The sequence below is a fragment of the Silene latifolia genome, chromosome 11 (genome assembly GCF_048544455.1).
Source record: "Silene latifolia isolate original U9 population chromosome 11, ASM4854445v1, whole genome shotgun sequence".
Lineage (NCBI taxonomy): Eukaryota > Viridiplantae > Streptophyta > Magnoliopsida > Caryophyllales > Caryophyllaceae > Silene > Silene latifolia.
The window spans coordinates 171,838,702-171,910,790 of record NC_133536.1 but is presented as its reverse complement, the minus strand read 5'-3'; the positions used below and the strand labels follow the sequence as shown (position 1 = coordinate 171,910,790).

The 72,089-nt window shown below is 38.3% G+C and overlaps 2 protein-coding genes across 2 annotated transcripts; both read right to left on the bottom strand.

Moving 5' to 3' along the window:
- Nucleotides 1–9,720: 9,720 nt before the first annotated feature.
- LOC141614358 (protein FAR1-RELATED SEQUENCE 5-like) lies at nt 9,721–13,350 on the bottom strand. The gene is made up of 4 exons (XM_074433109.1): nt 13,314–13,350; nt 11,111–11,295; nt 9,966–10,798; nt 9,721–9,808 (listed from the first exon to the last, which is right to left on the bottom strand). Exons 1-4 carry the CDS (start codon nt 13,348–13,350, stop codon nt 9,721–9,723), a joined length of 1,143 nt encoding a protein of 380 aa, XP_074289210.1.
- Nucleotides 13,351–53,246: 39,896 nt separating this feature from the next.
- LOC141614357 (protein FAR-RED IMPAIRED RESPONSE 1-like) lies at nt 53,247–55,279 on the bottom strand. The gene is made up of 5 exons (XM_074433108.1): nt 55,117–55,279; nt 54,708–54,741; nt 54,310–54,581; nt 53,930–54,172; nt 53,247–53,830 (listed from the first exon to the last, which is right to left on the bottom strand). Exons 1-5 carry the CDS (start codon nt 55,277–55,279, stop codon nt 53,247–53,249), a joined length of 1,296 nt encoding a protein of 431 aa, XP_074289209.1.
- Between the last annotated feature and the right edge of the window lie 16,810 nt (nt 55,280–72,089).

The window sequence follows — 72,089 nt, the reverse complement described above, 5'->3', positions numbered from 1 at the left end:
GTAATTTTAACGGAAAAAAGTGTAATTTTAACAGAAAAATGTAATTTTAACAGAAAAAGTTTAATTCCAACCAAAAAAAGTGTAATTTTAACGGAAAAAGTGTAATTTTAACAGAAAAAATAATTTTAATAGATCCTAAATCACACAATACCAAGACAAAATTTTAAATACGAAAATTGGCAAATATATATAATAAGACGGATATTAACAAAGCGATATCAACAACAAAAAAGTAAAAAATGAGATTTGAAAAATCAAATCTGAAAAATGGTAAAACAACTCAAAGATCTAGTGAAAAAAAAGTAAACAATGAGATTTCATAATTAATATATTTGGTACTAAAATCAAACTATAATTTGTAAGAATGCCAATAACCGGAAAAAAAGACCAAAACATCAAAATTGAAAAAAAAAACGGAAATGAAAAAAAAACGGTCAATGAAAATTGATCTATTTTAGTAGATCTAAGATTAAAATAAAAAACTCACAAATTTGAAACAATATTATATAGCAAGACGATATTTGAGAAATAAAAACAACAAAGAAATAAAAACAACACCAAGATTAAAACTAAAAAATCAAGTTAAAAAAAAATTGACTTCGTGGCGGCGGCGGTGGTGGTGGTGGCGGTGGTGGTGGCGGTTGGCAACAATGGTGGCTTCCGGTGGGTGGTGGTAGGTGGATGGTGAATGAGGAATAGATGAGTAAATGATTTATTTGGATTTTTTGGGTTTTTTATTTGTTTGGTTTTTTGGTTTTTTTTTTCTTGGTTTTTTTTTGGAGAGAATATGGAGAAGTGGGATATAGAGAGAGAATGAGGAGATGTGATAATGAGATGATGAATGAAAGATGAGGAGGATTAATGTAGTTAATGAAAAAATTAGAGGAAGATGGCAAAATTAGATCATTAACCTTAATTTTTTTTCTTCTCATCTTAGCCCTCCATTTCCAAGATCCAATGGCCCATAATGGGACTTATGGACTCACATGTAATAGGAGGACTCATTTGATCTTATTACTATATACATATATATATATATATATATATATATATATATATATATATATATATATATATATATATATATATATATATATATATATATATATAAATGGGATCAAATGAGTTAAGGTACTTTTGGTGAGTTACCCCTCTAAATCTGGATCATTCATCTAACATAAGATATGTGGCTGAGATTAATTTTACATCTCATATATAAACCCAATTTTGATGGTTTGACTTCTTTTTTCCTCCCGTTTTCTCGACAATTTCTTTCTCTCTCTCTCTCTCTCTCTCTCTCTCTCTCTCTCATATTTTCCCTCTGAAAATATCAGTGCGTTCGTTGATTTTGTTCATCTTTGATGTCCTTCTACTTCAATTTGTGCTCAATTTGTGTCGTTCTTCTACTTCATTATCGTCGTTTCTCTCATAATCGTGGTTCTCAGTTTGTTCGTCCTTCTCAACAGGTAATCAATGAGCTGAAATTATTTTTTTCGTTGATTTTGTTCAATTTTGCATGTTCTTGTTCTTGTTTTCTACTTGATTTTCTTGTTTTCTGTGTTTATTCTTCATTTTGTTTAGTATATAGTTTAATTTGTTGTGTTTTGTTGTTAATTTACATTTTTCATTGTCTTTGCATAATTTAGGGTTTCGTAATTCATTTTTCATTTTTGTATCTGTTGTTGAGGTTTTTCTTTTTGTTGTGAATTCGTATAATTCTAATGAACATAATGTGTGTGTGTTTGGAATTATTTGTGTTATTGTAATATATTGATGTTGTTATTGTAATGTATTGTGGTAGTTATTGTAATGTAGAAACTCAGTTATTGTAATGAGTATTATTTTAGTTATTGATCTTTGGTTAGTGTTTTTAAGTCAACTTTTAGTCAAGTCCAGTTATTTTAATATGAAAAGTTTGTTATTGTAATATAGTGATGTTGTTATTGTAATATAGTGATGTTTATTATTGTAATGTATTGGGGTAGTTATTGTAATATAGTAATTTAGTTATTCTATACGTAAATTATTTAGTTATCACTTTTTAGTCAAGTCCAGTTATTGTATTATTTTATCCTGATTATTGTATTATCAAAACTCAGTTATTGTATTAGTTGTTGTCATATTTTTTGTGTTTATTCTGATAATTTTGTATTCTGTTTGCTCAATGATAAAAACAAATGGGTCCTAAACGTAATAGGGAGCCTGAAGTTGGTAATAAAGCTGATTTAAAACGCTCAAAAGTAAATTTTCCAAAAAAGAAGCTTAGTAAGGTTCCTGGAACTCCAAGATTGAACATGTGAGTATATGTGTCCTGCCCCCTGTTATGAGTTTCCGTTTATTTCTCCTTTGTTTTGTTGTGTCACTCTTTTTATATTTTGCTTGATTTTCCATTTTCAGTGCTGCAAACATTAAAGTGAGCTGTCGTCCTAATGGTTTGGTTAATCTGGTAAAACAACTTGGTCCAAATCAGCGAAAGGCTGTCATTGAGATCGGATTTGGTTGTTTGCTTGATTTTAAAGTGAACAGTTTGCCATTGGGTGTTATACCATTGTTTATAAAACACTTTAATGCTACTGCTCATATTTTTCAAGCAAGATATGTCAAAAATTTTCTGTCAAAAGATGATGTGTATGATGTTTTTGGATTGCCAAATGGTGGTGATACGGTTGAGGTTCTTTACATTGGACATAGTTTATTGTGTTCACAAGAAACGTTGAAAGCTGAGTTCCGGAAGAAGTTTAATGTAGAAGGGACAAATTATGTTACTATCCCTGCTGTTTATAATGCAATTACTGATATGGGGGATGATGGGGGAGATGAATTTTGAGGGTTTGTTTGTGCTTTATGCTATGTCCATTGTCCTTGCTCCCCCTTCAAATTATGGAATTGAATTTTCAATTCTTAAAGCGGTGCAAGATGTTTCATGTATCCACCATTTGGATTGGTGTGGGTATGTGTTTGATAAATTAGTCGAAGGTGTTGAGCGGTGTAGAACTGGGTCGTCTACTTTGCGTGTTTGCATACTTGTTGTTATGGTGGCATACTTCCATCGTATGCGTTTTATGGAATATACAATGTCTTCTGAGACTCCTCTTATCAAGCACTGGGATGAGAAGTCTTTTGTTAGTTGGGGTATTTTAGAGCTCAATTCTGGTTCGCTAGGGAATGGGGAATATGTCAATGGTGTGTATCATGTCTGCAAATGCTTAAGAGAAGCTAAAGCTGCTGAGGTACGTGCAGTCGTTGATAAACCTGAACCTGGGAAAAAGTATCTGGAACTGCCTGACTGTTTTAATACTGATGATGTTATTCGAGCAAAGGCTGCTGATGTAACTTCCAATCATTCTTCCCATCATTTTTTTGTAGTTATTGTAAAGGTGTAGTGTAGTTATTTTAAAGTTTTGTGGCAGTTATTTTTTTCAATTATTGTAAATTATTGTAAAGACTTAGTATAACTATTGTAAAGACTTAGTATAATTATTCTTTTTTTTTCTTAGGTTTCCCAAGCACATCTTTTGATGATGAAGAGGGATGTTGAGATATTTCTCCATTTGTACACGCAACGGAAGGAAGCGATGGGAAATGAGTGTGGTTCTTCAACAGTTGAAGATTCTTCGACAGCAACTTCAGTTTCTTCGACTTCTGCTTTCATTAGTGACGATGATTCTTTGTTCACTAAATATTTCAATTTTATTTGTGAAAAAGCTGAGGAAATGAAACAGGCGGGAAGTAAACTGCCGTTGTATGAAAGTTTTTGCAAGGAGCATGAAAAGGGGGAGCATAAAAAGGGAAAAGATGAAAGGAATGGGGGTTTAGCGTTTGATCCAGAAAAATATAAGGTGGTTTATTCTCGGGAGAAAGGTAAAAATAAGATCCCTGATCTAGCGGCTGAGAAACCGAATGAGGTGCCAACTAATGACGGCATTGATAATATTGATGTTGAGAATGAAGCTGTGGACTTGGGTAGTGTGGATGACGTTGTTAACAAAGTTGTCAATGAGGCTGTTGTTGGGGCTAGAATGCAAGATAGTTCTGTTATAAATGCTTGCCTGCTGCATTCAGACGTTATGCCTGAGCATACGTTTTTTGGGAATTGTGGTATAGGGTGTGATTTAGATTGTGAATCACCCAATCCTGATGCAGTTGTAGTGTCTGTTTTTTTGTGCGAGTACAAGGAGCTTTTTGCTCCTATTTTAATGCAGAGGAAGACTGTACTTGATTACTGTTTTCTGCACGATCATGACCTACGAATTAGGTAAGCATTATATGTTTTTCGTTTCCTCTTTTTTTTTTTTTTTTTTTTTTTTTTTTTGCTAATATATCTACTTTTTAAAAGCTTTTATTGTTGTTTGGGTTTTTGTTTTTACTATATAATTTGTTTCCATGTGGCAGGGAGGATTTGGTTGTGTTTTCATTTCACAACATGTTAACTCGAGATGACATTATTTCACTATCTGCTAAGACTATGATCGCATCGAACGTGATTGATTGCTGGTCGTTTTTACTTAATGACATGCTGGTCAAGGCTGGGAAAGAGTTATCCCCCACAAGAAGTTTTTTGTTACAAGTCATTCGGTATGTGAAATTTTTTTTATATATTTCTGTATCAGTAAATTTACAATGGTTATGACAGTTATTCTATTGTAGTTACTTGATTATTGTAAAGCATGTTAGCTGTTATTTTATTCAGCTAAACAAGTTTTCCTATTCTTCAATTTTGTTTATTGTTTCTTGGATGATTACAATCTTGCAAATGAGTATGTTCTTTTTTCTCCAAACTCAATGAGAAACAAGTTTGTGTGATTATTCTAATACTGTAACAGTTATTGTATTATACAAGTTCAATTATTCTATCTTTTTTACAAGTTACAATAACTGAGTTTTCATAATACAATAACTATGTTATTGTAATACAATAATCGATTATTGTATTACAATAACATAGTTATTGTATTATGAAAACTCGATTATTGTATTGTAGTTAGTTTTTTTTTATTTCAATACGTTAGTGTGGTTATTGTATTATAATGAAGCTGTTATTGTTGTGATAGTTATTGTAAAGCAGAATAGTAGTTATTGTATTCAGTTAACCATGTTTTTTCAATTGTGATACTTCATTTTCTCTTATAGTGTGGTAATATTTTTCATAGGCTTCTTTGTTTAAGCTTATCAAAGCTGCTGATGATGAGAACGATTTATACAGAAAGGAAATTTGTAATGCTTGGGACACTGTCATTGAGAACAGCCAAGGTTCTCTTGACATTGGTGTCGATTTGGTAATTTTTCCAATATTTTCTCTTCTTTCTTTCTTTCTTCTGTTGATTATTTTATCGTTGAGAACAACAAAGGTTTATGTACGCCTGTTTTATCATGCCAGGTTTTTATCCTTGTTCATTTTGGAGATCATTTTTTCTGTGTTGTTGTTAATTTTGTGGGGAAGACTGTGGACTATCTTGACAATCGTGTATATGATGATTTTGAAGATAGTATCTGGGTGTTGGCTACCAACTCTATTGTATGTACCTTATTATAAGTTTTTGTTTTTATCTACTTCTTTTAGTTATGTTTTTTGTTCTTGAGTGATGAATTTTGATTTAAAAATGTAACCAGGTTGAAATATTTGGTAGTTTTCTTGTCGAGAAAGGTTTTGAAAGAGGCAGTGAGGTCTGCAATTTCAAATTTGTAAATGTGGCTTTTGGGTGGAAATCGGAAGGGTCCCAGAATTTGGATTGTGGTGTTTTTGTCATGATTCATATGATGTTTTATGTTGGGAAGTTGTTCAAATCAGAGTTGCATGACCCATTGAAAAGGATCATATATAGAGCTGAGATAGCTGCCATCTTGGTTTTAGCCCATATCAACAAAATTAGGAAACAGTTGTTGGATTTGGTTGATGATTTTACAAAGGCAAAGGCACCTTTGCTGCCTGTTTTGCCTGAGAAGCGTAAGCTAGCTCAGTTGGAAGCGGCAAGGGCTGAAGCAGATGCTTTGGAAGCTGCTAGGGTTGTGGCAGAGGAACCGGATGATGGTGTAGGTACTCCGGGGCCTGGGAAAAAGAGTATGCCTGATACACCTATAAGCGCTGGGATGATTAGATCAAGCCGAGGTAGTAGACCGAACTCTGATGGTCTTGGCTGCTCAATAAACTGTGGCAAGGCAGATACAAATTTTGTTGTTGTTTCAAAAGTTACGAGGGCTATCAGCAGATATACACGTGCTATGCCAAGCAAGAAGAAACAAGTTGTTGATTATTGTTTCTTGGATGATTACAATCTTGCAAATGAGTATGTTCTTTTTTCTCCAAACTCAATGAGAAACAAGTTTGTGTGATTATTCTAATACTGTATTGCAGTTATTGTATTCTACAAGTTCAATTATTCTATTTTTTTTACAAATTACAATAACTGAGTTTTCATAATACAATAACTATGTTAATGTAATACAATAATCGATTATTGTATTACATTAACATAGTTATTGTATTATGAAAAACTCAGTTTTTGTAGCTGGTAGTTATTTTTTAAATATTGTTTTAAAATATTATTATGCTTTTTTTTACTCCTTTGCAGTGAACTTTTGTTTTCTGCGGGCAATGCTATCTTGGATAGGTCTGATATTCTTTCTACGAAGCCCGAAAATTACACTGAGTTGCGCATAATAGCTGCCTGGTCAGTTGTCTTGAATTTCATGGAGGTTAAAGAGAAAGAAGCGCCAGTGATGATGTTCCTTGGGACACAACATATGGTATGATCTGTTTTTCATTGTGCAGTTACTGTAGAATGTTTAATCATTTATCTTCAATTTTCATCACACTTTTATGGTATTTATAGGGAATCTTTGAAGACATGCTAGAGCAAAGAGGGGATAGTGATGATGTAATTGACAGCCAGAAAGACAAGGTTGTGCAGTTTTGGTCCTATTATTTAGGTGAAAATGTTGTAAACTCTGAGATCGATGTGGACCTTGTCTTCATCCCGTTGTCTTTAGAGAAGTACTACTTTTGCGTTTGTGTGAACTTTATGAACAAGACGGTTGATGTGCTGGACCATACATCGCATAAAGATTGGGAAAAATTCGATTTTTACAGACTTGCAAAGATTGCAGTACGTTTTTCTAACTCCTGATCATATACAAATTCTATTTTCACTCAGAATTATTGTATTGTTGTAACAAAGTTATTGTATTGTTTTAAACTTGTTATTGTATACTCATGCTTTCTAATTCTTTTTTTGTTTGTACATGCTGTATGTTGATTGTTTTTCTGACTTTTTGGATACAAGGAAAACAGCAAAAGAAGGAGTTCTCATTAACACATTTACATTCGTGAATGTTGATTTTGAATGGAAAGTGAATGTCAAGGCTGATAAGGAATCGGCATTTTTCACCATGTTTCACATGCTCACATATGAAGGGAAGCACGAGAAGGGATTGTATGCGGTTAAGAAGAGAGTTGAGAGGATTCCTATATGGCTTGAGATGGTGGCTATTTTGTTGATGTCAGATGCCAACGAGTCAAGAGCGTCTCTTTTGGAACAAGTGGAAATTTTGAGGGGGAGTATATTGGAAGTAGAGAAAGATCTTTTAAAAGTCAGAAGATCAGGGAGGAAAAGGGTTAAAACAACAGCCATTAATGGTCCTTCTCGGCGAAACACATAAAAGAACAATTGTTTGATTCTAGATGGATTTAGCGAACAATTCTAGATGGATTTTGTCGGATAATCTAATGTTTAGATAGCTGTTATTGGTTGATTGAACAAATTTTTTCAGAAAGTGTTTTTGTAATGCCTATAAGCTGTTATTGTAATATCTCCAAACAGTTATTCAAATGATCAAATGCAATTATTTTAAAGCTTTCATGTAGCTGATTATTGTAAAGCGTTTGCCCAATTATTTTAAAGCATACCTCTGATTATTTTAAAGCTCTCATGTATCTGACTATTGTAAAGCTCTTCCCCAATTATTTTAAAGCATATCTTTGATTATTGTAACAAATTGGCAAGTGTAAAGCATTATCAATTACTGTGAAGCATTATCAAATTAATATATTTATGGAAAAAAATCAGAACAATTGCAAATAAACTCAACATCAATTATTATAAAGCATAATTGTGATTATTGTATAGTTTTCACATGATTATTCAGTTATTCAAATGATCAAATGCAATTATTTTAAAGCTTTTCATGTAGCTGATTATTGTAAAGCGTTTGCCCAATTATTTTAAAGCATACCTCTGATTATTTTAAAGCTCTCATGTATCTGATTATTGTAAAGCTCTTCCCCAATTATTTTAAAGCATATCTTTGATTATTGTAACAAATTGGCAAGTGTAAAGCATTAACAATTACTGTAAAGCATTATCAAATTAATATATTTATGGAAAAAAATCAGAACAATTGCAAATAAACTCAACATCAATTATTATAAAGCATAATTGTGATTATTGTATAGTTTTCACATGATTATTGTAATAGCGCAATGTATTATTAAATGAACAAAATCAGAACAATTGCAAAAAAATTCAACATCAATTAATGTAAAGCATAACTTTGATTATTGTAAAAGTCTAACACACTTATTGTAAAGTATACCCCTGATTATTTGTAAAAAAGTCTAACACACTTATTTTGCAATCTTGCGGTTATTGTAAAGCATAATATGGATTATTTTAAAACGTAATCTTGATTATTTTAAAGCGTAATGCATTTTTCATTCTTCTTCTTCATCTTCATCCTCCATTTCATTTTCCTCTTCATCTTCTTCCTCTAAAGCATGCTCAACAAACGGATTTGGACAGTTTCTCTTGTCATGGTGTCCCATTTGTTTGCAGTTGTTACATAGCCTCTTCGGTTTGCTCGCCTTCTCAATTGCCTTATTCTTGTTTGATTTCATTCTCTTGCCGCTTCCTTTGTTTTTTTCAATCTTTGGTGGAAGAACAGTAATATTTGATTTTGCTGAACAACCTAAGAGCATTTCCAGTTCTTGTTCCTTTGTCAAGCTCTCTTTTGTTGGATTTATTTTCTCTCGGAATTGTAAAAGCATCAAACTTAGCTCCTTGATTTGATTTTCAGGCATCGAGTTAAGAACACTTATTATTGCATAAAACTCTGACCATACCCTTGATAATTCCAACTTTCTCAAATCAGTGGGATCGTAGTATTGCAATAACTTTCCATCCAGTCCATACAAAGGCTTTCTATATGATTTCTTTGTCCATCTGGTTTCGATGTACTGCTTCGGTATGCTTTTCAGTCCTTTTCCTGATATAATCCATATAATGTGTTTACAAAGGATTCCTTTCCTCTCAAACATCTTGCACGTACATGTTGTTTCCTTTGATTCGTTATTGTGAGCAACCTGCATTACAGTGTAGTTATTTTAAAAGGCAAACATAGTTATTATATAGTTCAACATGAATTATTTTATGCAGACTAGCAATGAACACCAAGGTAGAAGTCCTTCAGTTTTTTAAATAGTAAAACACGGTTATTGTATTCTTTTATTACAGTTATTGTATGTTAAAGTAAAAAGACAATTATGTTTATAAAATTGATAAACCTGAAATATTCTATGCTTCCTGTAGGCATCTTCAACATTTATAATGTGCATGTTTCCTTGCTCAGAAAACCCCCTAACGGCACACGAACAGGGAGCCATTTGCACTTGCTCTTGGAACTCATAGAAAACAGTGTGTGTGTAGATTTTAGAGGCATGTTTCTCAATCATTGTCTTAGAAGAAACCTGTGGCAATGTGCTGTCACTTGCAGCATCAAGAAATCTGTGATTATAGCGTTGTTGTTCCATTGCACTCTGAAAACGCAACCAAAATTCTACAAGTGTGCCATCTATGCTCTCAAATCTTTTGAAATAACTGTTTTGACTCTCTGATCTTTGTGTAGTTTTCAAAAGGCAGCCTAAAGGCAAATCCCTAAAGTAAGAAGGTATCCATTTGTGCCTTTTGCCATACATGTATGTCAACCAAGTATTATCATTCAACTCAAAGTCATTAATCACTTGAGTCCATTTTTCTTCACACTTAATGGGTTCCAAGTCAGTATCCCAAACAACTCCACATATCCGCTCAACAAAGTCAGTCTCCTTACAAATCTGTGACTCAACTTTATCGGTAAGTTTTTTCATTATATGCCACATGCAGTAGCGATGTCTTGCTTTCTTGAATACAGAATGCACCCCGAGTTTAATTGCCGGATCTTGATCAGTAAGAATGCACTGAGGTTTCTTGTTGCCCATACAATCAAGGAACTTCTTAAACACCCAAATGAATGACCCATCGTTCTCATGATCGACAAGTGCAGCAGCAAAAGTCACTGATTTTTTGTGGTTGTCAACACCAGTGAATAAGGTGAAGGTCATGTGGTACTTGTTAGTACCGTAAGTAGGATCAAAGGTGATGGTGTCCCCAAACAAGGAATAATTCATTCTTGCTTGTGCATATGCCCAAAAGATTTTAGCCAAACAATTATCCTCGTCAACTTGATAAGCATAGTAAAAGCCATCTTGTGATTCAGAAAGCGCCTTTAAATAATCAAGAATCATGTCAGCATCCTTGTCACCTATATAACATTTAATATTTCTTTTGAAGTTCTTGAATTCTGTGAGAGATGCACCAATATTTGCATACCCATTTGATTGTTCCGCCAGAATTCTAAATGTCTTGGTAGCCCCGATGTTGAGTTTACAATTGTTAACAATTGTCTGCTTCATGTAAAGGTTAAGTGTTCTTACGTTTTTCTGGAATTCCCGTTCTTTGAGTGAGCAGAGTCTGTGATTATGACCTTCCTAAAACGTATCAATAGCATACCCTATTAGCTCCTTAAGGTCATTGAATACAACACAAAACCGTATTTTTGCCTTGCAACCAAATCTTGTTATTTTTGTTTTCTTTTGCTCTACAGATCTTTTCCTCTTCTTATTCTCTTCTGTGTTTTCAAATTCAACAACAGGTTTGAGTTTTTTGCGATCCTCTTTGAATCCATGTCTATTGCAGACCATTGATTTTTTGTCTATCAAACCATCACAGAATCTTGTTTGTGTGTACTTTCTTGGTATGAAACCACAAGCCACAGCATATAAATTGTAAAACTATATTGCCTCCTCCAGCTTTACAAACATTAACCCTAGAGCAGGTTTGAAACCATTTTCTACCATCCTATTCCACTCCTCACTGCCACCTGGAGTATATCTCAATCCCAGATTATGGATAGTATTTTCTCCTATTTCAGACGCAACAGTAGGTGTAGACAAAGTTGTTGCATTGGTAGTATTAATTTCAATGCCTGGAAACATTAAAACAAGAGATCTGTTATGGTATTATTAATTTCAATATCTTAGATTCTACACAAAACAAAACAATACAATCTCTGCTACAACAGTTATTTTAACGTTATAATGCAGTTATTGTATTATACAAATCCAATTTTTCTATCAGAGAGGGGAGGGTTTTAGTGAGATTGGTAGCCTAGTCCACCACAATGCACACTCAGTTATTTTAATGTACTATTAAAGTTATTTCATTATTAAAGAGCAGTTATTGTAAGGATTTTTTTGTCAGATCCTATAAAATAGTATTTATTATGAAAAAACAATTTCTGCTACAACAATTATTTTAACGTTGTAATGCAGTTATTGTATTATACAAATCCAATTATTCTATCAGAGAGGGGAGGGTTTTAGTGAGATTGGTAGCCTAGTCCACCACAATGCACACACCGTTATTTTAATGTAATATTAAAGTTATTTCATTTTTAAAGAGCGATTATTGTAAGGATTTTTTGTCGGATCCTATAAAATAGTATTTATTATGAAAAAAAACAATTTCGCTACAACAGATTATTTTAACGTTATAATGCGATTATTGTATTATACAAATCCAATTATTCTATCGAGAGAGGGGAGGGTTTTATTGAGATTGGTAGCCTAGTCCACTACAATGCACACACGGTTATTTTAATGTAATATTAAAGTTATTTCATTATTAAAGAGTAGTTATTGTAAGGATTTTTTTGTCAGATCCTATAAAATAGTATTTATTATGAAAAAAACAATTTTACGCTAGAACAGTTATTTTAACGTTATAATGCGATTATTGTATTATACAAATACAATTATTCTATCAGAGAGGGGGAGGTTTTTTATTGAGATTGGTAGCCTAGTCCAGCACAATGCATCACAGTTATTTTAATTTAATATCAAAGTTATTTTAATACTGTAAGTCAGTTATTGTATTATTGTAATCCAGTTATTCAAATACTAGATATTGAATGATATCATGAATGAAAACCGACATGCAATTACTGTGATATTATGTAGTTGTTATTATAACGACAAAATGAGTAACAATATGAAAACAATCTACATGCAATCAGTAATTTTAACAAAAAACTTATCAACCTAATAACAACAGTTATTATATCAGCATTATGTCACAAATTTATACCGAATTCATCGTTGTTTGATTATCAAGCAATATTATCAAGCGAGTAAGAGTTTGATCGCTTTGAATTCAAAGATCGTTGAAGCTGAAAATTATGGAAAAAACACGTAAATCAAGTCGGAATTTGTTATTTGATTCAATTACTGAAGTTATTCGATTATTAAATCAGAAATCGGAAGAAATATCAATACCTTCAGTCGAATTTGAAGAATTAGGGTTTTCGGAGAAAAAATTATGAACAAATTGATAATTTTAATTGAAAAAATCAAAATAATGAATGAATTGTTGATCAAATTTTGAATAACTGATGAATTTGTTGATCAAATTTGTTAATCAAATTTTGAAGAACTAATAAAACAAATTTCGCGTGAATTTTTGATGAACAGAGTGTTTGATCAGTAGAGAGAGAAAGAGCTGGGAATTTTTTGACGTCTGAAATTTTGATAATTGGGTTTTGTCAACTCATTTGCTTATATACGCGGGGGAAACTCACGAAAAGTGTCAAACTCACCGGATCTTGCCTCTCTCTCTCTCTCTCTCTCTCTCTCTCTCTCTATATATATATATATATATATATATATATATATATATATATATATATATATATATATATATATATATATATATATATATATATATATATATATATATATATATATATATATATATATATATATATATATATATATATATATATATAAATGAGATCTAATGAGTCCACCTTAAGTCATTAAGTCCATAAGTCCCATTTAGAGCCCTTAGATTGTGAGGATGAATGGCTAAGATTACACCAAAAAGCAACTTATAACATTATAATAATATGTAAAGTATTTACCTCTCTCCTTAGGGTGATAGACTCACTGTTCAAATTCTGCATGTTTGTTCCTCCATCAGTCATACGCACGTTATTCAACCTCCCTCCACTATCTCATACAACTCCTCTAATAATTTCAAAAAACCGTCCTTACTAATTCCTGTCTTTCATCTCACATTTCTTCCATTTTCTTTTCTACATATCCTCTTCCTTACCAAATACAACAAATCCATTTTCTTCTCTATATTTTATCCCATTCAACCGCTCGTAGTTCCTATCTTTGTTTCTTTACCTCACTTTGAAGGTAATTCATTGATCATCCTTTATTCTTTTCTTTGTTGTAATTTTTTAAATTTGTAAATTATCCTTGAGTTATAATTGTTATATTGGGGTTATTTCATTTTTGTATTTTGTTATTTATGAGTTTATGATTTTATTGCATGATTAAATTTATTTTATTTTTATTATATTTGATTATCCATAAACATTTTGATTCATTAGCATGTTTGAATTTAATTCTAAGTGGGTAGTGTAAATATTATAGTCTTTGAATTGCTAATTAAATTGATAGTGTAAATCTGAAGTGATGGGTAGTGTGAATGTATTTGTTAGGGTTTCAATCGAGCCTGTTTTTGGGGATTGTAAATGTGATGTAATTGGGACTGTGAATGTGAGCACAGCCCAAGTGTAAATGTGAACCAAAAAAAAGTGTAAATGTGAACAAATTGAAAGTGTAAATGTGAATATAAGAGAAGTGTAAATGTGAACAAATAAAGTGTAAATCTGACTAAATTGGAAGTGTAAATGTGAAGATACTAAAAGTGTAAATGTGAGGATAGAGTAAGTGTAAATGTGAACACTTAAAGTGTAAATCTGACTAAATTGGAAGTGTAAATGTGAAGACACTGGAAGTGTAAATGTGAGGATAGAGTAAGTGTAAATGTGAACACTTAAACTGTAAATCTGACTAAATTGGAAGTGTAAATGTGAAGATAATGGAAGTGTAACTGTGAGGGTTGGAGAATTGTAAATGTGAACAAATAAAGGGTAAATCTGACTAAATTGGAAGTGTAAATGTGAAGATACTGGAAGTGTAAATGTGAGGGTAGGAGAATTGTAAATGTGAACAAATAAAGGGTAAATCTGACTAAATTGGAAGTGTAAATGTGAAGATACTGGAAGTGTAAATGTGATCAAATAAAGGGTAAATATGACTAAATTGGAAGTGTAAATGTGAAGATACTGGAAGTGTAAATGTGAGGATAGGAGAAGTGTAAATGTGAACAAATAAAGTGTAAATCTGACTAATTGGATGTGCAAATGTGAAGATACTGGAAGTGTAAATGTGAGGATAGAATAAGTGTAAATGTAAATGTGTAGACTGTTATAGGTTGACTGATATTGTGCATTTATTATGTACTTTTTTTTTCTGATTCAGATGGTATCTGATGGAGAACTACCTGAAAACGAAGAACAACCACAAGTTACCCCTACTGTTTCCGTTAAGTGTCGCCCCAACAGGCTTCACAAGCTTATTAGTAAGCTTAACATTGCTCAACGAGCCGCTATACAGAGGATTGGATTTGGGGGGCTGCTTCATCTTAAACTCAGAACTTTCTCGCTTTCATATGTTCCTGAATTTCTTGAGGCTTTCAGCGATGGTTCTTATGTTTTCAGGGCGTCGGAGTTGAAGGAGTTTATGGTTACTAAGTATGATGTCTATGACTGTTTCATGTTATCTGTTGGTGAGAGAGAGATGGAAATAGTACCTACTGGACATATGCCTGGTGCTAAAGATGAAAAATATGTGCGCATAAAACAACTGTGGCGCAAAAACTTCAAAGTGAAATCAAATTCTGATTCTATTCCTTTAGGAGACGTCTTCAATTATATTGAGTCAGAGCAATTCAAAGATGGAGGGGATGAATTCTACCGCCTGTTTGTGCTGCTTAGCATTTCATCATTCCTTGCGCCGACATTGAACAACGGCATTGAAATGAAACTTTTGAAAGTGGTTGAAGATGTGAGTGCCATACCGGAGTATGACTGGTGCTCGTATGTATTAGAATGTTTAGCTAATGCTGCAGCTGAGGCTCGCAGCGTGCAGTCACATCTGCTTGGTTGTATCCCTTTCCTTATGATTACTTATTTTCAGCGGTATGATTACCGTGGTAGGAGTTGCCTAGACGGCCTTCCACTTATTCAACATTGGGATCTGAAGACTTTATCGAAGAGGTTAAAGGATGAGCTGGACGTGGGTCCATTCGGTCGACTAACTTTGTCGAAGGTGAAGTACCCCCGATGTCAAAACAATACCCCTGATGAGAAGGACCCAGGTAATACGATGTTGGCCATAGCTGGCGCGCCCAAGACGCTATTGGCAAGCCCTACGCCTCTTCTGATTTCAACGTCGGGTACAACACCCGATAAGAAGTTTTATATATATATATATATATATATATATATATATATATATATATATATATATATATATATATATATATATATATATATATATATATATATATATATATAGGGTTGAGATCCTATGAGAACCATCTTCCTATGAGAACCGTGAGAACCACGTGTTCAGAACTTTCATACCAAAAGTACAACAATATTATACTAAAGATTTAGAACCTTTGTACCAGAGGTACTTGGAATTGACCGTGTGTCTTTTGGCTTTATATGGTCTTAGAATCGAAAGTTCGCTTGTTCAGCTGTTATTTGGTCTTAGAATTTAGAATCAAACATAATAAGCGCACATGACAATCAATAGTTATTGTATTTGAGCTGTTACCACTGAAATCATGTGCTTCGAGTTTGATACCATGACTTAGAAAGCTGACAAAAGAAATATGGAAGAAATACACTTCTTTTATATATCAATGTATCAGTAAATATGAGGGAATTAACGTATCAATATTTCCAATATGTAAAACGCCTTAAATAAATAGTTTGAAGAGACGGTATGAAATTTGACTGACATGGCTGGCTATTGGTCGAGCTATAAGGTCGATCCACGACCACTGTCACCGCCATTAATGCACACACCAAACGGCTGTACAAATAGAAACGAATCAACGACATGATTCATGATCGTTACCACAAACACTATTGATTCGGCAGTTTGATACCATGTGTTCACCCCTTTCATTGGTTTTATAATAATGTGTATTAACTTTGGTGACTAGAGTTCATTGCTATTTTTTCTCGTGTTCACCAAAAGTACCCACTAATAAGTTATTTTAGTTGTTAGAATTCATTGGTTGGTTTTATAATAATGTTTATTTTTTCTAGTGTTCACCAAAAGTACCTTCTTACAACAAAGCAAGTAGCTGAAGTTTGCTCTCCGCTTAGAAAGTTGACAAAAGTAATCATGTTAAACAAACTTTTGATTTTAATGAACCAAAAAAAAAGAATAATGAGAATATTATCCCTTGTCTTAATCATTTGATTGTCTTTTTTTATTTTGTGTGGGGATTTTAATCAAATGCAAACAAATGATTAGGATGGATGGAGTATATAATATAGCTGTATGTACCTATTGTACAAAGGTCATGAACCGTTAGTATAATATTGTTGTACATTCGGTACAAAGGTTTTGAACATGTGGTTCTCACGGTTCTCATGGGAAGAGGGTTCTCATAGGATCCTAAATTTATATATATATATATATATATATATATATATATATATATATATATATATATATATATATATATATATATATATATATATATATATTGATTGGTATATTTTGTGTATCCGGACTCTTAAATCTTTTTTTGTTACCAATCGTAGGGTGTACACGAGCCGTACTTGAAGATTCAAAGGAACGCTCGTGGCCTTCTATTCTGGTATGTGGATGCAGCTCCAATGCTTAAGAATTTAACAAAAGGTGCTACTTCTTCAACTGGTCTTGTTCCGTCACAAGCGACGCAAGCTTTTTTTGAAGGTGCAAAGGTGAAGGAATCTGTTGAAGAAGTTGGAAATTTAGCTTCCCAAATGAAGAAATCTAATGATAACGCTCCCTCATTGTCAGATGTTGGGAAGGTGGCCAAGAAAAAAACAAAGGCAAGCAAGAAAAAAAAGACCAAGGTTCCTAAGTTCGAGTTTACGCCTCCGTAGAGCCCGTATAACTGCGAGAAGATTCTGATTTAGGTGATAAAGCAGGTGATGCGGCGATGTCAGAGGTAATGGAGACCGGTGATTTCTACAACACCGCTGAACTTAACGAAGCCTGTCGACGAGAGGAAGAGGAATGCGGGCTAGATTTAACTGACGACTTGACTAAATTAACGGATCGACAGATTCTAGAGAGAATTTATAGCCCGGATGAAGTTCAAGAAGCTTACACAAAGCCCTCATTGAACGAGGAGCAGGAAAGTTTGGGAGGGGAAGTGCCTGTTACTAGTGGTGCCCCTGAGAAAGCTGAACATGTTGTTGAGAAGGGTAATTCAGAAGAAATGAATAAGGTGGATGCGGATGTGGTAGTTCAGTCAACTGAAGATGGTTCATCTTCAGTTCAACTAAAATTTATTTCGACTGCTGATATTGAGAACGCGCTGCAAGGTTTGACAGATATTGGTGATAGTGGTGGTGAAGGGACAGAGGGCTGCGTACAAAGAGGTGAGGATGAGTTTGTGTAGGGTATGGATATGGAGCTGGCTCAAGAACATGGGCCTGTTACTGGTGAAGGGGAAGTGTCTTATTCAAAAGTAGCGAACAAGGTGGATGCGGATGTGGTAGTCCCGTCAATTGAAGATGGTTCATCTTCATTTCAGTTGAAATTTATAGCGACAGCTGATATTGATAACGCGCTGAATAAGTTATTGTAGATACCCGGTATCTGCTGAGACTCCAACAAACACCCGATGATTATCGGACTACAACATGTTTTGGAATCGCGGCGTTTGATCGACAGTTCGTGTACAACTTTACGTCGGAAAACTTAAAACGATTTCGAAAATAAAACATCTCAAAACATTTCAAAAATACCTGGAGTGTTTAATGCACGACGACGGGGTCGCAATGACACTAACTAGAGTCAAAACCGACACCGGACCAAAAACCGACTCAAAAATTCAAATCCCTACTCCTACAACGAGTCAAACTGAGTCAAACACAAAAACCAAACATTTCAAACCTTCTATGCTAAGATTTCTCGGATTTATGTTTAGTCAAGTACCAAACATATGACTACAAATCCTAGGATAGAACAAATCATGATTGCGTTTGTTGTGAAAGCGACAACACAGCTCGAAGACCCGCGACGTGGCTCGCGCCTCTTTGAGCAGCCCAAGTGGCCACGTCGCTCAAAACTCACACAACCACTCATTCTCCTATAAATACCCCTCAAATGCCACCCATTTGAGACTTACGTGAGTGTCCGCCCCCTCTTTTCTCCCTTAAAATTCTCGACTCGACTTCTTAAGTCACAATCCGACGCGTATTTACGACCTACCGATCGTAAACACGAGCCTTACACATTGTTTGGTACCGTCATCGTGCATTAAATCACTTGACCGACAACTTCGACCACTACACCATCACTAAACTTTTAAAACACTCTTTTACTTACCAAAACGGTTTTAAACCGAGTTTTTTCCAATCAAACGAGTTGTTACACTTACGTCGGTCACTCGCCATAACCAAACATGTAAGTATGAGGGTGTAAAAATCCTCTTTTATTATGTTTTCATTTGTTTCATGACTCTAACATGCTAAAACATGCATAACACGAACCAAAACATGGAATAAACGAGCCAAAACTGATTTTTGGTCTGAGGCAGAAGCCCCTTAGGTCGCCAACTGGCTCCCGCCTAAATGGGGTATTCAGACCAGAAATCAACCGTGTTTGTTCTCGTCATTTCCCTTAACCCATTTTTCATATTTGTAATTGGTTTTTACCATTTCAAGTATTTTCGAAGCCTTTTTGTTTCATTTCACATGTTTTAACCATAAAGCATTTTTCACCCTTGGTTCCTCATACCATGACGGTTAAATCCGTGTTTCGGTGATAATATTTGGTTAATGACATTTAGAAGGTATTTTAAAGCCTTTTATTTCATTTATTCACATTTTCAAACAAACATATTAGTCACCAATACAAAATCATCCTTGGTTCTACATACCATGCCAGATTTTAACCCGGGTACAATGACGAGTACCGAGTAATTACATTCAAAATGGATTTAAAACAATTAGTCTATAATCATTTTTCAAAACTATTCATGTCAAGTTTATCAAATCGAACCCGACACCGAATATTATCAAATAATGATGATTATTCAAGTCTAGTTCTTCAAATCAACAAATGCGGTCTAAACGACCCTTTCAAAATCAAACCGGGTTCAAATACCCATTTTCAACACGTTTTATAACGTTTTCTAAAAGGTCAGAACACGATACATAAACCGTGGGCTAACCCGCGCCTAAACAGGCTCCCCATTTCTCATTTTCAAAACCAGAGGGAGGCCCCTTACACCGCCGGCTGGCTCGCGCCTCATATAGCCGTCTGGTACAGGGCCTGTTCCCTTCCAGCATTAGTTTAGGACGATCCCGACTCCGGCTAACCCGGATATAGGACGGATCAGATGACTATTCGATCATTCAAAACCATATTTGCAAAATGCCTTATTAAGACAAATGGATCATGTTATGCACCCTAAACCTAATACGGTAAATGGACGTTTAATTTTCGTCTTGCATGCAAATCAACCATTAATCCAACTCGACATCTTATACTTGATACTTTGATTAAATCAACCGACTTAGAAAGCTCTCACATGTTAGGTTTAAATCATTGGATGCGCATTCATGCATTTAAACCGTTTTATCAACTTTTGCATTCAACCAACCAAGATCGATCAGTAGAGGCCGCTAAACGCGGGCGGGATTGGGTGTCTGATTAAAGGGCTTCCCAATACGTACCTTCACCTCTTACTCAGAAACTTTGGATAGTGGATGACCTTATCCAGGACGTACGAGAGTCATTCTAGAGATAGGATGCTAAAGAGGGACGATTTCCTTATCTTTAGTACCTATGTCAAACGCTGCTTTATGCTTCGATTTGACCGAGGTATAAAGTGGAATTCGAACGGGTTCCAGGCATCCTACAAATGCTTGGTGGCAACTCCGAACATCTCTAATCGTTTCAAGACCCTTACCGAGACGAAACCGACCGATCTAAAACGATCCGGTCGAAAGCACCTTTACGCCGCCGAGCGTGGCTTTCAAAAAAGACCGCTGTCATTGTCCACAGATCGGCTGGGCATACGCAGGTGGGCCCATGTCTACAGATTGGCGACTCTGCTGGGAAAAACTAGGACACTTACGTCTTTGTGATCCCTAGATGGTGAGACTCGAACGAGGTCTTGGTTGGAATGCATTAATTGATATTACGGTCACGGTCGGGTTTCCTTGTCCGGGCCCACAACCTAACCCTTTTCGACCAATTGGCTCGTCTTGTCGACGTGAGTTTTCTCATCCCCGCGTTTCGAATCCCGATTTAGTCAAGCATACCATTGACGTTACACATTTCTGTTTCGTCAAAGAGCTTTCATCACTTTCGAGCACGAGGCTAGGGCACCCTCCTTACACATTTTGCTTGGATTGGTATCCCTCTCGCAAATCGGGGTTTGATTGCTTGGTGTGTAACCCACCCTTCTAAGCCAAAACCCGTGTCAGCATGATGCATAATATAATGAACTGTGAGTGCTTATGTGCTATCTGATCATAAGTCCTTCCGTGTCATTTTTCAAACTTTCAAAAACACCCTTTTCGCGCCGTTATAATGGCCATTTCAAACCTCGGTCTTTCGCCGACCGATGCACGCCTTTCTAGGCCGTCGTAATGACGATTTTCAAACCCGGCTTTGTATAACCATTTCAACACGCCTCTCTAGGATGTCATAATGACGATTTTTAAACCCAGTTTTGTATAACCATTTCAACATGCCTTTCTAGGCCGTCGTAATGACGATTTTCAAACCCGGTTTTGTATAACCATTTCAACACGCCTTTCTAGGCCGTCGTAATGACGATTTTCAAACCCGGTTTTGTATAACCATTTCAACACGCCTTTCTAAGCCGTCGTAATGACGATTTTCGAACCCGGTTTTGTATAACCATTTCAAATCACCTTTTTACGCCGTTATAATCGCCGCGTCTAGACACGGATTTTAACCCGTTTCGCGCCGACAATGGATTTCTTTCAAAACCCGAGAAAAGCACACACCCTTTCCTCGAGACACTTTCGGATCCCGAGGACCATGCACCGTCCCTGAGACCTTTTCAAACATTTCAAACTCGATTTTCAAAACATACAATTTTGAATTTCAAAACCGTCTTGGGAAGCAACACACTGTTTTCCGAGCCGACTCAAACTCAAACCGTCTTTTGCAAATATACTTAAGACAACCCTTTTCAACTGATCGACTTGTGGACATTTCTATCTTCGGAAGCCGTCAAATAAAGCGACAAATGAATCTTCTTGAAAATTTCTATTTTCGGAAAGTTTAGTCCACCATTCCAATTCCGCCTCGTGTCTATCGAGTCAAAGCAAACGTACTTATGGGTCTTTACTTATGAGTCGTCTCACCACGAGACCCGTTCAATGGCGTCACGCCGTCATGATTGGACTCATGTCAAAGGTTCGGTCAAACACCGTCACGTCATAAATCGAGTCAGCACCGAGGGACCACACACGGTCACCCCATCTTGTTGAGTCGATTTCTCTCGTCCTCTGGTCTGCGTTCAGTCTTGGAACCGTGTCGGATTGAGTTGTAATGTGAGCCGTTTTTATGCCTCAGAGCCATGGCCCCGTCTTCAACTTCGTCTGTCAACCACAACAACAATGATAACAACAGAGATGTCACAACTGATCAGCTAGCCAGCCTGCTTACCGCTCTTAAGGTTACCCTGGATCACGTCGAGACCCGTATCGACACCCTCGAGAACAAGGAAATTGGGTAACATAATACCTCACCTCTGACTGAAACTGAGAAGAGGCTGAAACTCTTGGAAGAACAGCTCCTAGTCCGGGGTAGCACTATCCACCTTGAAAATAACCGAAGGTTGAACCTGTTGGGGACCAGTTACCTGACAACTTCACCCTGACTGATGTGCCTAAGTTCAAGGGAGTGGAGGACCCACTCAACCACATCCGTGCTTTCAAAGACTACATGGCCATTAAAGGGGTCAAACAGGAGCTTTTTACCAGGATCTTCCCATCCTCTTTGGAGCCGAATCCTCGCCAATGGTACTACTCCTTGGACCCGAAAAACCTTACCACTTGGGATGAGATCGCAGTTGAGTTTGCCAAACAGTATGCCGACAATGTCGAGATCCAGGCCAACACCCGTACTCTCGAGGTGCTAACCCAAAACGACAAGGAAGGATTCACCGAGTTCCTAACCCGTTGGAGGAGGGTGAGTACTCAGTTGGTCAGTAAGCCGAGTGAATCAACTCTGGTGGAAAAATTTGTCAACAACCTCCGCCCGGTTTATGCCAACCTACTGAGGTATCAGAATATCAAAACTTTTCAAGATCTGCAGATTCTGGGGACACGTATTGAGGAAGACCTCCGAAAGGGGGAGAATTCCCACTACCGCTGGCAGGCCAGCCGTGCCGTGAGCGCGGTGGGAACGGGCTTCCCAAAAAGCCAGCCCCGGCCGGGGTCAGCATAGAATGAAGGGGACGCCCCTAATGTTGTGTTCAACCGACCTGATCGTCCCAATCCGGTTGTCCTCACTAAAAACAGATCCACAATCTCTTATCTAATGAATCTAAATTTGCTATCTTATTTTTTTTTTTGCCTAGCTGCTCATTGCAAGAACTTCCAGCGCTAAGGTGATTGGTATGGTAAGGCAAGCAACTTCTATTTCCGAAGAAGAGTGCCTGCCCGAGCTATCTTAAAGTAAAGCTCTCTAGGTTAGCTGTAGGTCAAGTTCTCTCAGAGCCGAAGACAGGGGCTGACTAAGGCCTACATCGGTTTCTTACTCGTGCAAAGGAACTCATTCTTGGCAACTTGGACAACTTAAAACGATGTTTGTCCCGCATATTACTAGGAAGATCGGGATCTTTACAAAAAAAAGGCTTTAGAAAGCAAGCTTTCGTCTTTTACTTTTAGCTGCGAGCAATCTACGTGATCTCGTATATTTAGCTTTTCCGACATCTTACTGACCCTCATCTTTTTGCAAAAAGCCGCGCATATCAGGATTGGGGAAATATATAGTACTTAGCAAAGATTACAGGCAAGGGTTATCAAGGATCCACCTCAACCGGGTCTTGCCCTTACGGTCAGACAAACAAGATTGATGAGGTTAACCTCGTCGAACCATATGCCAAGAAAACTGAACGCCCCCAGAGAGCGTTCACCAACATAGGGTCGACTTATGCAAGTGCCTTGAAAAGGCTCATGGATCAAGGGAAGTTACAACCGATCGGGCCCACCCCGGATCCGACCAACGCCAAGAAGTCCCGATTTTAGAACCCCAACGCCTACTGCCAGTATCATCGAGGGAAAGGGCATGATACCGAAAATTGCTTCAAACTCAAGCACCTCATTCAAGACATGATTGAGAAGGGAGATTTGCCTATACCCCCACCAACTAAACCGAACAACAAGACGAATCCCCTGGGAATTCACGCCATCTCTGACGATGAGCCGACCCTAGACTGCTCTCATCTCATCTTGCCGATTGACGACGAGGTGAATGTTCTGGAAAAGGATCCTTCAGACGGAGTGTTCATGTTCAGTGCTGCCACCATACTCACTATGTTTCAGCAAGTTGAAGAGGCCATAGCCAGCCTCTCTGAAAGAATCACCCGACTCGACAACGCCTACCGTCGACTCATCTTCAATCCACCAACACCGCGCCCAAGGGAGAATTCCCCAAGCATTCAAAACTACCCGCCCCAGGATGGATTGCTCCCGCGACCATTCTGGCATAGACCTCACGAAAATAACTACCCTCAAAATAACTACCCTTAAAATAACTACCCCCATAAAAATTTCCCTCACAAAAATATTCCCCACAAGAACTACCCACCGAGGAATACCCCTCCAAGGTATCCTCGAGACCCTGAAATTAACGGCATATGGCGGGATGATGTTGAGGATGTCTATGTCCTCCCAGGGAAGGAAAAGCGGACGAAGGAAATCGGACATCTCACCCGGTCCGGACGTACCTATCAGAATCCGAGCAACCCAACGGTCGTTCCAACAACGAATGACCAAGTCGTCCCAGAAATGGACACTCAACCAAAGGCTCCCGAGAACTCAATCCTGAAACAGCTCCAGGAAGCAAAAGCCGAAATCTCAATTTGGCAACTGATCGCAACGTCTTTTGAGCATCGACAGGCCTTACTGCAGGCCTTGGGAAAGTTAACCGAGCCCTCCACCTCTTCCCCAGAAGAAATAGTGGCACACATGACGAGAGACGCCCCTGATCTGAGCAACCCGGTCGTCTTCTCCGACGAGGATATCCCTCCGTTCGGAGCCAATCATAACCTGGCCCTGTATATCACCGTACAATGCCTCCAGAAAAATATACCAATGGTCCTCGTGGATGACGGTTCCACCGTGAATGTCATTCCTCTCAAAACTGCCCACAGGCTGGGTATTAAGGAATCGGATTTAATCCCAACAAATCAAGGAGTACGCGCCTACGACGACACTCATCGCAAGGTCGCCAGGCTAGTCACTTTGACCATCGCAACCGGACCCTTGGAAAGACAAACCAGTTTTCAAGTGGTCAACATCGACGCGTCCTTCAACATGCTCCTAGGACGTCCCTGGATTCACGCCGTCAAGGCGGTCACCTCAACGCTCCACCAAAAGATCAGGGTCCCCTTCAACGGGAAAATGATCACGATCCCCGCTTCCCCAATCAAAGCAGTTATGAGAAGAGGGGTAGCCTTCCAAGCTATTGAGGAGGACGACAATGAAATGTGGGGTTTCCAAGCCGTGAACGCCATAACTAATGAATCGACAACCTCCGAGAGTGACCCGTTCACCAACCTCACGATCAACCGTATCATGATGCGTCAGGGTTATTTCCCGGGTTTGCCGCTCAATCCACTAAAGGACCCATTGCCTCCCTTGAAACAGGCTAAGGTCCCCAACATTCCCTTTGGGCTGGGATATGAACCTACCGATGAAGACATCCAGGAGATGAACCTCCTAGTCCGAAAACGCAAAAAACACGGAGTCATCCTACGTCCATACCACCTGACCCTCAACGGATACTTTGTCCCCGAGGGAGAGTCTGAACTCTACCACGGCTTTCCAGAGCCGATCTATGACTCTGTGGCCAGGGCTAGATACCCGGGAGTGGAAGTCTTCCAGGACTGCTACGTCATCCCCGACAACATCGAAGCTGCATCAACTAAGTCCAAACCATCACCATGCCTCGACGGACAAGCTGTCACACTCCTATTTGGGGAAGATAACGTCAAACACCTCGACTATGAGGACATTATCAACATCGCCCTGAAAGACAACCAATTTGATCCAACCGCCTTGATCTCCGATACTGACCCGGAGAAAGCTACCCAGGGCTGGAGGAAAACCATCAAATGGACCGATCGCCAAGGCCGCATTCTCAAGATAACAACTGGAGAAGGCCCTATGTTCAAAGAGGGAGGTGAAGAAGGATCTGAGTCTGAGTCTGAGTCTGAGTCGGAGTCAGAGTCTGTCATAGCTCCTAACACTCCTGATGTCCCAGTCAAGGTCCCCTTCCCACTATTTTATCACAAGGTCGTGGTTGATTCAGAGGCTGAGTCTAGTAGGGTCACCCCCACTCCCATGAAAGGTGACAACCTGGAGCCTGTTCTAGGGGCCACTTCCTTTGTCTTGTCGCCTCAGACTGACCACGAGATGTCTGTCCTTTCCGAGCTTTTCGCTCGTGTCAACTTAATGAACGCTAAGTTTGCTTATGACTCGTCTCAATTTAACTGCAATGCAATTCTGAATGATTATGAGGAATTTGACTTGAGTGACTACCCACCTCACTTAGCCAAAGAACTTGACAAGCGGGAAACCAGAACCCCCATCATTGAGGAAACCGAGGCTATTAACGTAGGAACCGACAATACACCTCAAGAACTTAGGATAGGGACAATCCTGGACCCCTCGGAAAGACAACAGTTCATTGACCTCCTCCACGAATACAAGGACGTATTCGCCTGGTCTTACAGAGACATGCCTGGGATTGACAGAGAAATTGCAGAGCACCGGATACCCATTAAACCCGGGGCTAAACCCGTGAAGCAGAAGCTACGCCTGATGCGTCCTGAATGGGCCCTAAAAATCAAGGAAGAAGTGGACAAACAATTCAAGGCTGGGTCCATCAAAGTGTCTGAATACTCGGATTGGGTGGCCAACATTGTGCCGGTACCAAAGAAAGACGGAAGAATTCGGGTTTGTGTAGACTTCAGGGATCTGAACAAGGCGAGTCCAAAGGACGACTTCCCTCTGCCACATGTTGACATTCTGGTGGACAACACTGCCGAACATGCTCTCCTATCATTCATGGACGGGTATGCCGGGTACAACCAGATTAAAATGGCTGAGGAAGACATGCACAAAACTGCGTTCACTACACAGTGGGGTACATATTGCTACACGTTCATGCCTTTCGGCCTCATCAACGCCGGAGCAACCTATCAAAGAACCACTACCACTCTCCTACATGATAGGATGCACAAGGAGGTAGAGCTATATGTCAATGACATGATCTTCAAATCAAAAGACCGGGACAGCCACATCAATGCCCTCCGAAAATTCTTCGCTCGTCTGCGGAAATATAACATGAGACTAAATCCTCAGAAGTGTGCATTCGGGGTCACCTCCGGAAAACTCTTGGGAATGTCGTTAGGAAAAGAGGCATTGAGACTGATCCAACCAAAATCAAAGCCCTTAAACAAATGCCTCGGCCTAGGAACGAGAAGGAGATTCGGGGATTTCTCGGTCAGGTTTAATACATCAGCCGGTTCATTGCCAAGCTCACTATGATTTGTGAACCAATATTCAAAAAGCTTCGTGCCTCCGATCACACTGATTGGGGATACGACTGTCAGAAGGCATTCGACAGGATAAAGGAAATCCTATCCAAACCTCCTGTCCTCATGCCACCTCAACCGGGGATTCCTCTATCCCTATACCTGACTGTTACCAACACAGCCATGGGAGCAATGCTAGCACAAACAGTTGGCAACGAGGAGCGAGCCATCTACTACATCAGCAAAAAGTTCATTGAGTATGAGACGAGGTATACCCAACTGGAAAAGACATGGCTTGCCCTAGTATGGTCAACAAAGAAGTTGCGGCATTACATGCTCAGTTACTCGGTCCACATCTACTCCAAGATGGACCCGGTTAAATACATTCTCGAAAAACCCGTACTAAACGGAAGGCTGTCTAGATGGACACTCATGCTGTCCGAATTTGACCTCAAGTTTGTACCCCCCAAGGTTATCAAGGGAAGAGCAGTCGCTGATTTCCTAGCAGAAAATCCCGTCAACGAAGATCCAACGACCGACACATGGTCACTTCCTGACGAAGACATCCTTTGTGCCGACTCTGACGCATGGCACCTATACTTTGATGGTGCATCTAATCTGAGAGGCTTCGGAGTAGGAATCCTTCTAATATCACCAAAGGGAGAACATGTTCCGATCTCGGTCAAGCTAGACTTCGCCGTCACCAACAATGCCGCTGAATATGAAGCATGTCTCATCGGCCTACAAGCAGCCATCACTTGGCATCAAGAGATTCAGGGTCTATGTCGATTCCTCACTCATCATAAATCAGGAATCCGGATCATGGAAAATCTGATCTGACAGCTTAGCTCCCTACCGAGCAAAGATCAGTCAAGAGGCCGAGTTCTTCGACCAAGTCGACTACTTCCACTTGCCGTGAGAGGAAAATCAATTTGTTGATGCCCTGGCAAAACTTGCCGCGCTCGTCAACATACTTGACGACATGACATCGATGCCCCTATGTGTCGAGAGAAGGAGCGAGCCAGCTCACATTTGTGCCATTATCGACGACGAGGAAAGCCATGATGAACCTTAGTACCAAGCCATCCTCAATTACAAAACCAAAAACTAATTTCCTCCTAACTCTGATCAAAGAGGACAAAGAGCCATCCGTTTAATCGCATCACAATTCGTGATAAACCAAAATCAACTCTACAAAAGAACACCCCAAGGAATTCTCCTCCTTTACATTGACCATCACAAAGCCAAGAAGGTCATGGGAGAGGTTCACGACGGAGAATGTGGCCCTCACATGAGTGCAATGATGCTTACACGGAAAATGATGCGGCTAGGTTACTACTGGACCACCATGGAAGCCGATTGCCGTAACTACGTCAAACATTGCCATAATTGCCAAATCTTCACCAACATACAACTCATACCACCATCCCTTTTATACACCATGACATCACCCTGGCCATTCTCAACCTGGGGTATCGACATCATCGGGAAAGTCAACCCGATAGGCACCAAGGGGCATTGCTTCGTCCTCGTCGCCATCGACTACTTCACCAAATGGGTGGAAGCACAGTCATATGCAGTCTTGACCGCCAAACAATTGGCCAAGTTTATTCAAAACAACTTCATCTGCCGATATGGGGTACCCCATGAAATCATCAGCGATCAAGGCTCTCACTTCCGGGCGGAAACTCAAGCCTTGCTGGACAAATACAAGATCAAACGACATCGATCATCCCCCTACCGTCCCCAAACTAACGGAGCGGTGGAGGCAGCGAACAAAACTCTTGTTACCATTATCAAGAAAATACAAGACAACTACCGCGATTGGCCGAGCAAACTCCCATTCGCACTCTGGGGATACCGAACCTCCATTCGAACACCGACAGGCACCACACCCTTCTACCTAGCATACGGTATGGAGGCGGTTCAACCGGTAGAGTTAGAGGTCCCTTCTCTATGCATCCTACTAGAGAGTCAAGTCCCTGAGGCGGAATGGACCCGTCGAAGGTACGAACAACTCACTCTTCTAGACGAACAGCGACTCAAGGCCTTGTACAACGTCCAGCTATACCAACGACGTATACAACGGGCATTCAACAAGAAGGTCAAACCCAGAAACATCCAGGAGGGCGACTTGGTCCTTAAGTCAGTTCGAGCACCATTACCCCGCGATCGGAGGGGAAAATTCAAACCCAACTGGGCCGGGCCATACCTGGTCAAGAAAATACTTTCGGGGGGCGCGGTGAGACTGAGTGACCTAGACGGGGACGACTTTACAAACCCAACCAACCTAGACCAACTCAAGAAATACTACCCTTGAACCCTATCAACCAACAATCTAGCCTAGTTTTGCAACTAGCAACGACCTCAACCCTTTTCAAGTCAAGTTCCTCAATACGTTCTGATTTGAAATTGCATGTTTTATCGAGTCTAAGCTGCGGCACCTTGCCCGTTTCGAATGTCCTTTGATCCGTCAAAGGCAACGTCCATTTGCACTACAAAAACGAACCCCCTGAACTACGAGCATGGTTTGATTTCACCTCTTCAGGTGAATACGTAGGCAGTCCCTCTTATGCCTGAGGGATACAACCACAAAACCCAATTCAAATTCACCAAAACATTTTGAACTACGATCATGGTTTGATTTCGCCTCTTCAGGTGGATACGTAGGCAGTCCTTTCTTACGCAAGAAGGATACAACCATTCCCATAATAAAAAATAACCATTCCCACAATAAAAAATAACCATCCCCACATACGAAAAAAAAACATCCCCATCAAAAAAGAGGAAGGGAAACCTTCCCCTTTCCCCACAAAAATACAAAAATGAGCCTTTCTCCCTTTCCGCAAAATACCACTTTCCCAAGTGCAATTGTTTAGGACGATTCAAATCGAATTGCCTTTACGAAATGGATGGAAGAAACAAGCGTTCACAATTTTCGACACGGGCAATCCTTTTATTTAATTAATAATGGGAAGGATTACAACTTCGACAACAAATAAAGCTCGACGAGTCTACAACTTGTCAAAGCTAAGGTGTCCACTAACACACCTCACATAGTAAAACTAGCACATAACACACAATAACTAGCTAGTACAACATAATAAAAACTCACAACAATAATACGACATAATAATAAAGTGGGTAATGGAGGTCTTCACTCTTCCATTCTACCCTTGCCTTTTCCTTCGGGGTACATCTTCCCCTTCTTCTTCTTGTTGGCCCGCCTAGCATGGACTTCTTCCTCGGAACGGATCCTAAACGGATCTAAGACGGCAACGGCCTCCGGTCTAGCACAAGACACCATGTTCGACCCAAGACGGGCCAATGGTCACATCAGGAGTAGCTCCATCAACATACTCTTCAAAGAAGGCACGATTGGCCTTGCCAACCTCTCGGTACTTCAAATCGACGACCTCGTCCTTACAGAATTTGGATCTCTCTTCCAAGGACGGAGCACGTGACCACTTGACATAAGCGGGAGTCACCCATGTCATGGCAACGGGGTTTGGTACCTCCCAAAGCGGCCGAGTGGCCCACCATCTTTCAAAGAATTCCACAAGCTCGGAGTTCCGGAAAACATTCTCTTGGACAAGAGTATCTTGAGCGGGCACCTTTTGTTGACGCCCCATTTGCCTCATGAGCCTTTCGGTATAAATGAAGGAAACAACCTTCAAGCCCACCACCGTCAAAGAACGAGGACTAGCACCCGAAGCGGGCAACCCCGTGAAGGACCTCAAGTTCCACCATGGCACCACCCAACAGATATGAGGACCACCCTCCTCCGCCAGTCTTGCGGCCCAATAAGCCTCGGTGGAAGCAAAACTATCCGAGTACAACTTCTTCCTCATGGTAAGATGACGGAAAGAATAAGAAGAAGGATCGACCGGAGGCTCTACATACCTTAGCCTCTCCAATAGCCACACCTAGAGGATCCTTGGTGATCCGAAAGAGGGAGCTTCTCCACAAGAGCCTTCCTTGTCCAAAGCTTGGATAATCTCTCCAAGTACCAACCATGATGGATCTCTACCATGCTCCATTTGCTCAATCACATGGATGAGAGTCATGCTACCATGGCATCTTGGCCCCTCCTTCTTCAAGACATCAACAAAAAGGTACACATGGACGAGGCAAAATGCAAGAGCCCTTCTCCTAGCCACCTCCAAGACATTAGCATCTAATCGGTTCGAGAAGATGTTGATAAGAGCCAACATATCCACACCATGTGGAGCAAGAATAAAGTTGATTTGGCTTGTTGATAAGCCCAATATGGAACGGAATTTCTCCTTGTAGCACAACCGAGTCGGAGGAAGCACCGGAACACAACCCGGCCACCCACCAATGGCTCCAACTTCTTCGGCAAGAGGACAAAGCTCGCCTTTCGGGAAAACGAAAACATGGTGTTTCGAATCCCAAAACCGAGAACATGCTTCAAGAAAGGAAGGTTGCACCTTGACTTGACGAAGCACCAACAATTGACCAACTCCCATGCAAACGAGTTGATGCTTTTCGGGAGGCGACAAATCCCGGCACCATTATCGCAATGCGTTCTCAAAAGCATCCATGAAATATTTTTGTGGAAGAAGAAGAGGTTTTGTAGAGATGTTTTTGTGTTTCGGATGATGAACCAATGAAGCGCAAACGTCCCTATTTATACAAAATGATCAGCGCACTTTTCAGAAAAAGGGGAGAGCCAGCTTCTATCGCCAGGCTGCTCGCGCCTCTTTGAGGCTCCTCCAGGATTCCCGCTGTTGACTTGTCTCTTTCAACATGTGTTTTCTCCTGACACCTCAAACCTCCCGCCGGGAACCTCGCGCCTCTTCGGGATGATTCAGGAAATTTTGTGTTTCCTCACACTCACATTTCCTTGTTTTCGCGTTTTACGAAATATGACACGGTTTCCATGACGCAGCTTTAAACATACGGGTTTTTCTTTCTTTTTTAAAGGGGGGAAGGGCTAGTCGCCCCGATCCGCGATGGATCGTTTCCATGTCAGTCGAATTCCAAAAATTTTTCGCTTTTTCGCAATTTTTTGGCAAAAATCAAAATCGAAAATTGATAACACGACATCAATTTTCCTCAAAAATTCAAGCACTCACAAATTCGAGTCTTGACATCAAAAATCAAATATACTCGCAAAAATCCTTTTCTAAAATTCTTTCCTGACGGTTTGAGTTTGAGTTTTTTTTTCGAGTCAATTTTCAATAATTTCGATGCAATTTAATTCACGACACGAGTTAATTGCTCAAATTTTCAAATCAATTCCTTTTGAATTCCAAACGCGACGATTTGTCACGGAATTTTCAAAATTTCAATTTTAATTTCAAGTCATCTTGGTTAATTTTGATCAAATGCTTTACGTGTTTTCAATCAAATGCTTCTACGTGTTTGCATTTGTGCACGTGTGCTATCTGTTGCCTGTTTTCTATACTAACGATACAGGAACTGGTACAAACATCAAAAGGAGAATCAACAGCCGACAGCGCTCCTCCGAAACACAACACAAAAAAGCCAAAAATCACAAATTAAACCACAGTCCAAAAACAGATATATACAAACCGCCTTACGCAAAATACATCAACAAACGTCTATCTTACAGACACTGGCCTAAAACAAACGTCTATCATACAGACACTGGACTAAAACAAACGTCTATCTTACAGACACTGGCCTAAAACAAACGTCTATCATACAGACACTGGCCTAAGACAACGAACTGGGGGCTATCCGCCACCTACCGAACTAAGCATTCTCTATCCTCTCAAACGGAAAATAAAGAGAGCAACATGGGAAACAGAGGAGCAACAGCGGAAGTAGAGGTGGTTACCATGACGGTAACACCTCGTTCTTGCTCCACGACAAAAAGAAAAATGGTGCCTGGCAGATTTTGGACGACGCGGCGATCAAGGCTCGTAGCTCAGCACGCTACCCCGACGTTGGCCTCCAATCGTCAGAATTCGAGGATGAAAGGGGATCAGGACAACGGATACTACCCCGATGTTGAACCCCACTCAGCTGAATTCAACAACGACCGAAAGCGACAACGTGGGATAACACGCTCGTACTGAACCCCACTCATCGGACGTCCGGACCTCCACAGGCAACGACCAACGATCGATACCTGATCATTAGCCGGGCAAAGGCCGCCAGGCATAAACACAACCAAGCCTGTAACAAAAAACAGTCGTCACAGCCCCTCCGGGATCGACTTCCTCCTCCAAATCCTCAACGACGGACCCCATGGGTCCCAGACGATACCCTGCGATCAAAAGCAACAACAAAAACGTCAGCCGAAATTTCGGCATTACGACGGCATGAAATGGATAAATCCAAAAACAAAAAAACACAACCTGCAATACAAAAACAAGGGGTAATCCTGCCCCAAACCATTCACAAAAAAAAACACAAAAACGACTCGCCCCTCTTTTCAAGCAAAAGACGAGTCAAAACCACAAAACGACATTTCAAGACCCATACAAGGTCCGCCAACAACCCAAAATACATTCCCGACACAATGGGGATTTTACATTACCGACACAATGGGGTGTTTTTCTACGGTTCAGAAAGGCAATTCATATGCTAATTTGAGCCCAAACCGGTCAAAATTCAAAAACGACCGCAAAAAGGCAAACTTTATTTTATCACGCCTCAAGGTGACCTAAAATACCAATAAGGTCCATTTCAAGGCAAACTGACTCAATTCAAGCCCAAACAGGCGCTTATTTTGTCATACGTAAGACCGTCGTAAGAGGCAAAAATCCAATTTTGCCCACAAACATCCAACGAAGGTCCTTAGATGGCAAATACGGGTTTTCCCAACTACAATGCAACCTAGTGGGACCCACTACCCAAGCAAATAAATTTGGCATTGCAAAATGAGGCGGTTTCTCGCCTCATTCACGTTTTTCAAGCATAGGGAGCGGGAACGGGGACCAAAATGCAAACTAGAAGCACCCCTACACTCCTAAACAGGTTTCTAACCTAATGCAAACATCAATTTCACTCGAAATTGGCTCAATCAAAAACGCCAAATTCGATTTTTAGGGCAAAATTTCGCCCTAATTAATCAAGCTAAACAATCAACAAATTTGAAAGGATTCAAGAGGAAATACATACCTTGAGATGACATTTGTTGACGATGGCACAAGTGAAAGCAAGCTAGAAGGTCCTTCAATGACGATTTTGCGGGATTTTTGAGGTTGAAGATGAATAATGAATCATCCGCAGCTCAACCTCGCGTCTTTTTAACAAAAAAAAGGGAAGCCGGCTTCCATCGCCAGATGGCTCGCGCCTAAACCAGGCCTCTCCCTTGCTCTTTCAGCGAAATTTGGGCTTTGGCCCAATTTCCACATAACAAATTCAGATTTTCATTGACGATATTGAATGTCGTCATTTCCTTGAAAGCAAACAAAACCAAATAGTGAAAATTCAAATTCGCTATTTTCAAAAAATTTCAAGCAAGTGGCGATCAAAACCGCCAACTTCAAAAACAATGGGGAAATCAAATTCGCTATTTTCCTTCAATTTCAAAACTAATAGCGAAAATTCAAAATCGTTATTTCCTCAAAATCCAAGCGACGACAATTAAAACCGTCATTTTCAAAATAATAGTTGGAATTTGAATTCCACTATTTTCACCACACATGTCAACGGCGGCACATAAACCGTCACTTCGATCAACAGTGAAGATTCCAAATTCACTATTTCCATCACATGTCAACGACGGCACATAAACCGTCACTTCAATCAATAGTGAAGATTCCAAATTCACTATTTCCATCAAATGTCAACGCCGGCATATAAACCGTCACTTCAAGCGCAATAGCAAAACTCAAATTTGCTATTTCCCTTCAAAATTAAAACGAACGGCGATCAAAACCGCCACTGAAAATTCAAGCCAACGAATGGTGAAGATTCCAAATTCACTATTCTTTCAAATACCAGCAGGAGGCTTCCTCGCGGAACCCACTCATTCCAAAATGGTGATAGTGAGAATCCATACTCACTATTTCCCCAGCGACATCACGAGCTCGCTACTTCCAAAACAAGCCCATTCGACGCGGCTATTCCATGGTCCATTAACCGACCGTTACATTTGGCTGGCGAGCCTTTGTCCGCAACACATTCAAGGACACATCCCGAAGATGCCTCGGGTACATTTCCTTACCATCGGCTGGTGAGCCTTTGTCCGCAACCTTTCAAGGATAGATCCCGAAGATGCCTCGGGTACAATTCCTTATCAAGGCTGGCGAGCCTTTGTCCGCACCCTTTCAAGGACACATCCTGAAGATTCCTCGGGAACATTTCCTTACAACAGCTGGCGAGCCTTTGTCCGCAAACAAACGAGGACGTATCCGAAGATGCCTCAGGTATGACTCCTTCCTATGGCTGGCGAGCCTTTTTACGTAGTCTAACGGACTTTAAACGACCCGCACGGACAGTCGACAGACTCTAAACTGTTCCCGACGACAGGTCCTTGGCTCGTACCCTCGAGTCGCCTTGGCGTCGCCCTTTCCGACGGCAGGTACTTGGCCCGAATCCTTTCGAGCCGCCTCGACGTCGCTTGGGTCTCCAGGTTGTAATCTTCGATTGACCTGGGGGCTCTACTTTGACTTTCGCCCTGTCCAAGCCTCAGTCAAAGTGGGGGCTCTGTAGATACCCGGTATCTGCTGAGACTCCAACAAACACCCGATGATTATCGGACTACAACATGTTTTGGAATCGCGGCGTTTGATCGACAGTTCGTGTACAACTTTAAGTCGGAAAACTTAAAATGATTTCGAAAATAAAACATCTCAAAACATTTCAAAAATACCTGGAGTGTTTAATGCACGACGACGGGGTCACAATGACACTAACTAGAGTCAAAACCGACACCGGACCAAAAACCGACTCAAAAATTCAAATCGCGACACCAACAACGAGTCAAACCGAGTCAAACACAAAAACCAAACATTTCAAACCTTCTATGCTAAGATTTCCCGGATTTATGTTTGGTCAAGTACCAAACATATGACTACAAATCCTAGGATAGAACAAATCATGATTGCGTTTGTTGTGAAAGCGACAACACAGCTCGAAGACCCGCGACGTGGCTCGCGCCTCTTTGAGCAGCCCAAGTGGGCCACGCTCAAAACTCACACAACCACTCATTCTCCTATAAATACCCCTCAAATGCCACCCATTTGAGACTTACGCGAGTGTCCGCCTCCTCTTTTCTCCCTTAAAATTCTCGACTCGACTTCTTAAGTCACAATCCGACGCGTATTTACGACCTACCGATCGTAAACACGAGCCTTACACATTGTTTGGTACCGTCATCGTGCATTAAATCACTTGACCGACGAATTCGACCACTACACCATCACTAAACTTTTAAAACACTCTTTTACTTACCAAAACGGTTTTAAACCGAGTTTTTTCTGATCAAACGAGTTGTTACACTTACGTCGGTCACTCGCCATAACCAAACATGTAAGTATGAGGGTGTAAAAATCCTCTTTTATTATGTTTTCATTTGTTTCATGACTCTAACATGCTAAAACATGCATAACATGAACCAAAACATGGAATAAACGAGCCAAAACTGATTTTTGGTCTGAGGCAGAAGCCCCTTAGGTCGCCAACTGGCTCGGGCCTAAATGGGGTATTCAGACCAGAAATCAACCGTGTTTGTACTCGTCATTTCCCTTAACCCATTTTTCATATTTGTAATCGGTTTTTACCATTTCAAGTATTTTCGAAGCCTTTTTGTTTCGTTTCACATGTTTTAACCATAAAGCATTTTCACCCTTGGTTCCTCATACCATGACGGTTAAATCCGTGTTTCGGTGATAATATTTGGTTAATGACATTTAGAAGGTATTTTAAAGCCTTTTATTTCATTTCTTCACATTTTCAAACAAACATATTAGTCACCAATACAAAATCATCCTTGGTTCTACATATTATACCGGATTTTAACCCGGTACGATGACGAGTACCGACTAATTACATTCAAAATGGACTTAAAACAATTAGTCCATAATCATTTTTCAAAACTATTCATGTCAAGTTTGTCAAATCGAACCCGACACCGAATATTATCAAATAATGATGATTATTCGAGTCTAGTTCTTCAAATCAACAAATGCGGTCTAAACGACCCTTTCAAAATCAAACCGGGTTCAAATACCCATTTTCAACACGTTTTATAACATTTTCTAAAAGGTCAGAACACGGCACATAAACCGTGGGCTAACCCGCGCCTAAACAGGCTCCCCATTTCTCATTTTCAAAACCAGAGGGAGGCCCCTTACACCGCTGTTTGCTCGCGCCTCATATAGCCGTGCCAGTGCAGGGCCTGTTCCTTCCAAAGATTAGTCTAGGACGATCCCGACTCCGGCTAACCCGGATATAGGACGGATCAGATGACTATTCGATTATTCAAAACCATATTTGAAAAATGCCTTATTAAGACAAATGGATCATGTTATGCACCCTAAACCTAATACGGTAAATGGATGTTTAATTTTCGTCTTGCATGCAAATCAACCATTAATCCAACTCGACATCTTATACTTGATACTTGGATTAAATCAACCGACTTAGAAAGCTCTCACATGTTAGGTTTAAATCATTGGATGTGCATTCATGCATTTAAACCGTTTTATCAACTTTTGCATTCAACCAACCAAGATCGATCAGTAGAGGCCGCTAAACGCGGGCGGAATTGGGTGTCTGATTAAAGGGCTTCCCAATACGTACCTTCACCTCTTACTCAGAAACTTTGGATAGTGGATGACCTTATCCAGGGCGTACGAGAGTCATTCTACAGATAGGATGCTAAAGAGGGACGATTTCCTTATCTTTAGTACCTATGTCAAACGCTGCTTTGTGCTTCGATTTGACCGAGGTATAAAGTGGAATTCGAACGGGTTCCAGGCATCCCAAAAATGCTTGGTGGCGAATCCGAACATCTCTAATCGTTACGAGACCCTTACCGAGACGAAACCGACCGATCTAAAACGATCCGGTCGAAAGCACCTTTACGCCGCCGAGCGTGGCTTTCAAAAAAGACCGCTGCCATTGTCCATAGATCGGCTGGGCATACGCAGGTGGGCCCATGTCCATAGTTGTTAGACAGCGGTGACGGTGAAGTGGCACAAGGTGGTGCACCGAGAGAACAGGACGAGGCTGTGCAGGGCATGAATATGGAGCCGCCTCAAGATCAGGGGCCTTGCCGTGGGCCCGAATCACTGGTGGTTGGACTAGTGCCTGGCGAGGATGTGGATGTTAGCGGTGCACCGAGAGACCAGGACGAGGCTGTGCAGGGCATGGACATTGAGCCGCCTCAAGATCAGGGGCCCTGCCGTGGGCCCGAATCACTGGTGGTTAGAATAGTGACTGGTGAGGCTGTGGATGTTAGCGGTGCCCCGGGAGTGGAACAGCTCGTTGACCGACCCCAATTTAGTGGTACGAAAGTACCGGATGTTGAGCCGGGCGTTGTTTCGACCACAGACCGTGAAGATGCATCTCAAGAAGGGTTAGAGAGTGGTAGTGGCATGGTCAACGAGCAAGGTGAATGCCCTACTGCACAACCCGCCTGTCCTGGTTCATTTCAGAATGATGACAAGCCCATGGATGTTGTAGAGGGAGCAGATAAGGTGGTTGTTGAAGCACCCTCCTCCGAGTTTAAGTTGCCAAAATTTCAGTGTACGTTTATATCTCCTGCAGAGCTAGCTGAGGCATTTAAGGGGGTTCCAGGTGAGGAGTTTGGAACGACCGATCGATGCGGCAGCCCTTCGAACCGGCCGTTCTGCGGATGGTCGGGAAATTTATTTCCCCGGAGTAACCTGGATCACCACCCTTTCCTATTTCATTCAACTGAGCCCTTACAGTGCATGGAAGTGGTCCCTGAGAATCTGACTTGCACCATGGATTATGGGGAACCCATGCCGAGCGGGGGCTTTGTTCTTTGAGAGACTGCACTTTTGAATAAGAAATTATTTAGGAATGTTTTTATGGAAAGGAAATACGTCCTGGACTACGTATTTAACAAATCAGAAGCTTGGTTGAAAGGGTGAGTCGATTAATTTCTATGTCAAACATATTAATACATATATGTTGTCGTAATCATGTTCGCCTTATATAATTTTTTCTTTTTTTTGTAGGGAAGAATTGGCAGTATTTTCAGACTTTTTCTTCATGTCACGGGAAGACATGTTAACCCTTGAACCTCGACAGGAAGTTATGTCTTCTGTAATCGATTGTTGGTGCCTACTAATCAATAAGATGATGTATGACCAAACTGCACCAGTTGCATCGTCTCGTTGTTTCTTCGGGCTTAGTCACACCGTATTTGTCCATCCTCACTCAATGCAATTTGTATAGTTTCAATTTAATTGTAACGTAAGTGTCTAAATTTAATAGCGCTGCCCTTCGTTTGAACATAGTGCTGCCCTGGATATTTGGAAAGCCAAGAAGAAAGGAATTGTTCTTGACAAAAAGGACGAAATCTGGGCTGGGTGGGATGCTTGTATTCAATCCTGTTTGTCTCCATTTCAACTTGGATCTGATATGGTAAGTGTAAATGTGACCTATTGTGAAGTGTAAATGTAATCACACAAAAAGTGTAAATGTCATCACACAGAAAGTGTATATGTGATTTACACAGAAAGTGTAAATGTCATGACATTTAAAGTCTAGATGTGATTAAGAAGAAAGTGTAAATGTCATGACATATGAAGTGTAAACGTGAGACATAGTGAACTGTAAATGTCGTGAGATATTTTGAAGTGTAAATGTCATGACATATAAAGTGTAGATGTGATTAAGAAGAAAGTGTAAATGTCAAGACATATGAAGTGTAAATGTGAGACATAGTGAAGTGTAAATGTCATGATGTATAGTGTAAATGTGATTATATAGAAAGTGTAAATATGATGACATAGGGAGTGTAAAGGTGACTAAATAGGAAGTGTAAATGTCATGATATATAAAGTGTAAATGTGAATATATAGAAAGTGTAAATGTCATGACATAGGGAGTGTAAATGTGAGACATAGTGAAGTGTAAATGTCATGATGTATAGGGTAAATGTGATTATATAGAAAGTATAAATGTGATGACATAGGGAGTGTAAAGGTGACTAAATAGGAAGTGTAAATGTCATGACATATAAAGTGTAAATGTGAATATATGGAAAGTGTAAATGTCATGACATAGGGAGTGTAAATGTGAGACATAGTGAAGTGTAAATGTCATGATGTATAGTGTAAATGTGATTATATATAAGGTGTAAATGTGATGACATAGGGAGTGTAAAGGTGACTAAATAGGAATTGTAAATGTCATGACATATAAAGTGTAAATGTGAATATATGGAAAGTGTAAATGTCACGACACAGGGAGTGTAAATGTGACGAATTATTGAAAGTGTAAATGTGAAATTTTACTGAGTGTAACTGTTATGTCTTTGTTATCACATCCGCCAGGTCTTCATCCCGGTCTTATCTGGCAATAATGATCATTACAGTTGTGCATGCATAAACTTCAGATTCGAGCGAGATAGAGTATTTGGACAATCGTCGCAACGACGATGATTTTGAGAAGCTTCCATATTTTGGAATTTCGCGTATTGCGGTAATAATTATAAATAGCATACCTTAATTTGTTCTTTAGTGTATATGTATTCTGGAATTGTAAACACTGTTTTTAAATTGACTATTTTTTTGAAATACCTTTTACAGTGTGATTTAATGGGCGAGTATCTGAAGTCTAAAGGGTTTGTCAGAGGTTCAAAGGTCGCCGGGTTTAAATTTTTCAATGTCGAATTTAAATGGCAAGGTAGGGTGTATTCTGTGTTTGATTGCGGGGTGTACATGATGATACACATGCTGCTTTTCAATGGGAAGCTTTTTGACTGCGCCTTAGGTGAGATGGACGTTATCAACCTCATCCGGGCTGAAGTGGTGTCGATCCTTGTCCTAAGTGACCATAACAAAGTGAGGGAGAGCGTTCGCGCAAGGATAACCCAATTCAGGCAAAATTATGGTCAACGTCTGAATTCGGTCTCCAATGCTGCACAGAAGCGGAGTCTGGACGATGAGGAAGAGATTACGTACAGTAAACGGCCCCGTATTACAGACCCACCCCCTAAACGCGTAGAAGGAAGCCCTGTGGTCAATCCTGTAGCCATACCGGCGGAAAGCAGCCCCGTCGTTATTCAAGCGTCAGTGCAGTCTTCAGGTAGCCAACCTTTGTCAGCCGTAAGGAACCATCCCCGGGTGGCTTGGGATGCTCAATTGACTGTGGGGCTGCTGGTACGCAGACTCTTGTTGTCTCGACCTTCTTACGGAACAATCAAACTTTGGTCAGGGGTGTTCGATCACGTCGAAAGCATGCGGTGGACTATTGCTTGTAAGACGACTACAACTTTGAAAATTCGTTAGTATCTCTCATACTCTTATAACAGGGCCAATTAGTTACGATATTTAATTTGTAACTATTTCTCAATTTCTTACTACTATACGTGCGTTTCATTGCAGCGAATCAATCTCTTGGTACAGTAGGCATGCCGCGCTACGTCGGTCCGACATCATGTACATGCTTCCCGAGGTTGTAATGTCGCCTGTTGTCATTGAGTCCTGGGCTATTTTGCTGAACCATTTGGAGTCTGCTGAATACTTACTTCCTAGGATGGCCTTCTTTGGGATACGTCATATGGTACCTGACACGCCTAAAATGTCGCACTAAAAGACGGCCAAATTAACAATTTATAAACCACTAAACACACTATTTAGCACTAATTATAGACTAGTAAAATAGCAAGCAAGAGATCGAACCCAAGAGAAGATGGGTTTTGCAATAGTGAAATTAAAAGAGTAATTAGAATAATTAAGACAAAGTAACAACAATTATATAAAAAGGGGGGGGGTTTGGGTTGAGTTTTAATTGTAACAAAAGCAAGGAAATTCAAACAAGAGTGCAAAGCAAGTAATCAATCAAGAGTTTTAAAGATGAAAATTAATCAATTTGAGAAAGACTTAACCCGACCCAAAGCTTGGCACTTTAGTTGACAAAACCCCTCAATCAATCCTTTTAATCAATATTATTGTCCTATTAGTGAGATTAAATCTCCAAATTCCCTTAATTAGTAGTCAATCACAAGGAAATCACACTTAATAATTGACCCAACTTATCAACTCCTCTAGTGGAAATCACACACATAGATTCATTAACAAGAAGATAAAGCAATAGGAATCTAATAGGTGGAATTACTCACAATGAAATCACAATTAATGAGCAATTACAACTTAATCTCTTTAATGTTAATTAAACCAAGAAGAAATCACATTCATTAGTCTAATAACAAGTTGTTGCAACATGGGATTACAAGGAAATCACACTTAATAAACCCAACAACAATAAATTAAGGAACTTGGAAAGATTATGTAACAAGGAAATCACACTTAATCACAATAATCTAACAAGGATTCCAAAATTAAGCAATTAAACCAAAGAGATTAAGAACAATAATAATAATTAAGGAAAGATTAGGGATTCTTACAACCAAAGATTAAGCCTTTTGAGTCGGATTAAGAGAGGAGATTAGTTCCTCATAATTAAATCTAACCCAATTCAAAAGATGAAATAATTCCCCAAAATTACAACTTTGATTAATTAAAGTGAACAAAAGATGTTGGAAACCTAATGGCATCCATCTATATATAGTCATAAGATGCGGAAGATTAATGGGCCTTAAGCTAGAAGCAAACCCGTAACAAAATTGCGGAATTACCAGACAATTCGCACGGTGCGAATTATTGGACTGTAAATTCGCACGGTGCGAGTTGCCTGCTGGACAGCATTTTTTCAAAAGGTCATATCTCTCTCGTTACTTGGCCAAATGGGGTGTGTGACCTACCGTTGGAAAGCTAAGAACATAATCTTTCACCTCCACTTGGCCTTGCATCGATACGAGCTCTAGAACTCAAGATATACCCATTTGAAGTCGATCCTTATGCAAACGACGCTTCAAATCTTCAATTGCTTCATCCTTTCACTTCTTCATGTCTTACCTAGTCTTCCTTCTTGCTTGTAGATATTTTGTACCATGGTAGACTTCAAGACATGCCTTTGCTTCCGATCATTGCTCAAAACTCCATTACTAACCCGACATTAAGAATATGGTAAATGTGACGTAAATCATGTGAAACCACGTCCCAATGCCACTTTATTATGCATAAAATAAGCTAAATATATAGTAGAAATACGAGCCTATCAAATACCCCACACTTAAGCCTTTGCTCGTCCCGAGCAAACTATTATAGAATCAATCAATCAACAAAAGGCTCACAAAATAAGTATGGGTAAGCTCAATCGATTCATCCCTCTTCTCTCACACCTCATCCTACTTATATCTCCCTCATCATTTTACCTCATGGTCACTATTCTGTCTCCATATGTTCCTCATTAAGATAAATGACCCAAATCCTCCATAAAGAGTCGTTCTTCACTCACGAGCCCTCCTTATACCTTCCCTCTTCTAAGAGTGTTCCTAAATCCACCAATTCAACCTTCACTTTTCACTCAAAACTCATCAACATTCTCCTTATTACTCCCCCTTATTACTCCACTTAGTTCAACACAAGGTCGCCATATTCATCATAGCATCTCCTAGCTCAATAAGTAGGCAAACTCAAATTCCTCCATATTTCACACAACTCCAACAATTCATAACTCAAATAACCAAAACTCAACCACACTATCAATGGATAAGACAAGTCAAAGCAATCCAACTCCAAACAACAAGTATGCCAAGCACTAGTATCAAAATAAGCTTCCAAATCCCCTTCCTAGTCTTGACACACTACTAGTCTACCCTTCCGGCCTTCTAGAGCTCCACCACTTATGTCACCAACACCAAATGGAAGTAGTCATGTATGTGACATGTTTCAAGGCTTCAAAGAGTCAAAAAGGTTTTTCAATTTGTTTTCCTAATTCTATCATTTTGCCTAAACCGCCCTCTCGGGTTTTCGGTTTAGCTCTTTTCCTCACCTCTACTCTCGTGGCTCGCACTCTTTTTTCATTTTGCCCGGAGTGCCCTTTCGGGTTTTCACTCCGGCCTCGGCCACTTTCCCACTTTTGCCTAGGATGCCCTTTCGAGTTTTCATCCTAGCCGGGTTTTTCTTGTCTTTCTTTTCTTTTTTTCGTTTCTCTTTTTTTTTCTTCTTTTTTTTTTTTTTTTTTTTTTTTTTTTTTTTTTTTGCAATGCATGGAATGAAATATAATACAAGATATTATCAACTCATGTCCACCCCACACTTTGTTTTTCACTTTGTCCCCAAAGTGAAGGTGAACATCACAATCAACCTCAATGAAATGACTTGAGGCACCCTCTTTCTCTTCAAATTAGAACAAGTTCAACTCCATCTCACAAGCTCACTAACTTACACCACCAACACCCTCGACTCTCGATGATGAGTTCAAAGATTCACACCTTACATCCTCCTCTTCATCTACTTAACTTGGTATTATCATGGTGTACCAAGCACAAATCATGGGCAAAATGATAACTCAACATACTTCACCATTTTTCCAACAAAACTCCTCCATATTTGAACTTTTGATTGCTTCTTTTTCATTGTTTGATTTGTGGGAGTAAAAGTGGGAATTATTTTGTAGGTGATTCCACATGATTGAGGTAATGATAGGGAAATAAGGTGTTTAGACAATTATGCAAAGAAGAGTGGTGATGTATGTAGTGATTGTGTCAAAAAGTGAGATTGGGAATAATGAGGCACAAGGGTTGCTTGAATAGGCTTGATAAGGAGCATTGGTGAAATTGTCAAGCATGATACTTTTTACTCTCAAGCAAGGACTTGTCAAAAGATTTTAATAAATCACTTGCACCATTTTACAAACACCTTGTGTGCACTACTCAAATAGTTGAGTTTTACACACAAGTACAAATACTAGTAGGAAAAAAAACTAATAAAAGCATTAAAGAAGGAGTACGGGTTGCCTCCCGTAAAGCGTTTTTGGTTTCCGTCGTTTGCTCGACGCCTTTTCAAGCTTCATCTTCTATCAATGGTCAAGAGCGGAGCAACTCAATGCTCTTAGTAACCTATCAAACATGTTAGCCCACAAACAAGAGAAGTGACAATAATAGTAGAAAGTCAAGGCATACCAAGCATGCACAATGAAAATATATGCATAAGACAAGTGGTTCCTTGAGCTTTCATGTTCGAAAAGCAAACTAATGTCGCGATAAGACTCCTTAAAAGAAGGGTTAGACTTGGTAAAAACCAAGTAAGAGTGAAAGGACACAAGAGATTCTTTAGGAACTAGAATGGGTGGCTCTTCCATGTAAACTAGGGGAGGTTCCTCTTTGTGTGGCAAAAATTCAACAATCATCATGTTCTCTACCCTCTTAACATTCTCTTTAAAATTCATACTCTCTAACTTCTTAGCCAAAGAAGGGTCACAATCAACATCCTCAAGAACCACAACATTCTCGTTTTCTTCCAATTCCTCCATGGGTAGATTTGCCTCCAAATCTTGTAAGGTTGTCTCTAAATCACAAGACAAAACATACCCCAAATCTTCTCCAACCATTCCATTAGTTAAGGCAACATCCAAAGTGTCACCTCCACACAATTCATAAATGGTTTGAACAATAGGTTCAAATATCTCAAGAAAACATAGAGAAGAAGTCTCGAGAGGGTATTTTATTGCCTCATATATGTTGTGTTTGAACATTTGACCCTCAAACTCCATGGTAAGACACCCACTAGACACATCTATCTTAGTGTTGGAGGTTTTCATGAAAGGTCTTCCCAACAAGATTGGTGTTGAGCCTTTTTCGGGCTCCATGTCAATCACATAAAAGTCGGCGGGAAACATCATGTCACCCACCTTGACCAAAACATCCTCAATGATACCTTCGGGATAGATGTTGGACCTATCGGCCAATGAAATGACTACATGAGTCGATTTCAATGGCCCCAACTTGAGAGACTCATAAAGGTAATTAGGCAAAACATTAATAGATGCACCTAAATCAAGCATAGCATGTTGACAATCCAAGTCACCAATTTTGCAAGGAATGGTGAACATGCCCGGATCACTACATTTTCGTGGCAAACGTTTTTGAAACATAGCCGACACATGTTCACTAGCCCTTACCTTTTTCATACTTTTTGCCTTATTGGTCCTCTTAGTAGTGCACAACTCTTTCAAAAATTTTGCATGCTTGGGCACACTACTAAGAAGATCAAGAAGAGGAATGTTTACCTCCACTTTACGAAAGATATCGTAAAGGCTTGAAGTTTTCTTGTCAATTATCCTTGTATCATTCAAAGCACTTGGAAATGGAGCTTGTGGCTCATATTCCGGAAGAGGTTCATTGATCCTCACTTGTTTGGGTGTAGATGCTTCCCCATGTTCCACTACCACTTCAATTTCATCTTCAACCACATCTTCCACTTCATGAACAATAGGATGTGGCCTTGATTTATTAGGAGCCTTGGGTGCCTCTTCCAATTCTCTACCATTCCTCAAAGAGACCGCTTTTGCTTGTTCCTTGGTGGGTGGAGGAATGGTGTGAGAAGGGAGACTCCCTCCTTGGGTGGGTTGAGAGTTGAGTGTAGTGAGGATTTGACCAACTTGGGTCTCAAGGTTAACAAACCTAGAGTCGGTGAGTCGGTTTTGTTGAAGCACGGCGGTTTGAAATTCCTTGGTTTGTTGTTGCATTGCCATTTGATTCATGGTAAGAGTTTTCATCATTTCTTCCAAGGAATTTTGTGATTGGTTTTGGTTTTGATTTGGCTTTTGAAATGAAGAGTTTGAAGCCCCTTTATGATTTTGATTTTGGTTATGATTTTGGTTTTGATTTTGGTTTCCACCCCACCCCATATTTGGATGAGATTTCCACCCTTCATTGTAAGTGTTAGAATAGGGGTCAAACTTCCTAAAACCAATAGCCTTCACCGCTTCAATTGCCTCCTCCGTTTGCAAAGATGGACACCCATCGGTGGGATGTGTTGGGTCATTACAAAGACCACAAAATTTCACATGAGAAGTACTCCCACCACCTTTTGTGAGTTCCTTCACCAAATTAGTGAGAAAGTCAACTTTCTCCTCCATATGGTTGGAACCTTGCCTTGAAGAGAATGTTCCACTTGTCTTCTTAATTCTCCTCCCAAAATTCCTAGAGCTTCCCACCAACCTTTCAATCAACTCATTTGCTTCTTGGACCGACATGTACTCAATTCCACCTTGGGTGGCGGCTTTAATCATCCTAGCATCATCCTCAAGTAAGCCACCACAAAAGTTCAAGAGAAGGTCGTGGTCGGTATATCCATGGTATGGGCAACTAGCAAGAAGTTGTTTAAACCTCTCCCAATACTCATACAAGTTCTCCCCATCCAATTGCTCAACATTACTTATTTCTTTCTTCAATTGAGATGAGAGACTAGCGGGAAAATACTTTTCTAAGAAAGCCCTCTTCATTTGATTCCAAGTGGTGATGCTCCCGGTAGGGAGATAATAAAGCCAATCATTTGCCGCATCCTTGAGTGAGAAAGGGAAGGCCCTTAGTTGAAGTTGCTCATCGGTAACCCCATTAGGCTTCATGCTTGAGCAAACAACATGAAATTTGTTGAGATGCTTGTTGGGATCTTCCGTGCTAAGCCCATGGAATTGGGGCAATTGGTGAATTAGCCCGGACTTCAACTCAAAGGTGGCATTTTCCGCCAAGGCCGGAAAGGAGATACACAAGGGCACTTGTGTGAGATCCGGGGCGGTAAGTTCTTTAATAGTTCTAGGCCTTGGTGGGTTCTCTCCATCATTATGTGGTTGTTCCTCCATGATGATTTGAATGGGTATGGGTTGTTCAAAAGGGATGTTGTTATCTTCTCTTTGGTCTTGTTGAAAACCGGAATCAATTTCTTCAATAACCGGGTTGTCTCTTCTAATACCTCCTCCTATCCAAGCAAGTGATCTTTGAATTTCCGGGTTGAATGGAAAAAGAGGTTCACTTGAATTCCTAGTATTGACCATAAACAACTCTACACAAGAGCACACAATCAAAAAGTTCACACAAGTGACAAACAAGACACTAACAACAAGAAACAAAGAGTAACTAAAACAACTATTCTAAACACAAGTAACACACTAGCAAAACCGTTACCTTCCCCGGCAACGGCGCCAAAATTTGACACGCCTAAAATGTCGCACTAAAAGACGGCCAAATTAACAATTTATAAACCACTAAACACACTATTTAGCACTAATTATAGACTAGTAAAATAGCAAGCAAGGGATCGAACCCAAGAGAAGATGGGTTTTGCAATAGTGAAATTAAAAGAGTAATTAGAATAATTAAGACAAAGTAACAACAATTATATAAAAAGGGGGGGGGTTTGGGTTGAGTTTTAATTGTAACAAAAGCAAGGAAATTCAAACAAGAGTGCAAAGCAAGTAATCAATCAAGAGTTTTAAAGATGAAAATTAATCAATTTGAGAAAGACTTAACCCGACCCAAAGCTTGGCACTTTAGTTGACAAAACCCCTCAATCAATCCTTTTAATCAATATTATTGTCCTATTAGTGAGATTAAATCTCCAAATTCCCTTAATTAGTAGTCAATCACAAGGAAATCACACTTAATAATTGACCCAACTTATCAACTCCTCTAGTGGAAATCACACACATAGATTCATTAACAAGAAGATAAAGCAATAGGAATCTAATAGGTGGAATTACTCACAATGAAATCACAATTAATGAGCAATTACAACTTAATCTCTTTAATGTTAATTAAACCAAGAAGAAATCACATTCATTAGTCTAATAACAAGTTGTTGCAACATGGGATTACAAGGAAATCACACTTAATAAACCCAACAACAATAAATTAAGGAACTTGGAAAGATTATGTAACAAGGAAATCACACTTAATCACAATAATCTAACAAGGATTCCAAAATTAAGCAATTAAACCAAAGAGATTAAGAACAATAATAATAATTAAGGAAAGATTAGGGATTCTTACAACCAAAGATTAAGCCTTTTGAGTCGGATTAAGAGAGGAGATTAGTTCCTCATAATTAAATCTAACCCAATTCAAAAGATGAAATAATTCCCCAAAATTACAACTTTGATTAATTAAAGTGAACAAAAGATGTTGGAAACCTAATGGCATCCATCTATATATAGTCATAAGATGCGGAAGATTAATGGGCCTTAAGCTAGAAGCAAACCCGTAACAAAATTGCGGAATTACCAGACAATTCGCACGGTGCGAATTATTGGACTGTAAATTCGCACGGTGCGAGTTGCCTGCTGGACAGCATTTTTTCAAAAGGTCATATCTCTCTCGTTACTTGGCCAAATGAGGCGTGTGACCTACCGTTGGAAAGCTAAGAACATAATCTTTCACCTCCACTTGGCCTTGCATCGATACGAGCTCTAGAACACAAGATATACCCATTTGAAGTCGATCCTTATGCAAACGACGCTTCAAATCTTCAATTGCTTCATCCTTTCACTTCTTCATGTCTTACCTAGTCTTCCTTCTTGCTTGTAGATATTTTGTACCATGGTAGACTTCAAGACATGCCTTTGCTTCCGATCATTGCTCAAAACTCCATTACTAACCCGACATTAAGAATATGGTAAATGTGACGTAAATCATGTGAAACCACGTCCCAATGCCACTTTATTATGTATAAAATAAGCTAAATATATAGTAGAAATACGAGCCTATCAGTACCCCCCCAGCACAAAGCCTAAAAGTTATACATTATTTTTACTTTTATTATGTAGGCTCACTCACTTCTCTGAACAGGAATATATCATGCCGCTTTTGGATATACGTGAAGCAGGCTCACAGTCTAATGACATCACTGATCGGCTATATCACATTTGGGACACCTTCATCCAGGACTGTGATAAAACTTTCAACCTGAATGCTGAGTTTATCTTCGTACCTGTCAACATTGGTTGGCACTTTGCATGGGTATGTATAAATTTTGGACAACAAACTGTTGATCTCCTTGACTACCAACATCATGCCAACTAGGATCAGTCTGAAATGTGCAATGTTACTCGCCAAGTGGTAAGTCTGATGCCAATAAATCATTTTCGAAGAGATGAACAATAGATGGTTTATTTAATTGTTAGTGCTTTAATGGCAGGCATAAGCTGTTAGCGATTATTTGGATGTCAGAACGGACAGGGGGTACAAGATTACTAGCTTTGAGCATCGGCAAATCCCGTTCAGGCGCCAAACACCCCTTCCTAACATAACAGAATCAGGGATTTTCTGTACGATGTATATGCTGATGTACGAGGGTCAACCTTTTGATCATCCAGACTTGGAGAGGAAGAGGAATCAACCTTTTGAGCATCCAGACTTGGAGAGGAAGAGGAATCGACAGTACTTGGTAGTCGAGTTGGTGGCGACGCTTGTACTAGCTGACATAAATGTCAACAGAGATGTTTTTGAAGCAAAGTTGAATGGGTTTATCGCTGGAAAAGAAGATTTGTGGGCCAAGTTACAAAAGAAGCGCAAAATTAAGGCTGTGTTATCGAAAAAGTAAACAATTTGTGGACATATTTTTGATTGAAATGTATTTTGTTTGGCAATGTTGATGTTAGAAAAGAATGTTGACTATTTGTATTTTGGTTGGCAATGTTTACACAAATGTGTGTAATTTTTAAATTGCAAGTGTAATCATTACAGTAATGAAGTGTAATGGTAAATTACACTAATGAAGTGTAATGGTTGACTATTTTTTTGGCAGTCATAATCATAGTTTTTTCAAAGTGTAAATGTGACTAAATTGCAAGTGTAACTGTTAACACACTTGCAATTTAGTCACATTTACACTTTATGTATGACTGTTAACACACTTAAAGTGTAAATGTTAACGCTGAAATTGAAGAATAGTTTCATTCAGATGAAACTATTATTGACAGTGTAAACTTTATCATACTGAAAGTGTGAATGTAAACACACTGAAATTGAATTTCAGTGTAAATGTGGTGACATGGGAAGTGTAAATGTGGTGACATGGCAAGTGTAAATGTTAACACCAGTTACTTGAAAATAAGTGTAACTGTTACTTGAAATAACATAAGTAATCCAAAATAAGTTCAAGTAACACAATGTTTGGCTATCTAATAAAATAGAGAGATTTTGGTCTTATGACAGTGTAACTCTAACGTTGGTGTTATTAAAAGTTACACCAACTGCAGTTCAAAGTTACGCTGCCATGAGACCAATTCCTAATCGATCGCTCCAGTTATAGCACATCAAAGTTTTAAGTTACACACTCAAAATATATAGAGCAACATTTGTCACTGCTCTGATGTCTATTCTTGTTCTGATTCCAGCTCTTCCTCCTCCTCTCCTTCATCCTCTTCTGGTTCAGACAACCCTTCGCACAATGGCGTGTGTGCTGAGAAGGGGTTAGGGCAGTTCCTCTTGTCGTGATTTGTCATTCTCTTGCAATTCTTACACTTACGTTTGGGTTTCCTAGCCAACACCATTGCTTTTGTTTTGGCTGACATCAATCTTTTTCCGGTACCCTTGTTTTTCGAATTCTTTGGTGGCAATATCGTCACTACCTCACATGCCGTACAATTCAGAAATTTCTCCATTTGTTGATTTTTATTCAACACTTCCCCTAATGGTGACAGCGACTCTTTAAATGCCCTAATTACAGCGGAAAAGCTGTCAACATCAGCTACTCCTTTGTCTCGAAGGAGCCCTATAGCTTCATGAACTTCTGACCACATTATTGACATTGCAATTTGTTTTTCACCGATGACTTGCATGTTTTCTGTCCCTTCACCATTACTATTGAAAATCCTTAATCGGAGATACTATTTCATCCATCTATTTACAACATAATCTTCTGGTATAGTCTTTATCCCACTTGCTGAAAAAATCCATATTATATGGCGGCATAGGATTCCGGTTCTTTCAAACATCGTACAACTGCAGCTTGCTTTACGTGTACCTGTGTCATCAGTTAAAGCTAGCATGTAAGTGTGAATGTTAAAAATAGTGTAACTGATTATATAGAAATTTAAATGAGAAAAAAACAGAAACTGTAAATGACATATTATGGAAAGTGTAAATGTCATATGATGTAAAGTGTAAATGTCATGAATTGTAAAGTGTAAATGTTAAGTTATTAGAAGTGTAAATGTAAACTAATAGGAAGTGTAAATGTCATGAACTGTAAAGTGTAAATGTTAAGTTATTAGAAGTGTAAATGTTAAGTTATAGGAATTTAAATGAGATAAAAACAGAAAGTGTAAATGTCATATAATGTAAAGTGTAAATGTCATGAAGTGGAAAAGTGTAAATGTTAAGGTATAGGAAGTGTAAATGTAATATCATGGAAAGTGTAAATGTCATATAATCTAAAGTGTAAATGTCAGGAACTGTAAAGTGTAAATGTTAAGTTATAAGAAGTGTAAAGTGTAAATGTCATATAAGAAGTGTAAATGTTATGTTATAGGAAGTGTAAATGTCATATCATGGAAAGTGTAAATGTCATATAATGTAAAGTGTAAATGTCATATAATGTAAAGTGTAAATGTCATATCATTTTAAAGTGTAAATGTCATGAACTAGAAAGTGTAAATGTCATGAACTGGAAAACTGTAAATGTTATGAACTGGAAAAGTGTAAATGTTATGAACTGGAAAAATGTGTAAATGTTAAGGTATAGGAAGTGTAAACTACCTGGACTGTATGCAACTTCAAAATTCTTCTTCCTGGATGAATCTTTGACAGTAGTTACCTCTAGCTCGCCTCTCCCAGTGAAACCTCCTGTTCTACATGTATCAATTGAGAAGATGGCTTCTTCTTTGAATTTCTGGAAAGCTGAATAGGTGTACACCTTTGCAGCATGAATCTCTAATGCCAGATGTGTTGACGCCGTTGCGGACGAGTGCTTATCCATGTTGTCAAGTCGCATACTGTGTATGTCTTTGTTGGTCCATAGCGCTCTCAAAACGCATCCAAAACTCAACCAATGTCCCTGACTTATGCTCAAACCTCTTGAAAAAGCTATTTTCGCTCTCTGATCTTTGAGTCGTTCTCATAATCGACGCCATCCTCAAGTCTCTGCAATGCGCCATCACCCACTGTCCCCTTATAGCATACGTATCTGCAAACCAATCATTTACGCCAACACCACGATCTTCAATTATTTGCTCCCAGATACCATCAAATTCTGCTTCTTCAAGCTCATCGTCCCATATAATGTCATTAATTTTACACATGAAATCATTATAATCACTTCTAGAGACGCCAAACTTACTGGGCATTTTGTTCATTATATGCCACATACAGAACCGATGGCGCGTTGTCTTGAAAACAAGAGGGACAGATTTGATAATACCTGGGTCCTGATCTGTAATTATGTACTCGGGTTCCTTACCCCCAATTGCATGTAAAAACCGGCTGAAAACCCAATTAAATGACTGATAATCTTCCTTTGCAATTAGAGCCCCATAGAACGTCACAGATCGTTTATGGTGGTCAACACCTGTGAATGGTGTGAATACCATAGAATACTTATTGGTGGAGTAAGTTGGGTCGAATGACAGCGCATCACCAAAAAAAATTTAATTATCTCGGGCAGTACCGTCCGCCCATATGGCCCTACGTAGGCTGCCATCATCGTCAAGGTCATAGTCAAAGTAGAAACCTATTCTTGTTTCAGTCATTTCCTTGAAATGGTCAACAAACAACTGACCATCCCGTTCATGAATGAAACATTTAACATCCCTATGGAAGTTCTTAAAATCATTTAAGTTGCTCCAATGTTCTCGAATCCATTCACTTGTTCTTTGCAGATTCTGTATGTCTTTGTTGCTTCTATCTTCAGCTGCCAATCAATCATTAACAGATACGTCATATAAATATAACATGAATGGAATTATTTATTTACTATAGAGAGTGATTATATATTACAAACCCTTGAGTTCGAAACGATTATCATCTTGTGATAATCTGTTATGTTACGCGACAATTTCTGGAACTCTCTGTCCTTAAGTGAGATAAGCTCGTGATTGTGACCCTCGTGGAACCGGTCAATTAATAAAAGACCATTCTTCATATATAGTCGTATCCTCGCTTTACACCCCACTCTAGTGACCCTGAATATCCTCTGTGACTTCTCCCCAACCAGTCCGTCATCCCGATCTTTACTGGGCGTCTTGTGAGCGAAACCTTCTTGATTGTAGACGACGAGCTTTAACTTGATCTCACCGTCACGCCATTTTTTTGTTGTGTACCTACGCACATCAAACCCACAAGCAATGGAGTATATCTTATAAAAAGTCACCGCGTCCTCAACCCCACCAAACTCCTGCCCGATGTATGGTGTAAACCTCTTCTCGACCTCCCTACACAGCTCCTACCTGTCAGGTTGAACTCCATTCTGTTTTAGCGAGTCTGTAAATGTGCACAGAGTGTAAGTGTAAATGTAAATGTCATCAGATATGAAGTGTAAGTGTAAATGTGCATAGAGTTTAAGTGTAAATGTCATCAGATATGAAGTGTAAGTGTAAACGTAAGTCGAAGTAAAGTGTAAATGTAAAGGGAATGTTCCATAAATGTAAATATTCCAAAAGTGTAAATGTCCAAATTATGATGTCCCAAAAGTATAAGTGTAAATGTAATAAACATCCAAAAGTGTAAGTGTAAATGTCAGCAAAAACGAAGTGTAAATGTGCTGTTCTAAAAGTGTAAATGTCAGCAAAAGTGTAAATGTTGTCAGAATGCTAACTCAAATAAAAAATATAACAATAAAAATGCAAAGGTGACTACATGTATCAATTGAGAAGATGGCTTCTTCTTTGAATTTCTGGAAAGCTGAATAGGTGTACACCTTTGCAGCATGAATCTCTAATGCCAGATGTGTTGACGCCGTTGCGGACGAGTGCTTATCCATGTTGTCAAGCTGCTTCTGTGTATGTCTTTGTTGGTCCATAGCGCTCTCAAAACGCATCCAAAACTCAACCAATGTTCCTGACTTATGCTCAAACCTCTTGAAAAAGCTATTTTCGCTCTCTGATCTTTGAGTCGTTCTCATAATCGACGCCATCCTCAAGTCTCTGCAATGCTCCATCACCCACTGTCCCCTTATAGCATACGTATCTGCAAACCAATCATTTACGCCAACACCACGATCTTCAATTATTTACTCCCAGATACTATCAAATTCTGATGCTTCAATTATTTGACAACCAATCAGTGTAAATGTTGTCAGAATGCTAACTCAAATAAAAAATATAACAATAAAAATGTAAAACTACAGCAAAAGTAAACATCCAAAAGTGTAAATGTCAGCAGAAATGCAGTGTAAATGTGATGGTGTAAAAGTGTAAATGTCAGCAAAAGTGTAAATGTTGTCAGAATGCTAACTCAAATTAAAACTATAATAATAACAATTAAAAGGTGACTATAACAATTAAAAAGTGTAAATGTAAAACTATAGCAAAAGTAAACATCCAAAAGTGTAAGTGTAAATGTCAGCAGAAATGCAGTGTAAATGTGATGGTTTAAAAGTGTAAATGTCAGCAAAAGTGTAAATGTTGTCGAATGCTAACTCAAATTAAAGCTATAATAATAACAATTAAAAGGTGACTATAACAATTAAAAAGTGTAAATGTAAAACTATAGCAAAAGTGTTCATGTAAATGTTGTCAGAATGCGTTGATACTACTCAAAACTCAAATTAATGAAAACCCAGCATGAAGATTTACTTCTAACAATCTTCATTTCAAACCCAGTAACAAATAATAATAACAAGAATGAACAAATTTGATGACATTCAAATTTTATCATGACTTCATCCATTCTATTCAACTGAAAAAATTAAAACGTGACTGAAAACAATGAATAAAATGAAGAAATACCATTGATGCCGTCTATTATTTGCATGTTTACGCTGATTTGCAAGATTTAGAGAGAATTTTAGCTGAAAAGTTCGTTTTCAAAAGGAAGAACCCAGTTTTAGAGAGAAGAATGAAAGAATTCAGTTGGAAATAAGTGTGTTAAGGAAGGAAGAATGTGGGAGTGTAAACATAGTACAAAGGATATATCCTTTTGTCCGCCAGTTTTGATCATTGGGAAGGACAACTTGTAGGAAATGTTGTCCTCTTTCCTACCCAAGCTTTTACCTTTTTTTTGGCCTATATTTTGTAAAAAATCTCCACCTTAGATGTTGTCCATCTAAGGGTCCTTATAAGGACTTAAGGACTCAAATGAGGTAAATGACTCATTAGATCTCCTCTCTCTCTCTCTCTCTCTCTCTCTCTCTCTCTCTCTCTCTCTCTCTATATATATATATATATATATATATATATATATATATATATATATATATATATATATATAGAGTCGGGATCCGGTGAGAACTCCTAAATATTTGAGGATTGAGTAACGAATGAAATATCACTTGTTCTTCTAAACAATATCAGTTGCTGTTAAAGGTAAAAAAAACACTCAGCCTTGAAAAATATAAACGCGTAAGATTTTTTCAATCTACACTTTCTCTCTCTAAAACTGAATCAAAAACGAAGGGAACGAGGGATTAGATTGGCGAATCAATCAAAATTACGAAGCAATACCGATTATTCTTCATGATAATTGCCTTTTGAGCGAAATTCAGGTACAATTTTTGCCTTAATGCTCTCGAATTTTTGAATTTAGGTATATTTTAGTGAAATAATTGTTAAAATCGAGTAATTATTCAATAAACGTTGTATCATTGTTTTGAATTTGTGATATAATCAAAAACTAGGTATAATTATGGGAAATTGTGCAATTATTTTCAGATTTTGATTCGTTTTTGCTCAAATTAGGTATACAAATTATTACTAAAATTTATAAATTTTCATTTATTTTCATATAATTGAACTAATTACTATCATCAATTGCAGTTATAGTTGTTAATTAGATGTTTTTTGTTTCAATCCCGAAAATTAGGGTTTAATATTGTTCGATTGTGAAATTTAGGGTTCAACAGTAAATATGCTTTGTGCAAACTTGACTGTACTTATCTTATCTTTGTTTCTGGATTTCTATTCAAATTCGCCTCGAGTTATAGATGATTATGAATAATTTACTTGGAGTTTTTGTTTTATATTATTGGATTAAGATTTTTGAAGTGCAACAAGGTGAACGGTTTTGTTATGTCGATGGAATATACGGATGTAAACAACGATTCAACATCTCGTGTGAGATGATTGTGTGCATACAGCCAAGCTATTAGTCTTGATATCATGTGCATACAGCCAAACAATTAGTTTGACTATATTGATTGAGTATATGGATGTAAATTATTGTAGTGATTGTGGTAGTGAACTGGTGATGGTTTAGCAAGTTATGGATTCTATTGATTTGGCTTGAAAGTTTTACTGAAAGAAAGTTCAATTTCGCTTATAAATGGAATGGTGTAAACTGAAGCAACTTTTGATCATTTATGGCTAGCGTTATCTCTACAAATGTAATAGTACTAGTAATTACGCAGCATCACAATAACTTTGCTTTTGGTGAAATAATGATGCCTTGTGGGAGTCTTTGTTGGTTTGTTTTTTGTTTTTGTTTCTGGATTTCGTTTACAGGATGACTCGGGATGAGAGTGATTCCCAATTCAGGTCTCTACCAATCTCTGCCTTTCACTTTAAGATTACTACTGTTACTAGGCCTTTTTTTTTTTCCTGATCACAAAATTCTTGTAAAAGACAGACGAACATATTTGTTACTTATATTTTACTTTTGTGATATTGTGAAACAATATCACATGTTATTAGAAACAATATCACACCTTATACAAAACAATATCATTATTTCACAAGTGCTTTAATTGACTCTCCAATTTTGTGATTCTGTGAAACAGTATCAGAACCATTAAAATAAAATATCACAAGTCTTTAGAAACAATATCACAGTTTTGTTATTAATGTTTTAAACTTACTCCTGACATTATGTTTTTGTTCTTTATTTTTTTTTTATTTTTTTTGCAGATTTCTTCACTTGCAGATGTTGATTAAGAGCTTGTCTGCATGCTGAGAAAGTCTATATTACATCATCATCTTAGCAAAATCGTCTTTTTTTACTCATTTTTACTCACATGTACAAATTCTTTTATGCTTAGATGTAATTCCATATGACAACAATTTTGTATTCTTTCTCCATTTTTGGTTAACAATATCATAAAACCTCAGAATCAATAATATAGTGTTACCAAGATTTGCCTTTTGTATTTTACAATATCACAAGTTATTGTAAACAATATCACACTTCATTTGAAATAATATCACCATTCTTCTGAAATAATATCATCACATCACACTTAATTGTAGACAATACCCTTTGATTGATATTGTTATACAATATGACATGTACTTATAAACAATATCATTTTGTATACAAAATAATATCACGATTAAAAGTATTTTAAAAGGATTCTCCAATTTTATGCTACTGTGAAACAATATCACAACCAGTAAAATAAAATATCACACTATATCTAAAACAATATCACACTATATACAAAACAATATTGAAGTAAAAAGGATTTTTAAATCCCTTTCCGCTTTTGTTACATGAGAAACAATATCACAACCATTAAAGTAAAATATCACGTGATATTTGAAACAATATCACACTTTACCAAGAATTATATCAGAGCCAAAAGAAATTGTTTAGCTATAACTACTTTTGTAATCTTGAGATACAATAATATTCACCTACACCAGAAATAATTGAGGATTGAGTAACGAATGAAATAAGTTCTACCATCATTACATCCATGTACTTTCAATTACATTTTTTGTCCAACATATCTAGTTCTCATTCTAATTGCTTCTTCTACCTCTACCTCTATTCTTATGATTTGCAACGGTCTTGTATCGTACTGGTCTTATTTCGATCTGTTGTCCATGATCTTCAGCATCTTCTCTGCAATTAGGTCCTCTGTACATTAAATGCATAATCAATAACCACAACAGACGTGACATTCACCAGCATAAATGAATTCCAATCACATGTTGATTCATTAGTAATTTATCAGCCTTTGCAACACCAATGAAGTACACAAGTCAAAATTGTTAACAGATCAAGATCAACAACTATCCCAAAACTATTTGTAAAGAAGGTCCTCTATCCAAAAACATTAGGACTTTCATGTTGGAAAGAAAATGAAGGCATATTCCTTAGAGGATGGCCAGCAGTCAATACAAACATCTTGTTTATTGTCAAGACCCTTGATCAACAAGGCTTTATGAGCACATTTAGCCACCATTCTATAACCTGGACAACAAAAGAAATAGGTAGTCAGTGAGAAATAAGACATGTAGGCAGTGCATCATATAACAAAGCCTTGGGCACAATGACATTATTTGTAGCACAGTACCATTTGTATACAGCTTCCAACCAATCAAAACATTGTAACATGCGAGATCAAGATACTATAAATGTAAAAGAATGCCTACTACTAGCTAACATTAAAGAGTAACAATGTAAAACATGTGTAAATCAATCTGACACAAATTTAAAAAGATTTGAAACAAAATACTACACATGTAAATTAGGTTTGCATGACAACAAAACTCGAACAAAGTGCAATAAATTAAAATCACAATCAAATAACAAGACAATATGAATCAATCTCATCAAAATTACGAATCGAGAACAAAAAATCAGAACACAAGGTGAATTGAACATAGATCGGGAAAAATTACTAAATATATAACAAATTGTCAATATCATTGAAAAATAACATGTATTTGAACCAATATATTCATTGAAAACTCAAATCCACAAAATTGTCAATATCACACAGTCTGTAAAACAATATCATACCGTCTGTAAAACAATATTACATAGTCTTTAAAACAATATCACACAGTCTGTATACATATCAGAACCATCATCTGCTTCTATATTTGAGAATTCATATTACAACAATCATCTTTTGTAAGAAAATCAGAAAACATCAAATAAAGCTGAAATAACAATAAAAGTAGATGAAAATAAGAATAAAAATACACATAAATTAAAATTAGGGCAAACAAAATCGGAAAAGATCAAATAAAGCTGAAATAACAATAAAACTATATGAAATTGAAAATCTAGACAGAAAATTATTACAAACGCAGTAAGATGACTACGAATTCGAAATATATGTACGAAAAACAAAAATAACATGTGATTTAAAGCTGAAATTACAAATTAAAGAGATAATAAATCTGAAATTAACAACAATAACGTACCTGACATCGCGATTATGATTGAAATAGTATGATAATTGATCAGAAATAGAAGAATGGGTTGAGATTGACTGAAAACCTAGAAATAACGAAAGAAAGCGGCATAAAATTTGGGGAATCCAAGTAAGAAAGAGTAAGAGAAGAGAGAAGGTAGAGGGAGAAGTGATTTGTGCGAGAATGAAAGGAGTTTACTGAGGAAAGGAGTATATATATGCACACGTGAAATGACAATTTTGCCCTTAATGATCCGCGCACAATAATGGACGTTGGATCTCTTAGATCCGACGGCTTGTATTAATCCTCAATCCTCAAATATATGAGCCATACTTACATGATCCCATTCCTATATATATATATATATATATATATATATATATATATATATATATATATATATATATATATATATATATATATAGTAGAGATCAACCAAGTCCTTCTTATGTTAATAAGTCCATAAGTCTTTATGAGGGCTGTTGGATCAAGCAAATCAATGGTCAAGATTTTTGGCAAAAAGCGCACTACACCCATTAAACATATATTTTCTTATTTAACTCTGTTCTCTTACCCACTACCCCATGCATGCTACTGTTACATCCCATCAGTCTTTCATCATTTCCCTCCTCATTTCCCATAGAATTCAAAACAACTTGCCGTTTTCCCCCCTCTATTTTCTGTCATTTCATCTTCCCTTCATTTTTCTTCACATTCCTAATAACTCCACTCGCCATATTTCATCTCCACCAATTTACTCAACTCGCCTGCAACTCGCCATTTTATATCAAAATTTTCATCTAACTCTTCATTTTATGATAAAGTATTTTTCTTTCTCTTATTTAGTGATTTTTATTTGTTCTTTGTTAATGATTGCCTTGTTAAACTATCATAAACGAGTTCATTTTATTTGTTCAATTAAAAATTATGGTTTTTGCTATTGTTGATTTCTTCAATTCACAATTATGGTTTTGCTATTATTGATTTCTTCAATTCACAATTATGGTTTTTCAGACGAAACTGTTAAATTTTGTAAGTTTTTTCATCAGTTGTGTAATCCTTTTTCTAATCATTTGTTTTCTTCAGATGGTTTATGCCAAGAATATTGCCAAGAAACCTGATGCAAAGGTAAAAAATCTCGCTCTATTTGTATAACTCTTATAGAATTATGTATAACTTCAACTCACTGTATGTATAAGTTGAACTAATACTGTTTGTCATCTACAGATGGATGATGTACAAAGTACTGACAAGGGACCTGATACCAAGGTAAAAAGTTGCTTTTTTATAACTCCAGTCATTTGTTGTATAAATCTGATCCTATTTTGAATAACTTTAGTTTACAGAATGTATAACTCCATTAATGGATTGTGAAAGTTCTAACTATGTATAACTCTTATCCCTTTTTGTATAACTTAAGCTAACAACATGTATAACTCTTTTAGTTATCTGTATAACACTACTTATATTATGTATAACTCTTATCTTTTTTTGTATAACTTTAACTCACAATATATATAACTCCAGTAATTGAATATGAACTTCTAATTATGTGCAACTCTTAGACCGTTCTGTATAACTTCAAATTATATTATGTATAACTCTTAGCCTTTTTTTATAACTTCAACTCACTGTATTATAAGTTCAACTAATACTGTTTGTCATCTATTTTTTCAGATGGATGATGTAAAAAGTACTGACAAGGAACCTGATACCAAGGTAAAAAGTTGCCTTTTTTTTAACTCCAGACATTTGTTGTATAACTATGACCTCATTTTAAATAACTTCATTATACAGTATGTATAACTCCAATAATGGATTGTGGAACTTCTAATTATCTGTAAGTCTTAGACGTTTCTATATAACTTCAACATATATTATATATAACTCTTATCCCTTTTTGTATAACTTAAGCTAACAGTATGTATAACTCCAGTAATTGATGGTACAACTTCTAATTATGTTTAACTCTTTGAGCTATCTGTATAACTCTACTTATATTATGTATAACTCTTACCCTTTTTTGTATAACTTTAATTCACAGTATGTATAACTCCAGTAATTGATTCTGAAACTTCTAATTGTGTAACTCTTAGCCCTTTATGTATAACTGCAACTACAATATGTCTAATTTTGGTTGCTATCCTTTTTTTTCCCCAGAAGGCTAATGCCAAGTCAAGGGTAAAGAGAGTACACGAAACCATGGTTTCGTGTCGACCTATAAGGCTTGTTTCTCTGATTGAAAATCTTTATGAGGATCAGGTGGCTGCCGTAAAGAAAGTTGGGTTTGGTGGTCTTTTGGAGCTTAAGATTAGCAATTTCCCACTTGCATATGTGCGGCTATTTTTGGATTCCTTCTCTGATGGGTCATATGTGTTTAGGGCTTCTCGGAAGAAGGAGTTTATGATCAGTAAGCATGACGTGCATGACTGCTTTTTGATACCTTTTGGCCCTAATCCTCTTCCGCTTGTACCAACTGGCTCTCATAAGGGGTCCAACAGTCCTAAAAATAAGGCGCTCAAGGACAAATGGCGGCAAGCTTACGAAGTCCAGAAAGCCACTAGTTCAATAAATTTAGGCAAAGTTCACAAGGAACTCGAGGATTACAAACAGGCGGACGATCATTTTTGCCGGCTCTTTGTTTTGTTCTGTATGTTTTTATTCCTCGCACCTACCCCAAACAACGGGATAGATTTAAAGCTTTTAAGGGCTGTAGAAGACCCTAAAGCCATTCCGCATTTTGACTGGTGTTCTTATGTGTTGGAAAGTCTAGTCAAAGCCGGGTCAGGTTTAAAAAAGTTGGCAACGATGTTGGGTGGCTACATCCCCTTCCTCATGATAACCTACTTTCAGCGATATGATTACCACGGAAGTACGTGCGCCCATGATCTCCCTCTGATTAAGCATTGGGATGAAAAGATGCTTGCAAGTAGGATAAAATTTGAGGTGTCTAAATGGGGATTTGGTAGGCTAACTTCATCTAAGGTCAAGTATTCGAGGTGCCTTCAAGGGCCCTCTAATATTTTGAGTTTGGACAGTATCACCATCAGCGACTCTGGTGAACCCAAAATTATCTTGCCACCCCCCTCCCCCCGCGCTCAACTTCCGAGAAGAAGTGCATTCAGATTGAACTACCACCATGTGTCGAGGATGATCCGGAATTGAAAGCTAGGGCTGTCGATGTAAGTTCTATTTGGTTTATATATTGTGCAGATTGATTTTGTTTGAACTGAACGAACCCATCTATTATAACATAACTAACTTGCTGTACTTCTTCAATACAGCGTACGCACGAGCTTTATCTATAGATGCAAAGGAACGCTATTGTGTTCTACTCATGGTACGCAGACGTCACTGCAAGGATCAAATGCGCAACAACTGATCCGACTGGCCCATCACCTGGTCAGGCTTTCCAAGAATTCTTTGAGGGCGAAAAGATTCAACAATACGTCGCTGAAGTAGGATATATTGCAGAAAGAGTGAAGGTTTCTGTTGGTAACACACATGCATTTCAAGAGATAGATCATGACTCCCAAAAAAAAGATGACGAAATTGATGCATCTATGCGTCAAATAAGCGAAGTGTTGTCTAATCTAGCTAATGATAGGGGTGGCAGGGTTGGTAAGCCCTGCGCTGATAAGCGAGGAGAGTCGGACAAAGCTGACGTGCCTATGAAATCAGTTGCAGTTTCATGGTCACAGATTATGGAGGAAGTGGGAGGTGCTACAGTAGATTCTATAGGAGTGGCAGATCATAGCCTAGGGTTAGAGGAGCAAGATGTTCACAGCTCGGTCCAAACGGAAAGAGAGTTGTTGATGGAGGGGAAGTACACAGAGGAGGAAATCGACATAGCCTTGAGGGGGTCAGAGGCAGCTGAAACTGGGCTTGTCCAAGGTGATGAGGTTCATGACCAATTACATGGAAAGGGAATGAAAGAAAATGTTAGAAGTTTGTTAGACGATCAACAAGAAGAGAGGGAAGAAATTGCGGTTAACGATCAACTGTCAGAGGAGAAGGAAAAATCTGTGGTCAACGCGTCGCCAATGGATACACAATAATTGATGGTGTGTACGTATTCCACTGTTTAAATGAATGAAGCTTTACGTGGACCTCCAGCGGCCGGGAGTGGTCCTGTTGCCAAGGTAATTCTTTATGAAACTGTACTAATTATGTGTAACTCTTATGCCATTTGTTATAACTTCAGTTTATTTTTTAATAACTGTTAGTGCTCTAAATTTCAACTTCAGCTAACAGTATGTACAACTCCATTAATTCTAATTGAAACCTATAATTAGGTCTAAGAGTTATGCCAATCTGTATAACTTCAACGATCATTATGTATAACTCTTAGCCATTTATGTATAACTTCATTTCAAATTGGTACTTTTATAATATGTGTAACTCTAATGCTTTGTTTCTGTAACTCTTAGACCTCTTTGTATAACTTTTATTGTTCAATCTGTAACTTCTATTACAAATAGCATGGTGTTTAATTTTGTTTGTTTTCATTCAGGTCACTGTACAAAAGGCCGCAATTGAAAATGTGGAACAACAATCTGTTAACGTGGTTGAAAATTAGCTGTTGTTGATGGTGCGAAGGTCAATGGAATGGAGTGTCTCTCATATCCCTCTGACTTTCATCAGCACGGCGGAATTGAATGAGGCATTTGCAGGAGTTAAAGAGCTCACGCGTAGTGTGGACAAAGAAGTAGGGCTAGTGGATAACAACGTTGGTTCTAGAGTGGAGTCGGTTGCTCCACCTCCCCCCATTTATGTGTCGCGCAGTGACATGATCCACCATCCTTTATTACTTCATTCAACTATCCCCCTTCCGTGTATGGACGTTGCACCCGAGAACCTAGGTTGTTCATTTCCTTGTGGGGCACCCGAGCCTGACCAGCACGTATGCTCATAGTTGTTGCGATTGAATAAGAAACGGTTCAAGACGGTTTTCAGTGTAAGGAAGGATGTAATGGATTATTTCTTTGATCAATTTCACTAATATAACCCAGTGTAAGTAAAAGACGAGTTTTTCTAGATTTCAATATGACACTTCAACAGGTCATGAACAATACTTGCTTAGTTGCTAATTGGCTAATCCTTTGTAGGGAACAATTGGTCACATATAACGAGCCATATTGTATACCTCGTGAGGATCTCCAGACGTTGATGCAACAATGTCATGGACTGCTGGTGTATACTGCTCAAGCCGCTTATGTCCAAGAACACCGCACTTGTTGCAAGTTAACGCTGTTTCTTTGGGATGGGTCACGCTGTAAGTGTGCTTCGAACTAAGAAAGTAATTTGTGACTATATGTACGTAACTTCTGATATAGTCTGACAACCCATCTATCATTTTAATAGGACCTTGTAATTGCAATTTGGGATGGCCTAAGAAAAACAAGGTTGTTGATCAATCTGAATCATTTCGTGGCGTGTGGGACCTATGGCAAGAGGCGTGTTCTAGTCCATTCCAACTGGACTCTGATATGGTGAGTTCATTTATCAATTTATAACTTTATCAGCTAAAGTTACACATTTCCATATTGAATTTATACATTCATTGATTAAGAGTTACACATATTGAGCCTGAAGTTAGTCATCCATTTAGTAGAATTTTGCATAAAACTTGTAAATTTCGTCACTATAACTTCAATGTTTTTTATTGCAACTCCATTTCACAACCACTGTAACTTCTAACACGTTATGTGGAACTCCAGTTATATTATGCATAATTATGTGTAACTCTTTTACCTTTATGTTTAACTTCAAAATATATTTTGTATAACTCTTAAACTTTTCAGTATAATTTCAGCTTATATTATGTATAACTCAAGTAATGGATTGTTACCACTAGCCCTACTTGTATGACATCAACTAATCCTGTGTTGTCATCCAATTAATGTGTTGCATTTTTCTAGGTTTTCGTCCCGGTAAGCACGGGCGATAATGGTCATTACTCATAAATTTTCATAAATTTCCTCTCTCAGCAGATCGAGTACCTTGATAATCGTTCTTACGACGACGATCTTCTGACATTACCATATGGAGGGATCGCACGTATTACTGTAAGATTTATTTAAAGGATGAGTAATTTAAATTTAATTTTTCCCGTGGTTTTGTTAAATGGTCTTCTATTTAAACTCCTTGCTTAACTTTTGCCAGGCTGATGAGATGGGAAAGTATATGGTCTCCAAAGGGAATAAAGTTCGTAGGTTTAATTTTGTAAACATGAACTTCAAATGGCAGGGAGTAGGGTATTCTGAGAATGATTGTGGTGTTTACGTCATGGTTCATATGTTGCTTTTATCGTGGAGATCTATTTGAATGTACCTTAGGGACAAAGGATAACAATAACCTCATGCGCGCGAAAATTGCTACCACCCTTGTCCTCAGTGACATTAACAAGGAGAGGGAAGACATGTTATCTAGGGTATCAGATTTTAAGGCGGTCAAAGACGATGAACTTGCGAGGATGATTGAGGCACAACGGTCAGGCGGTAACACAAGTGGAAGGAAGAGAGGTATCGGATCTGACGACGGGAACAGTACTGCAAAACGCCATTGTTCTAATGTCAGTTCATCCCATAAATTTCCACCTTCCAAAGTAGCTCTGGGTCGGACGTCGTCTAGTCGGGCCCCTTCAGCTGTTAATAGCCGCTCCCGTGGTAAAGGCGATGAACTTGGTTGCACCACGTTCTACGGGGGACCGGACCCCCAGCTTATAGTGGTCTCCAAGATGCTCAAGTTAAACAGGTCGTTAATCAAGGATATCCCGATGTTTCGCAAACAAGTGGCAGATTATTGCTTCCTTGATGACTATAATTTGGAAAATTGGTAATCTGTCTGAACCCTGCCCAAATGATTTACAGTTGATCAATTTAATGAAGCTTATATTACATGTCTAAAACACACAGAACCATTTAAGTACTGTTTCATCCTTTGTAACTTCAACTATGAAATGTATAACTTTACCAACTAAAGTTATACATATCATTAATGGAGTTACACATCCTTGACTTGCAGTTATATGCTTCCTCACTGAAGTTTAACAGTCTTTTTAATAGCAGTTACATTTCTATTTAGTAGAAGTTATATCCTGATTGATTAACACATGATGTCTGAACCACAGTGAACCACTGGTGTACTATGCTCGTCATGCAAGGATTAATAGGTTGCAAATATTGTCCATTCTATCTGAGACGCCAATGGATGATTCAGTAATTGAGTGTTTGTCCATGTTGCTTAACCATTTGGAGGCAGAGGAGAGCGAGTTTTCAAGGATGTCTTTTTCGGTATCCGTCATATGGTATGATTGTAATCAGTCCTTTACCTTGGCTTAATAACTATGCATGTGTATCTTCAATGGGTATGATATGTATAACTTTGACAGTGGAATATAAAACTTAAGTTATACATATCCTTTATGGAGTTATACATTCATTAATGAGAAGTTACACATTCCCAGCATGAAGTTAGTCATCCTTCAATATAACTTCACTGCTTTTCTGTGCAACTCCATTGCACAACCCCTGTAACTGCGCGGACTTGATGTGCACCTGTATAGTTCACTTACCCCAATTACTGTGTAACTTCAACTTACCTTATTTGTTCAGTTAAGTCAAGGTTTAACCTCTCATACATGTACTTCTACCTGAACAGTAAACAATCTTGGAGACTGTACGAAACCCTGACCAACAAACACAGAACACCGAAAAGTTGTACACAGTGTGGGACGTTTTTAGACAAGTCAGTGAATCTGATTTCAGCTTAAAGGCAGATTTAATCTTCGTACCCATTAAGATTGAACCCCATTATGCTTGTGCGTGTATCAATTTTAATTCACGTACGATTGATTTCCTTGATAATAACTACTACCCTAATGCGGAGAGGTCGGAGATATGCAAAGCGTGTCATATAATTGTAATTGGAGGTGAAATGTTATTACGTTCAACTTAACGGTTTTGTTTCTGCTTTACAATTTCACAGATAACTTTTGTTGTTTGTGCCAGGCGAGTCACATGAGCGACTATTGGAATTTAGAGACGAGGACAGAGGGAAATTCATACCGGAGTTCCAATTTCGTCAAGATCAGTTTTCTTGGCAGAAGCAAACGATAAACGACACGGAGTCTGGCTTGTTCACAATGATGCACATGTTAATGTACGAGGGTGATATTTTTCGTCATGTGAATCTTGAGAGGAAGGTGAACCGTCGGTATTTGGTAATCTAGCTAGCAGCGACCCTTGTCCTAGCTGACATGAATGTCATAGGAAAAGGAATTTTGAACAGAGTCAACAGTTTCATAGCTGAGAAATATGAGATCCTGTGGCAAGTAGAAGCCGGACAAAAAATTAACAGGATATTGGCCAAAAAACCTTTCAAAAAATAGAATATTTTTCTATTCATTTTGTAGTCTCTCTTTTGTAACTCTAGTCTGTTGCCAAGAAACTCCTTAACAACCTAGGCAACTTTTTGTGAATAGATTGTTATTATTTCATCTTGGTTTGTTTTAACTAAAATAAAAGTTATACAAAATCGCGTTAAAGTTACACATAATTTGAGATGAAGTTGTACATAATGGCCAAAGAGTTATACATAATAGACACTGGAAAAATTATGACGGAAGTTAGATGAAGTTATACAGTATATGAAATATTTGGAAAAATTATGAGGGAAGTTAGGTGAAGTTATACAAAAAAGGCTACAAATTATACATATAGGCACTGGAGTTTTGCAAGATATCCTAATAATCATACAAATCGCCATTCCAACATTAAATTGAAGTTGCAGATAATATGACTGAAGTCATACAATCCGTAAGTTGAAGTTACCAAATTAATACACCTCAACTAACTAATTCCAGTGCATATTACATCATTTCAGTACAACTTCCATTCAAAATAGACAAAAGCTAGCTACTTAATACCCCCTCCGTCTCACCAGATTCTTTACCTTTTAAAGAAAAGTGTGTAAATAATTTGTTGAGACGGAGGTATTTCTCTATTGCCAACTACTACATTCCATTATGTTTCCCTCTTCTTCTTCTTCTTCTTCTTCTTCTTCTTCTTCTTCTTCTTCTTCTTCTTCAGATGCTGGTGATGATGGTGGATGCTCTGAAAATGGGTTAGGGCAGTTCTATTTATCGTGGTGTGCCATTAGTTTGCAGTTATTATACATGCGCTTTGGTTTACTATCTAAGGCAATGACTTTAGTCTTAGCTGACACCATTCTTTTACCGCCGCCTTTGTTTTTAGATTGTTTTGGTGGAAGTATTGTTAACCCTTCATTGGCGGGGCAACCAAGAATTTACTCCAATTCATGTTGCTTAGTCAAAGCTTTCTTGCACGGTAAAAGTTTCTGCTTAAATTCTCTAATTAAGGAGCTTAAGTTCACAACTTCAGTCACACTCATGCCACGAAGTAAACCAATGGTCACATGAACTTCTGACCATAACTTCACCATCTCAACTTCTTTTCCATCAATGCTACTATTTGCATCCGTTAGTTCACCATCACAGGCTGATAATCTGAATTAAAGTACATCCTTTGTCCATCTTGCAGCAACGTAATCATCTGGTGTTGTCTTCTTTTCGTTAGCCAAAAAAAATCCATACTATATGTCGGCATAGAATTTCCTTCGTTTCAAACATTCTACAGGTGCACCGTGCCGCAAGTGTCCCTGAAATCAAATTAAATTAACAAGTTTCTGACAACTAAATATCTTCTTTTTCCACAAAGTATAACTCTAGAACAATATCATACAACTTCAGTCATTTACTGCATATTTCATTAGATGACAAATGTATAACTTCTTTGTTCAGACAGTGTAACTTTAGAACGATATCAAGCAACTTCAGTTAGCTACTACATAGATAAAGATTATGCCAAATGTATAACTTCTTTGTTCGAACAATGTAACTCTAGAACTATATCTTGCAACTTCAGTCAAGTTTCTAACAACTAAATAACTTCTTTTTCCACAGAGTATAACTCTAGAACAATATCATACAACTTCAATCATTTACTACCTATTTCATTAGATGACAAATGTGTAACTTCTTTGTTCAGACAGTGTAACTTTAGAGCGATATCAAGCAACTTCCATCAACTACTACATAGATAAAGATTATGCCAAATGTATAACTTCTTTGTTCGAACAATGTAACTCTAGAAATATATCGTGTAACTTCAGTTATCTGCTGCATAATTCATAACTTTTAACAAAAGCTTTATTATTACCCGGGTTGTACTCTACGTTGAAACTTCTCTCTCTGCAGGAATCCTTAACGACAGTCACCTCAAGTCCATCTACTTCAGCATAACCCTCGGTCCTATATGTATCGATCGAGTAAATGACCTCTTATTGAAATTCTTTGAAAACCTCACGGGTATACACTTTTGACGCGTATTCCTCTATGGCTAAATGCGTTCCAATTCTTGGTGTTGAGTGTTGGTTTTCATGGTCAAGCCTCTTCTGCGTATGCCGTTGATGGTCTATAGCGCTCTCAAAACGCATCCAAAACTCAACTAACGTACCTGACTTCTGCTCAAACTTCTTAAAAAAACTATTAGTGCTCTCTGATTTTCTACGTTGTCCTCATTACACCGCCCATGTTCAAGTCCCTGTAATGCGCCATCACCCACTGGCTCTTTTTATCGTATACTTCTGTAAACCACTCTTCGTTCACAAGACCATGCACTTTCATTATTTCCGTCCACCTAACGTCAAAGTCGACTGCTTCTAGGTTGTCATCCCATATAATGTCATTCATTTTCTGAAGGAACTCCTTATAATCCTCCCTTGTCACCCCGAACTTCGCTGGCACCTTGTTGATTATATGCCACATGCAAAACCGGTGGTGTGCAGACTTGAAGGCAAGGGGTACGGCCTTAATAATCCCCGGATCCTGATCTGTTATAATGTATTGAGGCTCCTTTCCCCCCATAGCATTCAAAAACCTGTTGAAAACCCACTGGAATGATTCATGGTCTTCAATGGCAATCAACGCCCTACAAAATGTTACTGATCGTTTATGGTGATCTACACCGGTGAATGGTGTAAAAATCATATCATACTTGTTGGTCGAGTATGTTGGGTCCTACGATACTGCATCTCCAAATACCGAGTAGTTCCTTCTAGCTGTTCTGTCAGCCCAGATTGCCCTACGAAAGCTATTATCCTCGTCAACTTCATAATCAAAATAAAACCCCTGCCTATTTTTTACCATATTCTTGAACCGATCTATGAACAATTGACCGTCTCGTTCATGGATGAAGCATTTCACATCTCTGTGGAAGTTCTTAAAATCAGTTAACGTAGCACCAATGTTCTCGAACCCATTTACGTGTTCCTTACACATGTTGTACGTCCTTGTTGCTTCTATCCTCAACTACAATGGAAAATATATTCTGATTAGTGCTGACTAATAATCAAAACTTCAGTGAATGCTCGACAAAAATTTATTATCTATAACTCTTAGATCTTTCTGTATAACTTCATAAAACAGTATGCATAACTCCATTCATG

Excerpts from the sequence above, each read along its gene's own strand:
- LOC141614357 (XM_074433108.1), bottom strand. The coding sequence starts at position 55,279 with ATGGACCAACAAAGACATACACAGAAGCAGCTTGACAACATGGATAAG. Across the intron at positions 54,742-55,116 it reads CATCTTCTCAATTGATACAT|ACTCGCTAAAACAGAATGGA; the intron begins GTAGTCACCTTT and ends GCACATTTACAG. Across the intron at positions 54,582-54,707 it reads AATGGAGTTCAACCTGACAG|GTACACAACAAAAAAATGGC; the intron begins GTAGGAGCTGTG and ends TGATGTGCGTAG.
- LOC141614358 (XM_074433109.1), bottom strand. The coding sequence starts at position 13,350 with ATGACTGATGGAGGAACAAACATGCAGAATTTGAACA. Across the intron at positions 10,799-11,110 it reads TGTTTGTAAAGCTGGAGGAG|GAAGGTCATAATCACAGACT; the intron begins GCAATATAGTTT and ends GATACGTTTTAG. Across the intron at positions 9,809-9,965 it reads AATACTTGGTTGACATACAT|AGTGCAATGGAACAACAACG; the intron begins GTATGGCAAAAG and ends TTGCGTTTTCAG.